The sequence below is a fragment of the Emydura macquarii genome, unplaced genomic scaffold, assembly GCF_026122565.2.
Source record: "Emydura macquarii macquarii isolate MOO-44397 ecotype Brisbane River unplaced genomic scaffold, CSIRO-AGI_Emac_v2 contig_2977, whole genome shotgun sequence".
In the NCBI taxonomy this organism is placed as follows: Eukaryota; Metazoa; Chordata; order Testudines; family Chelidae; genus Emydura; species Emydura macquarii.
In genome coordinates this window covers 1-62429 of record NW_027133114.1, presented here as the reverse complement: position 1 = coordinate 62429, position 62429 = coordinate 1, and the positions used below count along the sequence as shown (strand labels likewise).

The following is a 62429-nucleotide window of genomic DNA, read 5'->3' as shown; positions in this document are numbered from 1 at the left end:
AAGGGGAGCTGCAGTGCAGGGAGTGGTGCAAGCAACTCAGGAGGGGCGCTCCTCCCTCAGTCAGGTCTGTTTTCAATGCCAGGATGCTGTGACAATGTGGACTGTCCTTCAGAGAAAAGGACAAGCAGCATGGCTCACATTATCTGCCTCGAGTTCCTTTTCTTTTTTTATTTATAGACAAACTTCACTTCATAAGAGTTGATGACAATCACAAAATATTATTATTATTTTTTGATAGAAGGCCATTAGAGGGTAATGGGCACTGCACCCACACCGGTGAGAGACAGACCCTGCCCCAAAGAGCTTACAGGAGAAATGGGTGGGAGAAAATAGTGATTTGTACCACAATGCCTCAGGTGGGGAACTGACCCCAGAGAGATTAAGTCATTTCTCTAACTTCCTACCAGCTCTAACACTAACCCTGGCATAAATATATTCACTTGCCTCACCCCAAAGCCTGGGTCATTTTATTGATTTCATGCATAACCTGACCCCCAGCATAACCTAACTGCCCTCAGCCCAACCTCAATAAGAGTATAATTCCTTTGAGCTTTTCCCTACTCCTAGGAAAACACCCATGTCCTCCTCATTAGCCCTGGAAAACTCCATTGACTTCCTCCATCCTAAACCTAATCCCCCTAAACCTGAATAACCCCCACCGACCTCCTTACCAGTCTGGATCTCTTGGTAAGGGCGGGTCAAGCAAACAATGTGTATTTTAATACGGCAAAATGTAAGCATGTAAATCTGGGAGCAAAGAATCTAGCCTATTCTTATGGGTTGGGGGACTGTATCCTGGGAAGCAATGACTCTGAAAAAGATTGGGCAGTCGTGGTGGAAAAACAGCTGAACCTAAGCTCACAGTGAGACGCTGTGGCCAAAAGAACTAATGTAATCCTAGTGCATAGAGGAGGAATCTCGAGTATGAGCAGAAAGGTTCTTTTACCTCTAGATTTGGCACTGATGCAACTGCTGATGGTATACTCTATCCAGTTCTGAGGTTCACAGTTCAAGAAGGGTGCTGCTAAATTGGAGAAGATTAAGAGAAGAACCATGCGAATAATTGAAGGATTAGAAAAAGTGTGTTATAGTGATAGACTTAAAGAGTTCGAGCTATTTACCTTATCAAAAAGCAGGTCAAGGGGTAACTTGATTACTGCCTGTAAGTATCTATATGGGGAACAAATACTTAATAATGGGCTCTTCAGCCTACCAGAGAATGGTCTAACATGATCCAATAGCTGGAAGTTGAAGGTAGACAAATTCAGACTGGATATATTGCATACATTTTCAATAAAGAGAGTCATTTGATCCTTGGTAAATTGTTCCGGTGCTTTTATGGAGTCTCCATCGAGGACAATTTTAATATCAAGATTGATGTTTTTCTAAAAGACATGTGTGATACGACCCGTGCCCAGGGCTGCCAACTGATAATGCCAAGGTCAGGGCAGGCTGCAAAAGGAGAACAGATTCTCCCCACGCTGGTGGGTGACACTGAAGCCCAGCTTCCCAACCAGCCACGAACTGCTTCTGATTACCCCACACTGGATATCAAGAAGCCAGTCCACAAATGCCCACAGCCCCCTTTACTGCATTCCAGTTCCTGGCTCCCAAATCAGCACTAGGTATAGTAAAGAGATCAGTTATTCAAACTCTCTGCTCTTTGCTAAAAAGGTTCCCTCTGACCCCAAGGGGTCAGCCACAGCACCAGATCAATATAAATTTGGATCTTACCTAAAATATCACGCTGGCAGCCAATCCTTTAGTATCTAAACTAAAGGTTTATTGTAAAAAGAAAGAAATAAACCACGAGAGAAATGTTAAAGGGTTAAAGTAAATCACAGATATACAAATGATTAAAAGTCCATTTACATCAGGTTTCTGGAAGAAATGTGGAGTTGCAGACTTGTGTAGTTCCCTCTAGTTCACATCCAGTACCTGGATGGGTCTAAGTCCTTCGGTTCAGTTGCAAGATGAATTGGTCCAGAGATAGGTGTATGTCTGTAGCTGGACAGGAGCAAAGACAAAATGGTTTCTCTGACTTGGTCTTATAAACCCCTCCTCCAGCCATGCGGCCTGTGGGCAGTCACAAGACCCAAAATGGAGTCCATAGTCACATGGGCCAACCCTGGTGACTCCTCCGGTGTGCCTGGGGTCCATAGCCACATGGGACAGTTCTGATGCTTCATCAGGTAGGCTGCCTGCAATGGAGTCCAGAGTCACGTCAGCAGGTTCTGGTGACTCAGTGGTGATGCTGGCTTCTCCCTCAGGGCCCCTTGCACCTGGGAATGCCTTAATGGGCCATTACGCAGGCCATTGTTCTGCAGCCTTCCTTTCTGGGTTGTTGCCCAGGTAGAACAATTTGAAATACAGATATCTCCAATACATCTATAACTTCCATTTCACATATTACACATGAACATAAGTATTATCATCTGACTTAGCATCTTATAACCTTTCTAACAGTACCTGACATGCCATATCTCACATGAATTATCATGATTTTGACATATTGATGTTAACCCATGTGTTAAATGCTCCCCCAGTCTAACCAGCATGACACCCCCAATGCAAGACTGGTGTAGAAGGGAGCAAACGGAGCTCCTGAATACACTCCAAGGCCCCCCTCATCCAGACAGCGTGACAGGCTGAACATGCACAAGTCCATGGGGCCGGATGCAATGCATCTGAGGGTGCTGAAGGAGTTGGCTGATGTGATTGCAGAGCCATTGGCCATTATCTTTGAAAACTCCTGGTGACTGGGGGAGGTCCTGGGCGATTGGAAAAAGACTAGTATAGTGCCCATCTTCAAAACAGGGAAGAAGAGGTATCCAGGGAACTACAGCCTAGTCAGCCTCACCTCAGTCCCCAGAAAAATCATGGAGCAGGTCCTTAAGGAATCCAGTCTGAGGCACTTGAAAGAAAGGAAGGTGATCAAGAACAGTCAGCATGGATTCACAAAGGGAAAGTCATGCCTGACCAACATGACTGCTTTCTATGAAGAGGTGACTGGCTCTGTGGATGTGGGGAAAGCGGTGGACGTGGTATACCTTGACTTTAGCAAAGCTTTTGATACAGTTTCCCACAGTATTCTTGCCAGGAAGTTACAGAAGTATGGGTTGGATGAATGGACTATAAAATGGATTGAGAGCTGGCTAGATCATCGGGATCAATGGGTAGTGACCAATGGCTCGATATCTAGTTGGCAGACGGTATCAAGCGGAGTGCCCCAGGGGTCGGTCCTGGGGCCGGTTTTGTTCAACATCTTCATTAATGATCTGGAGGATGGGGTAGATCGCACCCTCAGCAAGTTGGCAGATGACACTAAGCTAGGGAGAGTGGTAGATACCCTGGAAAGTAGGGATAGGATACAGAAGGACCTAAACAAACTGGAGGTTTGGGCCAAAAGAAATAGAATCATAGAATCATAGAATTGGAAGGGACCTCAGGAGGTCATCTAGTCCAACCCCCTGCTCAAAGCAGGACTAACCTCAGCTATATCATCCCAGCCAGGGCTTTGTCAAGCCTCAGCTTAAAAACCTCTAAAGATGGAGATTCCACCACCTCCCTAGGTAACCGACTGGCTAAGCTGAAGTTCTGCAGTAAAGGGCCTAGGGGTTACAATGGACAGATATCAAAAAACAAAAAACCACACAAAATCCAATCTTGATATAAAAATTTCCAGTGATGGAGAATCCCTCACGACCCTTGGTTAATGGTTCTAGTGATTAGTTGCCCTAATTGTTAAACATTTGCATCTTATTTCCAGCCCTCACGTCAAATGGTTTGGAGACATTTGCTTCAGTGGGGTTTTGCCGTCTCACTCCAGGGCTGGTTTGCCTCACTGAGGACTGCAGACTTGCTAGTGCCACTTTCTGATAGAGGTGGGAGTTGTTCAGCTGTTCTCCCTGGCCTTCTCCAACACCTGGGATGATGGGGGCTGTGCGTGTCACACGGATGAGCTGGAATCATCACGATGCTGATGGGTGGAATAGAGAGACAGAGATCGCCCTTGGCATGGAGAGAGGGTGTATTGACACTGCACGTGCCATCACTGCTTTTTAAGTCACTGGGACTGGGATTTTCAAAGCTGGCTAGGAAACTGGGATGCCCAGTTCCCATTAATTTCACTGAGAACAGTGGGGGGGGGGGGAGGAAAGATTCACACAGGGCCTTCGCTGCTACTTGTGGTGCCAAAATCCCAGAATCAGGCCCCACTGAGATTCCAAAAACACCCTGCTCAGCTGCTGCCAAATCCTGTACGCGCTTAAACTCACTCCACACTTAGGTTTCTGCAGTAAAATTCCCCTGGGTGCCTGTGTGTCTTCCTCTGATGGTAAGCCTTAGTGACCAGCTTCCAGCAGTTGTAGTTGAACTGGGGAGCCTGAGCTATGGGTTCCTCTGGTGGCTGCATCCCAAGAGCTGCTGATGCAGTGGAGGAGAAAAACATTCCTGCTCCCCCAGAGGTGATTATAGACATTGTAGAAGGAACAGTTTATTCCAGGCCGGCTGAGCTTGTTTGCACTAGACTTTTAGCTATTGTCGGTCACATGTCTGTCTGTGCTATAAATATATGCTTCATTCTGCAAACACCTTGGGACACCCTTTGGGTCTCCATCCTGGTCTTTTTTAACCAAGCGTCCTTCCAGGAATGCTGCCATCATGTTGATCAGGGCAGGTGCTGTTTCCCCTCTGTGGGGTTAGCATCATCTAGGGCAGACTGCAGCACTACATGTCAGGGTAACTTGCTCCGGAGGTGAGATCAGAGCTGGACTCACAGCCCTGGAGAGCAGGTGTATCCTAGGCTGTGACTGTGTCTGTTACCTGCACAAGCCAGGATCACTCTTGAGCTGGGAGAGGCATTTCCATCCTGGGTCCCAGGTCCTATCTGTAGAGTGGATCGTTGTCTGCTAATGCAAGGGACCCAGCAACTCAGGAAATCCATCAAAGGGACATGGAAACAGTTGCTGAATAATACAATGATAGATAGATAGATAGATAGATAATTGATAATAGATGACCAATAATTCGTAGTGCTGAAGGAAGGATCAAATGCATCACAAACTGGGAAAAAAATCACAAAGACCAACACAGTAAGTTTGCTCTTTCAATTAAATATTTACTGTATTAATATACAAGGCACATTAAAGAACAGAAATATGAATTTCCACTGGAACTTTTTCGTACCTTTTCTCTCAATTCAATCAAATATCTACAGCCTGCCAGAATTTCTTTTTTTAGCAGAAAATGTTGACATTATATTCATTTCAAAATCCCCAATGTTGTTTTTTTTGTTTTTGTTTTTGTTTTTTGTTTTTGTTTTTTTTGGGGGGGGGAGTGGGGAATGAGAAACAAACATTTTCCACCAAAAAAGTGTTGAATTCTGAACAATTTAATCTGACACTTCCTTCCAAAGCTGGGTTGGCCATAAAGCAATTTTTCATAGAAAGTCTCAGCTATTTTACATTTCTATCAATGACCTGGAGGAGCTCATAACTTCCAGTTTGCAGATGACACAAAAGTTGGGGGAGTGGTGAAAGAATGAAGAGGACAGGGCACTGATTCAGAGCCATCTAGATCACTTGCTGAACTGGGTGCAAACAAAGAGTATGTATTTTAATACAGCTAAATGTGAATGTATACATCCGGGAACAAAGAATATAGATTACACTTACAGGATGGGAGACTCTCTCCTGGGATAGCAGGGACTCTGAAAAAGATTTGTGGGTGGTGATGGATAATGAGTTGAACATGAACTGTGTGATGCTGTGGCCAAAAGAGTTAATGTTTAAGATCTTGGGATGCATAAATGGGGGAATCCTGAATACAAGCAGAGAGGCTATTCTTTCTGTGTATTTCTGGAACACTGTGTCCAGTTCTAGTGCTCAAATTCAGAAGGATGTTGATTAACTGGAGAGAGCCCAAAAATGATTAAAAGATTAGAAAACCTACTTCCAGTAATCGACTCCAGGATCTCAATCTATTTAGCTTCAGAAAGAGCAGGTTAAGATGTGATGTGACAAAAGTGTATAATTACCTACCTGTAAACACATTTTTAACAAAAGAACTCTTCACTCTAGCAGAGAAAGATATAGTGTGATATGGCAGGAAGTTGAAGCTGGACAAATTCAGAATGAAATAAGGTGTAAATTTTTAACAGTGAGAATAATTAAGCACTGGAAAAAAACATCAAAGGTTGTGGTGGATTCTCCTTCAATGACCATTTGAAAATCAAGATTGGATGATTTTTCTGGAAGATCAACTCTAGGAATTATTCTGGGGAAGTTCTATGGCATGTCTATACAGGATCAGTCTAGATGATCACATGATCCGAATATCTATAAATCTAGGGAGACATCTTCTGGAGAAAATAAGTGCCTGCACCATTTATGATCATCCTAGCTACAACTGTTGGGTTTGCACTTGTAATTTGGTCCATTTTTACTCTGCTTTCTATCACGTCACATCTTGGATGAGATTGTAGGAAGGTGGATCTGACACCATCCATTGATTCTAAGGGAGCTATGCCATTTAAAATGCACCTGCCTAGGAATTTGATTGTCAGAGATGATTCTGATTCTGGCCATTACCCTTGTCCTCCCCTCCACAGGCAGCACACTATGTACCAAGGAGGGACATGACCAATTGAACCACCAGAACTGAGTTCCTTCTCTTGGGATTCTCTGACGTGCGAGAGCTGCAGCTTTTGCACTTTGTGGTGTTTCTAGGGATTTTCTTAGTTGCCCTGGCAGGGAATCTCCTTGTTATCATTACTGTAACCCTCAGCCACCACCTTCACACCCCCATGTACTTCTTCCTGATGAATTTGTCCATCCTAGACCTTGGCTCCATCTCCGTCACTGTCCCCAAGTCTATGGTCAATTCCCTATTGAACACCAGGACAATTTCTTATACTGGGTGTGTTGCCCAAGTCTTTCTCTTCATTTTCTTCACTGGAGTAGACTTTGCTTTCCTCACCATCATGGCGTACGACCGGTTCGTCGCCATCTGCCAACCACTGCACTATGAGAGGGTGATGAATGGAAGAGCTTGTGTCCAGATGGCTGCCGGTGCTTGGATCAGTGGTGTTCTCCATTCTGTACTGCACACCAGGGAACACGTTTGCGTTAACCTTCTGTGGAAATAACACGGTGGATCAGTTCTTTTGTGAAATCCCGCAGCTCCTCAAACTTGCCTGCTCTGACTCATACCTCACTGAAATTGGGGTTATTGTTTTCGATGTGTGCTTGTTTTTAAGCTGCTTTTTATTGATAATAGTGTCGTATACTCAGATCTTCACTACAGTGCTTAGAATCCCCACTGAGCAGGGACCAGCATAAAGCCTTCTCCACCTGCTTCCCTCACCTCATTGTTGTCTCCTTGTTTATTTGTCCTGGCGTCTTTGCCTACGTGAAGCCCACCTCCATCTCAACGACAGGGCTGGATCTCGTGGTGGCTGTTCTCTATTCCGTGGTGCCTCCAGTGATGAATCCCATCATCTACAGCATGAGAAACAAGGAGATCAAAGATGCCCTGAGAAAACTGACAGGGTGACCATAAAATTTCCAGATTTCTCCCAAGACTATGGCTTTATTCATTATGTCTATACAGATATAATCAACTGATTGCTTTATTGTTTCCATAGAGATTTGATGTGCTCTCTCTTTATGTAAAATACTGGGCTTACACTGGTAATATATGCAAACTGAGTTCACTGAAGTCAATGGAGCTACTCTAGATTTACACAAATGTAAATTAGGTAAGAATCTATATGTCTATCATAAATATATGTACAAAAACTGTGTGGGAAGAGGCTGTAAAAGGGTATGAAGCGGTTGTGAAATGTTCCAAGTGTGGGATTCTGCCGGGGGAGCAGGCTGTGTTTGAGCATAGAGCAAGTACAGGTAGCCCCATCCATGACAGTCAAAAGGCACAATGTGAGCGTTTGTGAATGTAGTGAGGCATCGCTCAAAGTGGGCAGAGTTAAAAGGTTTGTATTTCCTGGGTTTAGAAGCTTGAGTTTTGTTCTGGATGTTCACAAGCTGTCACTGGATCAACTTAACAAAGTTTTTTGCTGTTTATTTTCCTAGGTTTTTTAACCAAAAGAGAAGCTATGTCACTGGACCACTGTGACAGCTGTAGATAGCATGGATGGTTTTTTATCTTTTAAGAACCTCCAGAATTTTATGAAAATATTATACTGGGCACTGCTTGGACAGGTTTTTTAACCCCAAAAGAGAAAAGCTGGACCCCCATCTGCAGCATAGGAGGCTCAGTGAAGTGGCCTATTCATCTCAATGAGCTAATCTCAGCTGAGTGAGAACACTTCAGGGCGATCAGTGCAGCCTGAAATAATCCCTCCGAGAGGTGTGGGGTCCCGAAGCAGATCTGAGTCAATTGAGGCTTGGTCTGACATGAGTAATGAACTATTGGAGAGAGGCCTCATTTCTTGAAAGATAGAATTAGCAAGGTAAACAGATCACTAGGTTGAAAACAGAAAGTTGGTGCTAAATAAGATAGGTCAGTAGGCTAAGAATACAAAATGTCTGAGCCAGCTAAGATAAGAGGGAGAACACCCAGGCAACCATTTACTATGAACAAGAATAGCAATGGACTAGATAAATTAGGAAAGTGGACATGAGGTAAGGAGAACATTGAGTCAGGATAATGTACAGACAGAGAAGGCAGCACAGGGATTGGTTCCTACAGAGCAAGGCAAAAATATGTGATGTAGTGTATAGTAAATTCATTGAGATGATTAAATATACATGAAGGGAGAGGGTTTCTGTGTAACTCTGGAGCTGCAATATACCCTGCATCAATCGCCCCTGTGTTAGAGTCTGATAATCCCGGTGTGGTGTTGCTATGTACCAAATAAAAGATTGTGAGTGATGAAATCTGGAGCTGAGCTGAGTTTTTTGGGTCCCAGAGAACTGGATGCAGTGTTTGCCCAGAACGGGACAAGGTGTCTGGATAAGCCAGCTGGAAAAGGTCTTGAAGTGAATCCCAACACGAAGATGGGCTGGTCTCCAGATATTGGCACACACATGGGAGGGGAATGTGGGTTTGTCAGGCATTCCTGTCTTGCCCCTATTTTCCTGTCCTTCACCCTTACGTTCCCCTTCCCAGTGTATCCAATCCACCTCATTTATCCACTCCCTGTAATCACCCCTCCTCTCACTGCCCCCCAAACCCTTCTCCCACTGTTTCCAACACCTCTTCCACCCCTAATCATCCTCCTCTCCTAGCAGGCATTTACACATGTAATTTTTTTTTTTCATTTCTAAAACAGTTTCAGTCTCTTCTAAATATTCTGCTGTGCTTAGCTGACTTAAATCCCAGAATCAGGCCTCACTGAGATTCACAAAACCCCTACTCAGCTGCTCTCTAGCCCTGTACGTGCCTAAACTCACTCCACACTTAGGTTTCTGCAGGAAAAGTTCCCCAGGTGCCCGTGTGTCTGCCTCTGGGTGTGAGCACGGCTGCCCCGTGATGGACGAACTGGGGGAAGATAGGCGTTCCACCACCTAGCTCTCCTGCAGGGCCCAATCCAGTCGGTATACTCACCAAAAATAGCCAGGTGGTTGGGGGAACTGCCTCTTCAATGCCAACGCAGCAGCTAGGGTAAGCTTTGGGTGTCCGAACTTGGAGCTGGTTTGACGGGATAAGTTTTTAAGATCTGTTTTTGAGCGCATTAAATGAACTATTGTACTCCGGTTCGTTAACAATGACGGGGCATATCCTCAGCTTTAGTAAACAGCCATCGCTCCAACACCTTCAAATGGAGCTTTAACAATTTACACCCACTGAGGGTCCGCCCCTAAGATGCACGATTGCAAATATGTTTTTCAGGGAAAAGTGTCTCCAGAAATATTCAGTTCTTACTGAAAACTCAGTGGGATCTGGGTGCCTAATTCCCTTGGACTCTTAGGGTATGTCTTCACTGACGGCAGCAAATTCGGTGCCACTGGATCAATTCTTTGGGATTGATTGAGTGGAAGTGGAGACCTCACTCAATGAATTGATCCAGAAATCAACTGAATAAATCCAACCCCAGAAACAGAGTAATGCTGCGTCAATGGGAGGGCATTTCCTGTCGGTGCAGTATAGTGGGGACGCCGTGCTCATTAGAATTTAGGAAGGCGTTGGGAGATATGGAAGCTACCCTACATACCTTGTGTATCTCCCATCAACTGCTGCCGAATTTCACAGCAAGTGTTGACCAGGCCTTAAAAATCCCAGCCGACATGATTCTGAGGTGACAGGGGAACTGAGATGCATAGAGGTTGTGTAGCTTGTTTAAACTCACACCCGCGGCCAGTGGCAGACCTGAGAACAAAACTCACATGTCCTAATTTAGGATGAGAGTTTCAAAGGCATTAAAGGGAGCTTGGTATCAAAGTACCATTAAATTTCAATGAGAGTTGGACATCAATTGCCTTTAGGTTCTTCTGAAAATCCCACTCTACTTTGGATGAATTTCATCTGATAATGAAATAAGACTTAATATCCCCACAGGACCCAGTCCAGCAGGCATGCTGGCCAAAAATATCAGCGTGGTTGGGGGAAAAGACCTTTTCACTGCCAGCCCAGCGGTTAGAGGAAGTACTCGGCGTTTGAACTTGGCGCTGGTTGACTGGAGACATTTTTAACATGATCCGTTTCTTCTCACTGAGTGCGTACATTGAAGTATTATACGCAGATTCCTTAACAATGACGGGGCTGCTACTTATCTTCCATCACTTTCAAATGGAGCTGTAACAATTGACACCTATTAAGGAGCCACCCGTAACACTCATGATCACGAATGGGATTTTCAAGGAAAGAAATGGAAACTGTTCCATAAGAATAGAATGTTTCTGAAGAAACTTTCACTGGGATTTGGGTGTCTAACTCTCTTTGACTGTGAAAAATCCCTGTCACCACGAGTGTTAAGTGACAGGGGAACTGAGCTGCACAGAGGTTGTGTAGCTTGTTTAAACTCACACCCATGGCCAATGGCAGACCTGAGGACATAACCTAGTTCTCCAAGGAATTAAAGGGAGTTTGGTACCAAAATACCATTATATTTCCATGACAGTTGGGCATTGTAGCCGGGAGGTGTGGCCTCCCTCGGAGATTGACAACGAGGGAAAGGCAAACCCCCCTGGGGGTTGGAACCTGGGAGTACAACACCTGACCGGAAGCAGGTAGGCGCGGCTAGACCTATAAAAGCCAGGCCTGCCCGCTCAGTCAGAGCCCAGTGGCCAAGGGAGAAGGAGCATCTCCCTTGGTGCCTGAGCCTATGGCCGCACCTGCTGGAGGGCTAGGCCTATGACTGTTTCCTCACCCGTCTGGGGGACTTGTTCCTCATTGCCCTGCTGAGGGGTAGGACTGAGATTGCTTCCTCACCCCTCTGAGCTAGAGACTGCTTTTCCCGCCGGCCTGCCCTGCCAGAGGGTCGGTCCCTGCTGAGGGCTGAAGGCTGTTTCCCGCTGCCTGTCGGTCCCTGGCTGAGGGCAAGGCTGTATATTGTTTGCTCGTCCGGTGAGGGCTACAGACAAGTACACTAAGGAGTGACCTGAAACCAAGGCTTGTCCTACTGAAGGCCGGAGGTGGCCCCTTCAATTTGGACTTCCCAAAGGGCGTAGGCACCGGGAGGTGTGGCCACCCTTGGAGGTTGACAATGAGGGAGAGCCACCGGCGCTGTACACTACAGGGGATCTTCTACAGGCATCAATATCTTTTAAGCACCTCTGTAAATCCCCTCTGCTTTGGAAACTGCCCAGGAATGAATTTCATTCGATAATGAAATAAGCCTCATGATCCCCACTAAGGGAGGGAACTATCATAACTTAATTCTCGAGCTGGTCTCCTAAACTCACCGACTCAAAAACTTTAAGGTCAGAAGGGACCATCATGATCCGCTAGTCTGATTTACTGTACGTTGTAGGCCACAGAACCTCACACACCCACTCCGGTAATAGACCTGTCGCCTCTGGATGAGTCACAAAAGCTTTCAAATCATGATCAAAAGACTTCATGTGACAGAGAATCCACCATTTACACTAGTTTATATCTGCAAGGGACCGTGACCTATCCAGCAGAGCAAGGCACAAGAAGAAGTGTCCTTAGTCACTGTTTTACCTATGGCTGCCATGACAGAAACGTTTCATCAAAACTTTTTCCAACAGAAAATTGCAGCATAAATGAAATAAAAATCTCCACGGAATGTCTTCTTTTAAATGTTCAAATTTTAATTGAAAATTAAAAAAAAAATTATGGAAACCTGCACCCCAAACTTTTTTGGCTGAAAATTGATCTTTTAATGCATTTTATATTTTTGACAGTTTTCAAATGGAAATGTTCCTGTTTTAGAAAGTTCATTAAAAAAAAAAGTCAAAATTTGCCACAAGGAAGTGAAGAACAACCACTTCCCAACCAGCTCCAGTCTCGCCCCTCAGTCTTTAGTGTATGCATCTCCCCTTCCTCCCTATGAGGCAGGACAGTTCCATTATCCCCATGTGACAGATGGGGAACATAGGCACATTGCGAGGGACGTGTCCATGCACAGCTACAGACTGAGGACCGACAGGCTAGGCTGAAGTTCTGCAGAAAAGAACCTGGGGGTTACAGTGGATAAGAAGCTGGAGAGGCGGGGGACTTCACACCTGGACCCCTCCTGCGGTCGGTGGGGCCGTGGAAGTCCCTGGAGGGGAGAGGCGGGGGGGCTTCACACCCACTGGCAGGCAAGCCGGGTCCGGCCAGGAAAGGCAGCCTGGAGGGGCTTTGAGGCTTTACTACCGCCCAGCTTCGTGTCCGTGGGGGCTCGGAGCAGCCGGAGACTGTCCCCCTAAGGTCCTTGGACCCCTCCTGCGGTCCGCGTGTCCGTGGAAGGACCTGGAGGGGAGAGACAGGGGGCTTCACACCTGCTTTCAGGCAGGCCAGACCCTGCCTGGAAAGGCTGCCTCGAGGGGCTTTCAGGCTATGCTGCCTCTCGGCCTCGGGCCTGAGTGGGCTTGGAGCAGCGGGGGACTGTTCCCCTAAGGGCCCTGGACCCCTCCTGCGTTCGGTGGGGCCATGGGAGTCCCTGGAGGGGAGAGGTGGGGGGCTGCACACCCGCTCGCAGGGGGGGCAGGCCCGTTCAAAGTAGGGTGTTTCGAGGGGCTTGGAGGCTTTGCTGCTGCCCAGCCTCAGGTCCGACGGGGCTTGGGGCAGCTGGGGACTGTCCCCCCAAAGGCCCTGGACCCCTCTTGCTATCGGCGGGGTCGTGGAAATCCCTGGAGGGGAGAGGCGTGGGGCTGCACACCCGCTCGCCTCTGGGCCATAAGAGGGTGGTATCCAGGGGCTGCGAGGATGACCGGGACAGCGCATCCAGGAGATGCGGACCCACTTACCGCTGTGCCGAGGCAGGGTGGGATCCAGGATCTGCAGAGCCTTCGTGCCATCCAGCAGCTTGGTCGCGGGGGCGTTAGAGGGGCACAGAGCACCCCAGGAGAGTCATCTATGAGGACAGCCATGGTGGGGAGCTACAGAACCTCCCCCAGCCTGGCTCACCGGTCTGGCCATGCCCTCTGACCCTGCACAGAAAGGGCCCTTCATTGGGTGGGTCGGGGGGCTTTTCGCCTCCCACCTCCCGCCGTACCAGTCAGCATCCCGCCCAAATGGTAGCATGGAGAGAAGAAAACGGGAGTTCTCTCTCAGATTGAGAAAAGATGCCTACAGCACTGGGATTCCCAGGCGGTCACCCATCCAAGTACTAGCCAGGCCCAGGATGGTTTACCTTCCGAGATCGGATGAGATCGGGGGTGTTCGGTCTGGTATGGCCATAGGCAACCTGCTGCCTCCCTCCTCGCCCGCTCTCTCTGACCGACTCCCTGTCCTGCATTCACAACCCTGTACTCAAAACGCATTCCCCTCCTCCACGATGCGGTCGCACTCCCAGGAGCCCAAGGCCTGATACGGTGTGCTTCTCAGGCCACCCCAAAGCCCCTTGCCACATCCCGCATTCTGGCTCCAGGGCCGGCCCTGGACAGCAGGATGAGATGAAAACTTCCCATGGGTCAGGGAGCCCGCCTCCTTGAAAATTCCACGGGGAGCACTGCCCGAGGGCAGTGTGCTGAGTGGGATAGATGGTGGGCCCGATCCTTCGCCCTCCCCACGCCTCCACCCCCGGCGGCATCGCGTTCTCCACTGGAAAGGGTCTAACTACCCCAGGCCCACCTGGAGGAAAAAGGAGAAAAAGTCTAAGTCGCCCCAGCCACCAGGTCAACCCAGGTAACAAGCTGAAAAAGTCTAAGTCCCCCCAGCCACCAGGTCAACCGCAGTGAGTGCCTTGGAAGAGGTCTAAGTTCTCCCAGCCATCAGGTCAACCCTCCGTTCTAGTGAATGGGTTGACCTGATGGCCCGCGTTCTCACGGAAGTCCAGAAGGGGTCGCCAAAAATGTCTTTACACGCCGAGGAGAACCAGAAGCTCGGACGCAATTCCGAGTTTGTCCCGCTGAAGTGTGGTCTGCCGTTTCCATGGTCCCCATTCCAAAAGGTGTCTGGAGATTTGTGAGGACAGGCTTTTCAGGACTTGGTGAGAACCAGAGATGGCCTAGGGGACCAACCCGAGAATTGTACCTGACCTCTGATAAGGGGGCAAGGTGAGTCTGCCTCTCCCCCCTCCACCCAGAACCCTAACCCTCACCCTGCCTACACTAGCGGCGGTGTGGGTTGTGGGCGAAAGGGCTGGGGCCCGGGGTGTCGGTTAGCACTCGGCCGCGGCCACCTGGGCCCTCCGAGCCAAGCGCCTGGACCCAGACCCAAGCCGGTGAGCGCCTTGCCCTCCAGCTTGGTCCTGTGAAACCTCGTTTGTGACTGTTATGTCAGAAGGGCGGGCACCGAGGAGGGGTGTGCCCCGGCCGGGCAGGACGTCCCAGGAGGACCGGTTTCGGAGAGGTGTGGTGGCGGGAGAAACAGAGGGACCTGCGGGCCCCTCTCCCTGCTCCTGCCCCGATCCCCCGGGTCGGTCCCTCTTGCAGGGACAGCAGGCCGGGACCCCACCGGTGTGGACAAGGAACACCCCCGCCGGCACGGGCTTTGGCCGCGTGGGGGAGAAGGCACCCCCCCAAAAAAGCCTCGTGACAACTCTTAGCGGTGGATCACTCAGCTCATGCGTCGATGAAGAACGCAGCTAGCTGTGAGAATTAATGTGAATTGCAGGACACATTGATCATCAACACTTCGAACGCACTTGCGGCCCCATGTTCCTCCCAGGACTACACCTGTCTGAGTGTCGCTTGAAGGTCAATCGTCCCCGCGGTTGCATCGGCGGTGGGACGTGCCCCTTCCCTCTTGCATGTCTGGGGGCATGTCTGGGGAGGGGCAGATCCCAGGGGACGTTGAGTTGGGGTTGGGGTAAAGTGGTGTCAGCTGTGGGTGCTGGCTTCCGTGTGCCGAGGGAGAGACAGGCCTGCCCCACGTGGCTGTTTGTGGTGACACAAGGCTGCCCGTGAGGTCCTGGTCCCCTCCCCTTCTGCGCCACGGGCAGCACAGCGCCCAGGATCAGAGCAAAGGGGCGCGAAAAACACCAGGAAGGGGGAGAAGAAAACCAGGGGGAAAAAAGGAGTGAGCGGGGCACGCGCGTGCGTCAGTGCAGAAAAGGGGGTCTTGAGCACGGTCGCCCAGGTTTTGGACCCCCGCCACTCTCCATCCACCGCCTCTGCCCACCGTTTCAACCTCCCCCTGGACGACGACTCCTCCTGCCCCTGCATCATCCTCGCCACCCTCGCCTCCAGGTTCCTGTGCACACTCTCTCCTCCACTGAGCCATTCTCCCCTCTCCTTCCTATCGGGCCTCCTCCAGGGCCGAAGAGCTTCCAGGGGCGGGGACAGCAGATGCCTACCGTCCCCCAACCCCGGGTCCTCCTCCGACTGCGACCTCAGATCAGACGTGGCGACCCGCTGAATTTAAGCATATTAGTCAGCGGAGGAAAAGAAACTAACCAGGATTCCCTCAGTAACGGCGAGTGAACAGGGAAGAGCCCAGCGCCGAATCCCCGTCCCGCGGTGGGGCGCGGGAAATGTGGCGTACAGAAGACCCACTCCCTGGTGCCACTCTTGGGGGCCCAAGTCCTTTTGATCGAGGCACAGCCCATGGACGGTGTGAGGCCGGTAGCTGAGGGGGCACGGAGCGGCCGGGGACTGTCCCCTAAGGTCCCTGGACCCCTCCTGCGGTTGGCGGGGCCGTGGAAGTCCCTGGAGGGGATATGAGTCAGCAGTGTGCCCTGGTTGCTAAGAATGCTAATAGCATATTGGGCTGCATTCGTAGGAGCATTGCCAGCAGGTTGAGGGAAGTCATTATTTCCCTCTATTCGACACTGGTGAGGCTGCATTTGGAGTATTGTGTCCAGTTTTGGGCCCCCCAATACAAAAAGGATGTGGAGAAGTTGGAGAGAGTGCAGCGGAGGGCAACAAAAATGAATAGGGGGCTGGAGCATATGTCTTATGAGGAGTGGCTGAGGGAACTAGGCTTGTTCAGTCTACAAAAGAGAAGAATGAGGGGGGATTTGATAGGAGACTTTAACTACCTGAATTGGGGTTCCAGGGAGGATGGAGCTAGACTGTTCTCAGTGGTGGCAGATGACAGAAAAAGGAGCAATGGTCTGAAGTTGCAGTGGGGGAGTTCTAGGATGGATATTAGGAAAACGTTTTTGACTGGGAGGGTGGTGAAGCACTGAAATGGGTTACCTAGGGAGGTGGTGGAATCTCCATCTTTAGAGGTTTTTAGGCTGCAGATTGACAAAGCCCTGGCTGGGATGATATAGCTGAGGTTAGTCCTGCTTTGAGCAGGGGGTTGGACTAGATGAACTCCTGAGGTCCCGTCCAACACTAATCTTCTATGATTCTATGATTATAAGAGTTTCATAGATGTCTGGGCTCCTGTTGAAATGATTACATTAATTCAGCTTCAAACCACAGGCTCTGAGCTTGGGCACGAAACTAAAATGCCAACACTGCCTGATATCCACTTTCGGCAGAAATATGACATAGTGTTACTCGGTACCCGTGTGAGAGCTCCTCTGTAATGATTGCACTGCAACACCACCCAGGCGGCCTGCTGCCTGCTGATGGATTGATTGATGACACCAAAACCCAGTTGCATTTCCCTCTCTGTGTCATCGTGGGCTAGTAGCATTGCTCACCTGCCTCTGTGCTGGATCATTTACTGCTGTAACTTTATGTGTGTGCGGGTGCCTGGCAGTCAGGAGACTTGGCTCTGCCACTGACCTACTCTGTGACCTTGGGCCAATCACTTCCCCTCCCTGTGCCTCTGTTTCCCCTCCCTACATTGCTCTGCCTTGTCTGCTAGGACTGTGAGCTCCTTAGGAGTGGGCTGCGTCTGGTTATGTATATGTTCTGTTCCCCTGCCAACAGCATCTGTTTTCAGCTGGCAGCAGAGGGGAGCAGTGGATCCAGCGCTAGAGCAGAAGAGCTAGTTCTAATCCCACTGACCTTCTCCATGTCCTTGGGCAGGGTCCAGAGAAACAGGCTTTGGCTGGGAGCTCCAACCCACTGTCCCCAGTTGAAAGCACTAGTATGTTTAATACATATGCCCGGGGATCTCCAGCTTTGCCACTTCCTCCGTTTTACTGTCCTGCAAGTGTCCCTTTGAAACAGAAATAAGTGCCATTGCAACAGAGTGAGTGTGCTATTATTGGGCAATATTAATGTTCCCATGTCGGCTTACACCTAAATTTCCAGGAGGGGGTGGTGAGATATTCTGTGCTGAAATTATAACAAAAGGAAATTGGGTTTTCTGTTGAAGAAGCTTTCATGCAAAGTCTCTGTTGTCCTAGAAATACAATATAGATATTGTTCCAGGGGGTAGCCGTGTTAGGCTGTATACAGCAAAAACAACGAGAGTCCTGTAGCACTTTAAAGACTAACAAATTTAATTTCTGCAGGCATATGCTTTCGTGGGAGAGCACTTCAACCTCCCAGGACACTCTGTAGCTGACTTCAAAGTTGCCATACTTCTACAAAAAAACTTCAAAAACAGACTTCAAAGAGAAATTGCAGAGCTGGAACTCATCTGCAAACTTGACACAATCAGACTGGGTCTGAATAGGGACTTGGAATGGTTATCTCAGTACAAGAAGTAATTGTCACTGTTCACACATTCTCACCTCCTAATCAACGGTTGTGAATAGGCCTCATCTACCCTAACTGAATGGACTTTGTTAGCACTTGCTCTCCCCATTGTTCTGTTTCTCACCCTTGGCTGTATATATATACGTCCTATCTGTGGTTTCCACTTCATGCATCTGACGAAGTGGGTTGCAGCCCATGAAAGGTATGGATAGGATACAGAAGGATCTAAACAAACTGGAGGATTGGGCCAAAAGAAATCTAATGAGGTTCAACAAAGAAAAGTGCAGAGTCCTCCACTTAGGAAGGAAGAATCCCATGCACAGCTATAGACTGGGGACCGACGAGCTAGGCAGCAGCTCTGCAGAAAAGGACCTGGGGGTAACAGTGGATAAAAAGCTGGATATGAGTCAACAGTGTGCCCTGGTTGTCAAGAAGGCTAATGGCATATTGGGCTGCATTAGGAGGGGCATTGCCAGCAGGTCACGGGAAGTGATTATTCCCCTCTATTCGGCATTGGTGAGGCCGCATTTAGAATATTGTGTCCAGTTTTGGGCCCTCCACTACAAAAAGGATGTAGACAAGTCGGAGAGAGTCCAGCGGAGGGCAACAAAAATGATGAGGGGGCTGGAGCACAGGAATTATGAGGAGAGGCTAAGGGAACTGGGCTTGTTTAGTCTGCAAAAGAGAAGAATGAGGGGGGATTTGATAGCAGACTTTAACTACCTGAAAGGGGGTTCCAGGGAGTCTGGGACTAGACTGTTCTCAGTGGTGGCAGATGACAGAACAAGGAGCAACGGTCTCAAGTTACAGGGGGGGAGGTCTAGGTTGGACATTAGGAAAAAGTTTTTCACTAGGAGGGTGGTGAAGCACTGGAATGGGTTACCTAGGGAGGTGGTGGAATCTCCATCCTTAGAGGTTTTTAAGGCCTGGCTTGACAAAGCACTGGCTGGGATGATTTAGCTGAGGTTAGTCCTGCTTTGAGCAGGGGGTTTTACTAGATGACCTCCTGAGGTACCTTCCAACTCTAATATTCTATGATTCTATGATTCTATTCTATGAAAGCTTATGCCTGGAGAAATTTGTTAGTCTTTAAGGTGCTACAGGACTCTCATTGTTTTTGCTGTATACAGATTAACACGGCTACCCCTCTGGAACTTTTCATCCTGAGACCTGTTGTTGAATGTAAAGTGCCTGGTTGAGATAAAGAAGCATTTGTTGTTGGTATATTTTGTTAGCTGATGTAAGTGGAACCCATTCTGTTGGTAAATTCCACCACTGTATCTTTCCTTTCCTTTAAGAATGTACCATGTACCTTTTGAATTTGCTTCAAGTTTGTGTTACTCTTTGCATACTTTTAAAGTAGAAGTTAGTTAAAGAATGAATGTGGCATGTATGTGTGAAAAAGGAGTGAAGAAGCAGCAGTGCGAAATCTCCACAGGAATGAAAGGGAGTGAAGATACATTTTTTTAACAACTCTTTACAGCCCAGATGGCCGAAGAATGCAAATAAAAGATAATCCTAAAGTACGGGAGGATCCATCCCCAGGACAGGAACAAGACAAAGTGTTAAAGAAAATGGAAGCAGTCATGCTTGCAACACAGATAACTGCTTGACAATCACACCAGGATGCAAAAACAGCACAACACAGCAAGATCCGCATGGGGACGGACCTCTAAAAAATTGGGTGAAAACATGGAGACCTTGGGTTTGTTCTGCAAAAATCCAGGAGCATCGGTTCGCGACCAACAGAAGCCCGGCTCCCTTTTGAGCTCAGTCTACCTGGCCAGTAGATTGACACAAGCAACACATAGGCTGGTAATAATACTCCACCTGCAGAGTATTTGGTGGGATGTCTGTGAAATATCCTTCTTTTAAATTTCTGTATTCACAATAAATGTAGCATATTACCATGTCCCCTGAAAAAGATCCTGCTGTTCTTTTATTTTACAAGTATAACACTGATTTAGTAGGAGCATTGCCAGCAGATCAAGGGAAGTGATTATTCCCCTCTATTCTGCACTAGTGAGGCCACAACTGGAGTAGTGTGTCCAGTGTTTGGATACCAATTACAGGAGTGATGTGGACAAATTGGAGAGAATCCAGCAGAAGGCAATGAAAATTATTTGGAGGCTGGAGCACATGACTTATGAGGAGAGATTGAGGGGAATGGGCTTGTTTAGTCTGCAGAAGAGAAGAATGAGGGGGGATTTGATAGCAGCCTTCAACTCCTTAAAGGGGGTTCCAGGGAGGATGGAGCTAGGCTGTTTTCAGTGGTGGCAGGTGACAGAACAAGGAGCAACAGTCTCAAGTTGCAGTGGGGGAGGTCTAGACTGGATATTAGGAAAAAGTTTTTTACTAGGAGGATGGTGAAGCACTGGAATGTGTTACCTAGGGAGGTGGTGGAATCTCCATCCTTAGAGTTTTTTAAGGTGCAGCTTGATAAAGCCCTGGCTGGGATGATTTAGTTGAGGTTGGCCCTGCTTTGAGCAGGGGCTTGGACTAGATGACCTCCTGAGGTCCCTTCCAACCCTCATCTTCTATGACTCAATGATTCAAAGAAATCGACACTAAATGGCAGAAGAGAAGAGGAACTGGTGCAGGACTCAGAAATACTGACTAGTGAACAAAAGATTTCAGTAGTTAATGCAGTTGTGGCAAAGCTACACTGTAAAACGGCCACGGGTGGAAAAAGATTGAAAGGATGAGCTATTTATTAGAAATGCCCACCAGCTGGCTGCATCTGTTGAATATTAATGAAGGGACGGTGCAATTGTATTATAACAGGCCATCACCTTGGACAGGCATTACTCCAAAATATAAACTGGAGTTTAATCACAATCTCAAATATTTTTCACCTAGGATTATTAGATTTAAAAAAAGACGCAAATACACAAGTCCCATAGTGCAAGTCCCACTGGGGCTTGTTAGCCACAAAGCTTTGCAGATACAAAATTAACCAAGAGGGAGAAAAATTGAAGAGGGGGGGTATTAAAAAGCGTGTGGATGAAACACTAACCCAGAGGCAACATTTACGCAAATCGAAGGGCAGCCCCTTTTCCAAAGGTAGATCAATGTCCCTGCTCATCTCTTCAGATAACTGCATGTCTCTGCACTAAGAAAACTCAGCTGCTGCAGGAAGAGGAGACACAAGAACCTCAGCTTTGGATCCTGGCTCCTGGCATCTAATCCGGAGAAGTAGGAGCTCATCGCTTCAGGCTGGGGCTGCCCTGGGGTGACAGGTGAGCACCGACTCCCCAACAGCGTTTCTCTCCCACCTTCCAGACAGGGGCATGAATGTGCTTTGGGAGGAGCAGAAGGACGAGGCAGGTGAGGTAATATCTTTTATTGGAACAACTTCTGTGGGTCTCCAAGAGAAGCTTTTGAGACACTCTGATCTCTTCTTCAGGTCAATGTTAACTCTTTTAACCACACCTTTCCCCATCAGCACCAGTCGGGGTCCATAGCACCATTTAACAGAGATGCAGATTGACACACAGCTCTTGTGACAGGTTCTCAGTTGGGGATCTGCCCCCGACACACAAAGGGAGCTACCTTGATTTATACCAGCTGAGGGTCTGGCTCAGGGTGTCCCAATCGGGTGGCGAGTGGAGACACAGTCTTACTAGCCCGGATGACACACGTCAAATTTGTTCTAGACTCTGCATTCAGGGACAGCATCTTTTACCACCTAGTGTCTTCTGCCTGTATTATCATCCCACAGTCGTTATGGAGTGGGGAGGGACACTCCCCGGTAAGGACTGAATGTCAGCCTGGTTCTGTCACTTCCCCAGATCCACATTCCAAAGAGCTGCATTGTATTACTGCTAGAAAGTGAATGTCGAGAAAAAGAAAAGGTGCTGCCAGTCCCTCAGCACATCACCATCACCACCCCATGAACTAAGGAAGAATTTACTCCACTTCACAATTGATTAAATAAATGCATCTGTGGTGGGGTGTGAAAATTGTTCCTTTTCCTACAGGACACTGAATTGCTGACCACACCAAGATATATAGTTAGATTGTTTTCCATTTCAGAGTTACCAACACAGAGTTACGAACTGCCCGGTTAGTCTCACACCTCGTTTGGACCTGGCAGCATGCAATCAGGCAGCAGCCGAGAGAGAGAGAAAGTAAATACAGCACAGTACTGTGTTAAAATTCAGATGGTTAAAAGCTGCATTTTTCTTTTGCATAGTCAAGTTTCAAAGCTATCTTAATCAACGTTCAGTTGTAAACTTTTGAAAGAGCAAACAGAAGGTTTTGTTCAGAGTTAGGAATATTTCAGAGTTACGAACAACCTCCATTCCTACGGTGTTCGTAACTGAGGTTCTACTGTAATTCTCACAGAAGATCAGTGCCTAAGGACACTAGACTGCACTGGAAATCTCAGTGCAAGATTTCAGTTGATGTATTTATTGATTTTGACTCCTGAGGTAGGGCATGATTCTGGCCACTGCCAGAAGCAAAATACAGCATTTAACATCCTCGTTGAGCTCTTGTAAGTCACCAGATGGGATACGATAGCAGATAAAGACATGCTCTGATCTACCTTTTTAGTACTCAGCTACCAGAGCAATGGACTGTTGTTACTGTAGTTATTGATCTGATGTGGCAGACGATGGTCTGCATAGTTACAAATAATCTGTTCTCGAGTTGGACCTCCTGGCCATTTGCTCTTAAGTCAACATTTAGCTTTAAAATTCAGTCTGAGGTAGGAAGAGGAAGGGGAGTTTAAACATATTTTTGGAAATAATTCACAAGACTTGATCAATTTTTAACTCTATGTTCTTCTGATTTAATTGCACAGTTCCTTGTCTTGTTCCTAGACTCAGCCCATGGCAGACACAGATTGGAGAAACCAAACGACTGTCATGGAATTCATCCTCCTGGGATTTGGGAAATTCCCTAACCTACAAATTTTTCTCTTCCTGGTGTTCCTAGTGATCTACATCGCAACCGTGGCCAGAAACTCCCTCATCGTGGTGCTCGTTGTGACTGATCAGCACCTTCACACCCCATGTATTTCCTCCTGGGGAACCTGTCTAGCTTGGAGACCTGCTTCGCCTCCACCATCCTGCCCAGGATGCTGGTCAGTCTCCTGACTGGGGACAAAGCCATCTCAGTCAGTGGGTGCTTCACATAATTGTTCTTCTGTGCCATTATGAAAGCTACCGAATGCCATCTTCTAGCAGCGATGTCTTACAATCGGTATTTAGCGATATGTAAACCCCTGCGCTATTCAACTATTATGAACACCAGGTTTTATCTCCAATTGGCTGCTGGGTCCTAGGTAAATGGTTGTCTGGGTGTTACCATTTTTTTCTTATTCCTATCACAGTTAATATTCTGTGGCCCGAATGAAATCGACCATTTCTATTGTGACCCCATCCCACTGCTGGAACTCTCCTGCAGTGACACACACCTGGTCATACTGATGATTTCTTCCTAGTCTGTGTATTCGCCCTGCCTCCATTCCTGCTAACCCTGACATCCTACGTGTGTATCATCACCACCATCCTGAGAATCCTTTCTACCACTGGAAGGCAAAAGGCCTTTTCCACCTGCTCCTCTCACCTCATTGTGGTGACAGTTTTCTATGGTACTATAATGATCGTCTACCTGCTACTGAAAGGTGACGCCCTGCAAGACCTGAACATAGTGTTCTCTCTTTGCTACACGGTCCTGATTCCCCTGGTAAACCCCTTCATCTAACAGCCTGAGAAACAGGGAGGTCAAGGCAGCCCTGAGCAAAGCCATTCGTAAATGTGGCTTTCAAAAAACCATACAGAGATTCCAAGATAATAATTTAAACTGAGGTTTATTGAAGCTGCCTGGTGATTTAACCAATCAGGCCCCATTCAAATGAAGTTGAAAACTCCCATAGGAAGTATCAGTTCTAATGTGGAAAATATGTAGATAAGCTGCCGAGAGTTATTCAGGGTGTTTACGGTCCCATGCTGTGTCCATGTAACACAACACCCAGGAAAGTGAGGCTGAGGACAGCTCTGTCTCTCTACACGTTTAGCACCGATTCACGCCGTATGATTATACATTTCCCCATGGTGTCAGCTCAACAGTCATCCTGTGTGAGAAGAGTGCACAGCATGTCAACGTGCACAGCGCTGTCATCATCTAAGGCACAAAATCCACTAACTAGCCAAGTAAATCCCGTGTACCTCCCTTCTCCGTGGTTTCTCTAAGCTAGATAATAAGGGCTGGTAATCAGGCAGTCTAACACAACTAAATCCACTAACTAGCCAAGAAAATCCTGTGTATTTCTCCTGTTCATTGTTTCTCTATGCTAGATAATAAGATCTTGTGTTTTAGTTGTCTTAGACTGCCTGATTACAAGGTGTGACATCATGTTACTTCATGATTTTATAGACCGCTATCATATCCCCCCTTACTTGTCTCTTTTCAAAGATGAAAAGTCCTAGTCTTTTTAATCTCTCCTCATATGGAAGCTGTTGCATAACCCTAATAATTTTTGCTACCCTTTTCCGTACCTTTTCCAATTACAATATATCTTTTTTTAGATGGGGCAACCAGATCTGCATGCAATATTCAAGATATTGGCGTACCATGGATTTATAAAGAGGCAATATGATACTTTCTGTCTTATTATCTATTCCTTTTCTAATTATTCCCAACGTTGTTAGCTTTTTTGACTGCCACTGCATATTGAATGAATGTTTTCAGAGAACTATCCATGGTAACTCCAAGATCTGTTTCTTGAGTGGTAACAGCCAGTTTTGTGAGATCCCTTAGTTATGTCCAAAGCAGACTGTGAAGAATTACAGTCTTGAGTAGTTTTGTATCATCTGCAAATATTGCCACCTTACTGTTTACCCCTATTTACAGATAATTTATGAATATGTGGAACAGCACTGGTCCCAATACAGACCCATGGGGGACACCACTATTTACCTCTCTCCATTTGGAAAAATGACCATTTATTCTTACTTTTTGTTTCCTTCCTTTTAACTAGTTACTGACTCAGGAGAGGGTCCCATGACCGTCTACTTTTAAGAGATTTTGGTGAGGGACCTGGTCAAAGGCTTTCAGGTAGCTGAACTTTGTGTCTTTGTCCTGACCCACAACTACTTCAGATTTGGAGGCAATCTATACCTTCAAGTCAGTGGCACAGCTATGGGCACCTGCATGGCCCCACAGTATGCCAACATTTTTATGGCTGACGTAGAACACCACTTCCTCAAAACTCGTCCCCAAGCACCTCTCCTTTACCTACGCTACATTGATGACGTTTTCTTCATCTGGACCCATGGGAAAGAGTCCCTCAAAGAATTCCACTGGGATTTCAATAATTTCCACCCCACCATCAACCTCAGCCTGGACCAGTCCACACAAGAAATCCACTTCTTGGGCACTACAATACAAATAAAGGATTGTCACTTTAATACCACCCTATACCGAAAACCAGCTGACCACAATATATATCTTCATGCCTCCAGCTTCCACCCTGGACACATTACACGATCCATTGTCTACAACCAAACCCTAAAATACAACCGGATTTGCTCTGATACCTCAGACAGAGACAAACACCTACAGGATCTCCATAAAACGTTCTTAAAATTACAATACCCACCTGGAGAGGTGAAGAAACAAATTAACAGAGCCAGACAGGTACCCAGAAGTCACCTACTACAGGACAGACCCAACAAAGAAAACAACAGAACCCCACTGGCCATCACCTACAGTCCCCAGCTAAAATCTCTCCAACACATCATTAAGGATCTACAACCTATCCTAGCAGAAGATCCCGTGCTCACTCAAGCTGTGGGAGGCAGGCCTATCCTTGCTTACAGACAGCCCCTCAACCTGAAGCAAATACTCACCAGCAGCCATACACCATACAACAAGAACACTAACGCAGGAACCTATCCCTGCAACAAACCTCGTTGCCAACTCTGCCCGCACATCGACTCTAGTGACACCATCACTGGTCCTAACCACATCAGCCACACCATCAGAACCTCATTCACCTGCACATCTACTAACGTAATATATGCCATCATGTGCCAACAACGCCCCTCTGCCATGTACATTGGCCAAACCGGACTGTCACTACGCAAAAGAATAAATGGACACAAATCAGACATAAAAAATGGTAACATCCATAAACTAGTCGAAGAGCACTTCAATCTCCCAGGACACCCTCTAGCGACTTGAAAGTTGCCATATTTTTACCAAAAAAACTTCAAAAACAGACTGCAAAGAGAAACTGCAGAGCTGGAACTCATCTGCAAACTTGATACAATCAAACTGGGTCTGAATAGGGACTTGGAATGGTTCTCTCATTACAAGAAGTAAATGTCGCTGTTCACACATTCTCACCTTTTAATCAACAGTTGTGAATAGGCCTCAACTACTCTAACTGAACTGACTTTGTTAGCTCTTGCCCTCCCCATTGTTGTTCCTTACCCTTGGATGTATATATATACCTCCTATCTGTGATTTCCACTTCATGCTTCTGACAAAGTGGGTTGCAGCCCATGACAGCTTGAATGAACAGAATGAAATCACAGTCAAAAGAAAAAGATGGACCTTTAATTTTTAGTGGATAACCTCCACCCTGTCATTTTCCACAGGGAAACTTTGATCTCCTTGTTTCTCATGCTATAGATGATGGGATTCATAACTGGAGGCAGCACAGAATAGAAAACAGCCACTATGAGATCCAGCCGTCATGTTGTGATGGAGAGGGGTTTCAGGTAGGCCAAACAATCAGTGCATACTAACAAGGAGAGCACAGTGAGATGAGGCAGGCAGGTGGAGAAGGCTTTGTGCCGGCCCTGCTCAGAGGGGATTCTCAGCACTGTGCTGATGATCTGAACGTACGACACAATTATAAAAAAAGCAGCATAGGCTATGCCTGCACTAAAGAGAATGACCCCTGTTTCAGTGAGGTAGGAGTCAGAGCAGGAGAGCTTGAGTAGCTGAGGAATTTCACAGAAGAACTGATCTACCTTGTTGCCTCTGCAGAAGGATACTGCAAATGTGTTCCCGGTGTGCAGGGCAGAATTGAGAACACCGCTGGCCCAGACCCCGGCTGCCATTTGGACACAAACTCCCCTGTTCATCACTCTCTCGTAGTGCAGTGGCTGGCAGATAGTGACGTAGCGATCGTACGCCATGACAGTGAGAAGGAAAAAATCTGTTCCCATCAAGAAGAGGGGGGAAAATACTTGGGCAAAGCATCCAGCGTAAGAAATGGACCTGGTGTTCATGAGGGAGTTAGCCATGGATTTGGGGATGGTGACAGAGATGGAGCCAATGTCTATGATGGACAGATTGATCAGGAAGAAGTATATGGGGGTATGAAGGTGGTGGTCCAGGGTAATGGCTGTGATGATAAGAAGGTTCCCCATCAAGGCTGCCAGGTAAAGCACTAGAAACACCACAACGTGCAAAATCTGCAGCTCCCACACCTCAGAGAATCCCAGGAGCAGGAACTTGGTCACAGTGGTTTGGTTGGACATTTTCTTCCTCAACACATTGTGTCCTGCCTGCGGAGGGAAGGAGAAGGGCAACGGTGAGGATTAAAGTGACTGAGGGAATGACCCTGATTCCTCTCTCCATAGTAACTGACGATGTGACTGTCAGAGCACAGCCCTGATCACATCCACTGAGCAGGGGCGGTGAGGGCTCCTCGCTGCGGAGAATGAGACGACTAGTCCGGTGCGTTATCCCACTGATGTCAATCCGCACACATCTTGGAAGCTGGGTCAGTTCACACCTGTGAATATCTGAGCCACGACCTGGCATCGCTCAGTTACTGCTGTGTTGTGTCATTTCCCTTTGTGACTTTGTGTCTGTGCTGTGCGGGTCAGTGACAGTCAAGACACCTGGGTTTTGTTCTTGGCTCTGCCATTGTCCTGCTGTATGACCTTCAGCCAGTCACTTCCCCTCCCAGTGACTCTCTTTCCCTCCCTCCCTTTCTCTGCCTGGTCTACTAGGACAGTGAGCTCTTTGGGGGATGGTCTGTGTCGTATTATGTGTATATTCTGTGCACCTCGTTACAGTATTTGTGCTCAGCTGTCAGCAGTGATGGAGCCTGGATACGGTGCTAGACAAAGAGGTTTCTAGTCCCAGTGACCTTCTCCCTGTCCATCTAAGCTCCATGTCAGGATAGACAGATCTGGCTGCTGGGTACAACTCTGAAACTGGGTTTGAAGCTCCTAGCCCCTATAACACATATTCTGTGAGTATCAGCTTTGCTGATTACTCAGTTTTACTTTCCTTTGAAACAGAAATCAAACAGATGCAATAGAACCGATGGGTTTCCAGTTATGATGTTATTAGCCAACATTAAAGTTTCCCCACCCTGGTTTGAAGTTTAAGTCTGATTGGAAATTTTCAGTTAAATTTTGGTTGGTTGCTTGCTTGCTTTTTTGGATGGAAAATTTGGGTTTACAGCAAAACAACATTTTTCTCACCATGTGTCTGTTTTCATTGAAAATCTGTTATGCTGGAAAACTGAATACTCAACAAGCAATCCTGTTTGGTTTTCATGTTAAATTTACACTTTTCAGCTGAAAGTTTTCAGTTGCGTACAGGAGAAAAAAAATGGGTTTGGGGTTTGTGATGAACAGTTGACATTTTTGAAAGGAGGAATTTTTGTTTCTTCTGACTGTCTCTAGTTGTTTGAGTAACTTAACAGTGAAATCCTTAACGAGTGCTGACAGCAATTCTGATTTGTGTTCTTTTAATTCCCCTTGTATGCTAATCCCCACACATATATTTAATTGACATAGCACACTTACTGTACTGGCCTCTGTGGATTTTTTCCCAACAGGTGATGAATCCAGTCGTCCAACTCCAGGATTCTTCGGTCATTATCTATCTGTTTACATGACAAAGACACAAGTGTATAAGAGTTATCTCACCCCTCACTCTGAGCATAACCTGACAGAACTAGACTCAGACCGGTTGCTCTCTGCAGCTGAGCAGTGTGTAGCTGGCTTTGAGCGTCACTGGCATTAAAGGAGCGATGCTGCGGGAAAGTGATTTATCCATGTTTAGTTCCTAAGGGCTTGTGGGACTCACTCCCGAGAGACCTGAACAGCTCAGAAGCAGAGGCCCAGAGGCAAAACTTCATAGACTCATACATTTTAAAGCCAAAAGGGGCCATTCTGCTCCTCTAGTCTGACCCCATGCCTAGCACAGGCCCTAGGATCTCCCCCAGGGTTTCCTGACTCCAGCCCAGCTTCTGTGCTTTCTGTGCGCCAGGATTACCAAGGGATTTGGACACTCAAAGCTCCTAAATCTGCCAGGTAGCTAAATCCCATGGACATCCAATGGGATTAGGCACCTAACTTGCTGAGGTGTTACTGCAGATCCCACTAGGCAACTATCAGCTTCTTTAGATGCCTAAACCCCTTTGTAATTCTGGCCCCGGGTCTCTCTTGGCATCTTCCAAGGCCTGGGCTTCTCTTGACTTTCAGAACTATGAAGGCTGGGATTTGCAAAGGAGCCTAAGGGAGAGTAAGGCATGCACGTCTTGGGGGCCTAACTCCCTTAGACTGCCTTGACAATCCCAGCCTACAACGATAACAAGGGCAGCCAGGCAGCAGGGGTTATAGAGAGGAAGTCAAGTCACCTGGAGCGCTTGTGATCTAAGTCCAGCTCTGCAATTGAATCAGCTCAACTCTCCGTCCCTCTATTTCCCCAACTGTAACCGGGGGGAGAAGACCTGGTACTGGAGGAAGAATTCATAATGGATGGTGTAAATAAGGGATTATGCAAAACTTAGTTTTATTTGAACTCTGCCTGGGGTCTCCTAGCCCCTGTACAACCAGAGCAAGAGCCTTGTGTCCGGCAAGTGTAAATGGGAGTGGTTCACCCCTGGGCTTTGTCTGTGGGTCTGGGAACCCAGGAGGCACTGCCCCTCACTCCCAGGCTGGGTTGGCCGCAAGTTCGGAGTGAGACTGCTGTTAGCCCTGCCCTGGGGGGCAGAGAGGGAAATCTAAGGCCTGGTCTACACTGGCCGCTTACTGCGCATTAAAGACCCTTAATGCGCATTAATAATAACTGTGTCCACACTAGCGCGTTGTTAATGCGTATTAAGGAGCACTTTGATGCGCAGCAATAAGACCACCTCTGCCAAGAGGATTAGCACCTGAAGCGCATTAGCTACTGCACAGTAGTGCAAGTGTGGACTCAATCCGACTTAATGAGCATTAATTGGCCTCCGGAGTGTATCCCATCATGCCCCATTTCAGTACCCGCCCCCAAAGCAGCCCCGGGAAGATTTGATTGTTGATTTCATTGCCAGCATGGAGAGAGCTTTCCCATTCCTCTCAGCATGGCTACTGTTTTCAGCATGGCTAAAGGAAAGGCCAAACGTGCTCCAGCATGGAGCAGACCAGAAGTTTTGGACCTTATCAGGCTGTGGAGTGAGGAGCCAGTCCTGTCCCAGCTACGCTCCAGCAAAAGGAATCTGGACATTTATGGGAAGATATCCCAGGGCATGCTGGAGAAAGGACACCAAAGGGATGCTTATCAATGCAGAGTCAAGATCAAGGAACTGAGACTGTCTTATCAGAAAGCCAGGGAAGCAAACAGGTGCTCTGGGTCCTCTCCCAAAACATGCAAGTTCTGTGATGAGGTGCATGCTATTCTTGGGGGCGATCCCACCACTATGCCAGCACAGAGCATTGATACCTCCGCAGCTTCTCAGTCCATGAGCAATGAGGATGACTCCTTGGAGGATGAAATTTTGGAAAGCAGGGAGCATGAGAACGGAGTGTCCCTTCTCCCAGAATCACAGGAGTTAATCTTGACCCCCAAGCAGTTCACCAGCACACAAGACAGCACAAATGATCCCATGGAAGGCACATCTGGTGAGTTTTCTTTCCTATTAGCATTGCATAGCTTCCCTTTCCTTCCCCCCCACCACGGAGCCATGACTGCTGGGGGGGGGGAAGGGCAGGCGGATGCCAGGTATGGGACTGCAAACCTTCCCTTTCCTTTTCCCCACTGCGGAGCTATGAGGCGGGGTGGGGGGGGGGGCCAGGGGGCTGCCAGGCTTTTTCCTTGCAAAGTTCACTGAGGAATTAACAATGTTATACATTTTTTTACAAATGGTTGTAAGGGTTTAGTAGTTCAATGGTGACACATACTTCACCATTGGTTGTTCTGTTACCTCGACCTTACCCTCCTGCTGGGACTAGGCTTTGGGCCCCCTCCCTGGCCCCCTCCAAAGAAACATTTTTTCGTTGAGCCCTAAGAGACTCATTACACATGTGGCTCCAATGCACAGCCATCCCAGGCATTCCCTACCCACTTTCAGCTGGCCACACCCAAGAGGAATTCTTCTTGCCAACAGCCATGGGAGGATTCACCCTCCCCCCCCCCGGCAGGTAATTTGCATCAACACCACCACTAGCTAGTTCATTGTTTTCCAAATTCTTTACTGCCAGGTATGGGACTGCATAGCTTCCCTTTTCTTCTCCCCACCGCGGAGCTATGAGTGCTGGGGAGAGGGCAGATACATTGTTTCATAAACAACTTTGTGTAATTGGCAATATATTTAATTTGTATCTAGCAAATGATGTGATGTTACATTTGTTGCAAGATGATTTGAATGCAACTTTTTGAAACTATGTTCCATAGACTCCTTTTTCTAACTGTTACATTTCTGTGGCTGTACACAGTATTCTAAATATGTGTACCCTGTTTTTTCTATTTAATTCTGTAGACATTTATGCAGTGGACCGACCCTTAAGGAATGCAGCTGACAGACTAAGTCTGATTAGGAGAAAAAAGAAAAAACAGAGAAGATATGTTTTCTGAACTCATGAGCGTAGCAACATCAGCAGAGACAGAGCAACGAACATGGAGACAGAGCATGAGCCAGAATATCCGCAGTGCCATAGAGAAACTCAGGCGATTGTGCGCAGCACCTCAGAAGAGGTTCTGAAAGTCCTGAGGGAGCAGTTGGACATGCTCTGGCATCTTGTGGATCGTCAGAATCGGAGGCAGGGCACAGTGCCGCTGCAGACACTCCAGAATGCTCCAGAAACCACTGTTGTGGTGCCCTCCACCTCTCCTGCAACCACAAGGTCTCATGCTCGACTCCTCAGGATGCAGCCCCAGCTGTCCTCCACCCCAGCGAGCTCATACCCAACCCCTGGAGATAGAGCAGGAAATCCTCCCTCCCCCTTTCCCATTACTTGGCTGTAAAGAAATAAAGTTTTCCTGTATTTCAAAATGGTGTTTAATAACAAACTTACAAATTCTGGTGCCATTAGCCGGGCACATCTATCAAAGGGGGGGGGGGGGGGGGGGGGGGGGGGGTTTGGGTGAGGGGGACATCCAAGCCAAAGAACATACATGAAAATAAATCAGTTCTGTATCTCATTGCAGAACCTGGTTTTCAAAGCGTCCCTAATGCTAATAGCTATTCGATTAGCTCTACGCGTACTGCTGGCATCTGGCTGCTCATAACTGGCAGCCAGTCTTTCTGCATCCACATCCCAACCCTGGGGGAACCTTTCCCCCTTAGCTTCACACACATTATGAAGAACACAGCAGGCAGATATCACAGAAGGGAGGTACTTCTCACTCATGTCCAGCCTAGTGAGGAGACTCCTCCATCTACCTTTTAAACACCCAAAGGCACATTCTACAACCGTTCTGCTGCTGCTTAACCTCTTATTAAAACACTCCTTGTCACTGTCAAGGTGACTGGTGTATGGCTTCATTAGCCAAGGGAGCAAGGGGTAAGCAGGATCCCCCAGGATCACTATAGGCATTTCCACACCCCCAATGTCAATTTTTTGGTCAGGGAAGAAAGTGCCCACCTGCAGCTTAGAGAACAGCCCCGAGTTACGAAGTACACGAGTGTCATGCACCTTCCCAGGCCACCCCACACAGATGTCTGTAAAACGACCCCTGTGATCCACAAGCCCCTGAAGGATCATGGAAAAGTACCCCTTGCGGTTAATGTACTTCATTGCCAGCTGTGCAGGTGCCAAGATGGGGATGTGAGTCCCATCAATGGCCCCACCGCAGTGTGGGAACCCCATCGCAGCAAACCCCTCCACTAGTCCTGCACGTTTCCCAAAGTCACAAGCCTTCTTAACAAAAGTCTATTGATGGCCCTGCACACTTGAATCACAGCAGCTCCCACTGTAGATTTACCAACTCCAAATTGATTCCCAACCGAGTGGTAACAGTCAGGGGTTGCCAGCTTCCAGAGAGCGATGGCGACTCTCTTCTCCACCGTCATAGTTTGTCTCAAGTGAGTGTTCACGCGCTTCAGGGACGGTGACAGCTGTGAACACAGTCCAAGGAAAGTTGCCTTCCGCATACGAAAGTTTTGCAGCCACTGATCATCATCCCACATCTGCATAACAATGCGGTCCCACCAGTCTGTGCTGGTTTCTCTGCACCAGAACCTGCGGTCCACTGACTGCAGATGAAACGTGATAGCCTGCAGCAATCAGTCATTATTAGTATCTATTGCCTGTATCAGGGCACGCAGAGTGACAGTGGTGAAAAACATACTTTCACTTACTGCTTCACTTAGAAAGTAATCCAGGATAAGCCGGGTTGTATTGGTCATGCTCAGAATCACAGCACACAACTCATCTGTGTCCATGTCTCTGCACCAATGGCGATCGTGGGTGGGGGGAATGAAAAAATGGCGCGAAAATCCTTTTTCTGTTTGCTTGGGGGTGGGGAGAAGAAGCAGCACTGCATCCTGGGACGATGACACTCGTCACAACAGCCTCTATGGTTAGTTGCACTGTGGGATAGCTTCCCACATTGCACTGCTCTCTAATTCCAAGTACGGTTTTCCAGTGTGGACGCAATAAAGCGGATCAAGCGCTGTAGCGTGGACAGTGTGCAGCGCTTTCTGTAAAGCGCTTTCTAAAATACGCATTAAGCTAATGCACATTATTGCTGTAGTGTAGACATAGCCTAAGTCACATCTGTGGTTTCAAATTCAACATTCCCTTTTTCATGTTTTTTTTAACAAATACTATTTTTATTTTACATTTTTAATTATTTTCATTTATATTTTGGCTATTTCTATTTTACTTTCTATTTTATTTTCTATTGTTTTATATTGTTTCCCTTTTAGTTTCCTTTATATTATTTTATAGTATAGGGAGGCAGAGAGATGGTGCAATCAGAAGCTCCTTTCATGTGATGGGGGAGCTCACATCCCATTGACTCTCACCGCAGAGGTGTTGGTTCAATTTCAGATTTTACTTTAAAAAAAAAAAAAATATTTTACTATTTTTTAAAAGTTTTAAAGTGTATTTTATATGCTTTGAAACTTTTTACAAATACATTATTTTAATTTAATTGATATTTCTTTTATATTCTGGACCAGCCCCTCCTGCCAGGCTGTGGCTGCCTCCTCTCCCACAACCAGACAGCCCCTCCAGTCATACCTCTGGCCCCCCACACTCTAGGCTGACCCCTCCAGCCAGCCCCATCCTCACTCCCTAGTCAGGCCAGACCAGCCGCCTACTCAGGTTCCTCACCCCTCAAAATCTGGCCAGCCCCTCCAGGCAGGCCCTTTGCCCCCCACTTTGTCAGCCCCTGCAACCAGTACCCTCACCCCACGTCTCTCACCAGCTTCTGCGGCCTGACCCCATGCCTCCCGCTCTGGCCAGCCTGCATAGCTGGGCCCCTCACTCCCCGCACACTCCAGACAGTCCTGTTTGCCCCCTACTCTGTTCTGCCTCCCCAGTCACTTCAGCCCCTCCATTCTGGGCAGTAACCCCCCAAGCTGGATCCCCTCCCTTCCACTTTGGCCAGCCTTCACAGCCAGCCCACTTGCACCCTGACACTCTGGCCACTCCCTCTAGCGAGTCCACTCACCCCCCCCACCCCACTGCATCCAGCACCTGCCCGCACGCCCCACCCTCGCACTATTGAACAGATCTAGAGTCCTTCTCTTTCTTTCTTTCTTTCTTTCTCCGTCTTGCCAAATGACTCTTTCATCCTTTATCCGCAGTGGAACAGGAAGTCTCTGTTTTTTCTGCAGGGTTTTTCTTTATATTGTATCAAAGCAAATGGAGGAAGAACAGAGCAAATGCACCTTTCACACACATCAACACACAGCACCTAGACAAACAAGTGCTAATGATGTGTCTGGAGGTCTCCATTTGTGACCAGCTGCAATATGGCCTGTAAGGAGCAGCAGATGGTGTAGTAGAAAGTCAGAACCTGAGACATGAGGCTAGGATAACAGGCCAGATAGAGGGACTGAGGCCCAGCTTATGTAGTTGGGCGCTGCTGTTATAAAGCAAAGTTAGCAGAAGTCAGGCTAGGAACCTTGCACACACATAGCCAACACCTGCTAGCTTGCAGGTGGGCCTGGGGTGGAGATGGCAATAGGCACATTTCATGTGCAACGCACTTTCTATGCTTAAGATCACACACACGTTGCACCCAGAAGCCGTCATTTTTGTTTCCTTGCTTTGTTTTCCCCGCAAACATTTATTGTGATGAAAAATTGATTATTCTTTGTCTTAAAAAATAAATAAAAATATCGTGGAGCATTGTCCTTTCTTTTGATTAAATGAATGAAACTGTTTAGGGTTTGGTTGGGTTTTTTTTGTTTTCAAAAACTGGAGGGAAAAATAGCTTGGAGCTTTTTCTTTATCCCCTCTTTTTCCAGTGAAAAGGTATAAAAAAAAAAAAAAAAAGAAAAATTCCATGAAGAAATTTCTAACAAAATGACATGATTTTTAGGGCGGAACGACTTTCTTTCATGAAAACTTTTTTTAAGTTTTGGAAATGAAAATTAAATCAGGATTTTTGTTGGAGGGGTGTTCTCCTTTTTCCTCCACTACTCTACTTTTCCAGCAAAATGGGAAACAACTGGGGGGGGGGGGGATCCTCAAAATGGGAAAAATTGGGGGGGGGGGGAATCCTCAAAATGCAAACACCAAGCAAAAAAATCATTTTTGTTTCATCAAAATAAATTTAAACTATATTATTTTTAAAGAAGATTTCATTTGAATTTTTTATAGCAAAAACAGCAATTTTCACCAGATCTAGATGCAGCTATTTGAACCTTCCTTGGTTGTCAATCCTTCTGGAGTAAAACTCCCACCCTGGCATTCCCAGTTAGCCAAATTCAGCTGGACATTAATGACTTGAACTCCAATAGTGCTTTCCTTTCCAACTGCATTTAGAAGCACAACATTAAAATGTAGAGGTGCACCGTTTATGAAAAAGAAGACCATTATGTTCATTCTTTTTATTTAATATTAAGAATTTGGCAACAGAGAAATATCAATGTGTGACAGGACGAATTCACAGAAACTGTCCTTTGGATTTAAGGATCCCTGACATTTAGCCTATACCATTCTATCACATTGATTTGAAAATGCTCAGAATTTAAGTGTGTTCTGTAACATTGTGTGTCACCGTTTGAATTTCCAACCACCACCAAGAAAAAAGAATAGAAAATTAGACACTAATTATAAGTCTTATCGCTGGAGGTGTTTGGAAAATGGTAAAGATTTGAGGATGAAATTTTTTAAATACGTTTCATTCGGCAACTTTCCACAAGGAGCGATTTTCATGTATTTGAAACATTTTGGCATTTTTCTGCATTTTTGTTTTTTTCATGATTTTTTTGTTTGTTTTTCCACCTCTCCTTCCCCATTTCCCCTCCTTCCCCTTTTCTTTCCAGTTATATCCTCTTTCCATTTTGCCACCAAAATCAGGGGGGAAAGTGGGAAAAGAAAAGAAAAGAAAAGAAAAGAAAAGAAAAGAAAAGAAAAGAAAAGAAAAGAAGAAAAAATCTAAACAATTAAAAAACAATAAGTGAAAAACTTTCATTGGGAGGTATCATCACATACGATGGAAAAATAATTAAAAAATACACAATTTATAAAAAATTTAAATAATAGCTCACCTTTCCGTGAACAAAAAAATCGCATTAAAAAACATCTATGTGCTCTGCCAAAATGTGAGAGGATGTCAGTCAGAAGTTCTCAGTAAGTCATCACTTTCTCACATGCTGTTTCAACTGACCAGAGACATGGGGTGAAATCCAGCCTCTGTTGAAGTCAAGGGGAGATTTACCATTGATGTCAAGGGGGCCAAGATTTCAGCTTATCAACCCTGTGTTTATGGCTCAGTAAATCATCTTAGATCATCCTAATTTCTTTTCAATCTAAAACAAGTTGTTAGGGACGTCTGAATTCTTGACAAAGCCATAAACTTACTGATCCTTTGCTCATTGCATCATTGACTTCCTTGTTTCTCAAGGGGAGGCGGTTGATCAGTGAGGCCAGGAGAGCATAGAAGGCAGAGAACACTTTGCTCAGGGGTGTCAGTGCCATCAGATTTCGGTAGCATGTAGAAAATCTCTATGGTCCCATAAAACATTGCCACCACAATCATGTGAGAGAAGGAAGGGGGAAAGGCCTTTTGTCGACTGGTGATAGAAAGAAATATCAAGATGGTGATGATGATACAGACATTCAACAACAGATGTCACAGAAATGGGACAAGAGTGCAAAGAAAGACCAGGGTCAATTCCGAAAGCATGATCGGGGTGGTGTCACTACAAGCCAGTTTTATTACTGGGCTGAAATCACAAAAGAAATGGCCCATTTTACTGAGACCACACAATGTTAATAGTGACATCAAGGAGGATATGATGATGCTAGAGCCAAACAGCCACTTATCCAAGGCCCGTCCGCTAGCTGGAGACAGAACCGGCCGTTCTCAGGGGCTGCACAGTGCAGTGGTTTGTATGCCACAAAATACTGATCATAGTCTGTGGACAAGATTTTGCAACTGCCAGTGAAGAAAAAACATGAACTTGTACAGCAAATGTACTGACTGAGATGGTTCTGTCCGCAGACAGGAGACTGGCCAGCATCCTGGGCAGGATGATGGAGATGTAACAGGTCTGTAAGCAGGACCCAGAAAGAAGTAGATGGGGTGCGTGAAGGTACTGATCAGCCACAACTAGCACAATGAAGATATTCCTGGCCATGGTCACAAGGTAGTCCCCTAGGAACAGCAGGAAGAGAAAGGTCTGTAGATCTGGGAGATTTCTGAATCCCAGGAGAATGAATTCTGTGACAGATGTTTGATTGCGGAAGTCTATGTTCATCATGGGTGTAGCTAAGGAAACAGAAATAATAAAAAAAAAGGATTGTCATTTACTTTCCATTTTCTTTCTCTCAGCTTCCCTTCCCATCCTTCAGCTTTCTTGTCTTGTTAGATTTTAACCACCTCAGGTTACTTAGTATGTGTTTGTGCAGTGTCTAGCCCAATGCCAATGTTGTAATAAGCACAGTAAAAGTGACATCATAAAATAATACTAAGAACAACAACAACAGGAATACATTAAAATACATGAAAATGAGGTGGGATTTTCCCATGCTTTTTCCAATCCACATGATTTTATGAAATCTCAGTCTTATAATTTTTCTCATTTAATTTTATACAGTATCAGTCTTTCATAGAATTATAGAAGGTCATCTAGTCCAACCATCTGCTCAAAACAGGACTAACTTCAGCTAAATCCTCCCAGCCGGACTTTTCCAAGCCGCACCTTAAAAACTTCTAAAGATGGAGATTCCACCAACTCCCTAGGTAACCCATTCCAGTGCTTCACCACCCTCCTAGTGAAAAAGTTTTTCCTAATGTCCAACCTAGACCTCCCGCCCTGCAACTTGAGACCATTGCTCCTTGTTCTGTCATCTGCCACCACTGAAAACAGTCTAGCTCCATCCTCCCTGGAACCCCCTTTCAGGTAGATGAGGCTGCTATCAAATCCCCCCTCATTCTTCTCTTCTGCAGACTAAATAAGCCTACTTTCCTCAATCTCTCCTCATAAATCATGTGCTTCAGCGCCCTAAGCATTTTGGTTGCCCTCCGCTGGACTCTCTCCAGTTTGTCCACATCCTTTCTGTAGTGGGGGGACCAAAACTGGACACAATATTCTAAATGTGGCCTCACCAATGCCGAATAGAGGGGAATAATCGCTTCCCGTGACCTGCTGGCAATGCCCCTCCTAATGCAGCCCAATATGCTATTAGCCTTCTTGACAACCAGGGCACACTGCTGACTCATATCCAGCTTCTCATCCACTGTTACCCCCAGGTCCTTTTCTGCAGAGCTGCTGCCTAGCCCGTCGGTCCCTGGTCTGTAGCTGTGCATGGGATTCTTCCGTCGAAGTGGAGGACTCTGCACTTGTCCTTGTTGAAGCTCATCAGATTTCTTTTGGCCCAATCCTCCAATTTGTTTAGGTCACTCTGTATCCTATCCCTACCTTGCAGGGTATCTACCACTCCCCCTAGCTTAGTGTCATCTGCAAACTTGCTAAAGGTGCAATCTACCCCATCCTGCAGATCATTGATGAAGATGTTGAACAAATGCGGCCCCAGGACCAACCCCTGGGGCACTCCACTTGTGACCGGCTGCTAGTTAGACATGGAGCCACTGATCGCTACCTGTTGAGCTCGATGATGTAGCCAGGTCTCTGTCCATTTTACAGTCCATTCAGCCAACCTCTACTTCTTTAACTTGCTGATAAGAATACTGTGAGAGACTGTATCAAAAGCTTTGCTAAAGTCAAGGTATATCACGTCCACCGCTTTCCCCAAATACACAGAGCCAGTCACCTCTTCACAGAAGGCAATCAGGTTGATCAGGCATGACTTACCCTTGGTGAATCCATGTTGACTGTTCCTGATCATCTTCCTCTCTTCCAAGTACCTTAAAATGGATTCCTTGAGGACCTGCTCCATGTTTTCTCCAGGCATTGAGGTGAGGATAACAGGTCTGTAGTTCCCTGGATCCTTTTTCTTCCCTTTCTTGGAGACGGGTACTATATTTGATTTTTTCAATACTCCCCATGGAACAAGGAACAAAAGGGAAATGTTTCAAATTGGCCCTCCCCTCCCAGAAATGTACACCTCCAACAATGACACTGGAGGTCAGGCCATAAAGCAGAAAGGGGGAAGAGAAAGCTGCCAATACTGAGATGATATGCAAACCAAAGAAACCATTACTACACCTCTTTTTTACACTTCTTGTAACAGCTGATGAACTCTCACGGACTTTTCACATCTGAGTGTGAACTAGGAGAACACCTTAAGAAGCTTCCCCGGGAAGCAGCACTCAGAGGCAGCTTCATTTGCTTTGTCTTCTGCCCATTGCCTCCCCGATAAACTTGCCCAAACTTGCTCAAAGCAGCCCTCCCTGGGGCAAAGGGAAGACAGGGGCATGGGGCTCTACTGATGGCTAGCCAAACACGCACGCCCAGAGTTATGCCCCAGCCATGGCGGCACTGCGGAAACCCCACTCAGCTGCAATCAAGTGGCTAAGCTTTTCTCCAAAGGGCCCTACGATTGGAAAAAGTCCACTTGATGCTAGAAGAACCTCTTCTTTCGGCTAACCTTCCAAAGTTTGAAATGGCTCCGACCAAACGAGAAAGCTCACAAACACACACGCTCAGAGCGACACCAGAGATGCACAGAGAGAGTCCTGATGCTCCCCACGGAACAGGGAAAGTTTTGCAATTGGCCCCCCTGCCAGAAATGTATACCTCCGAAAATGAAACTGGAGGTTGGGCCATAAAGCAGAAAGGGGGAAGGGAAAGCTGCCAAAACTGAGATGATGTGCTAAGCCAAGGAGCTGGTCCTGTGCCTCCTTTTCACACTTCTCCCAACAGCTGATGAATCTCACCGTCTTTTCGCATATGCGTCCGCACTAAGAGAACCCCTTACGAAGCTTCCTGAGAGCTGTCGAGTTCAGCTGGTCAAAGGGGGGGGGGGGGGGGCGCTCACAGGAATGTGGTAGAAAAAGGAGAAAGACACTGGTTGGATGTGGGGGGGGAAGAAAGAAGGAGTTTGGTGCCTTTTCGTCATTGCTAGAGACACTCCGCACACTGAGAGCCCCCGCAGAGCTGCAGAAGGGGTCTACACTGCCTTGCTGAAGAATGCAGGCATTGATCCTGCTGCCTCTCACATGCGAAGTGAGTGCTCTACCACTTGAGCTAATTCCCCTCTCACTGGGCACAGTAATAGACCGCTAACCTATGACTGAGACATTGCTGGTTATTCTGTGGAATCATTCGTATCTTACCTTGAGAGCTGATGCCTGACACGATGGCTTGAGGGAGGCTGAGATGTAATAAATTGTTTGGGAAGGAGGACCCTGTCAGATCATCCATCCCCTGCTCTCTTCCCCTCCCCCTTTGTCATGCAAGTAGATTCCATGATACGGACGCACCCGGTATCCAACGTTAAAATGACTTTGGCACTGCAGTGATGGGTGCTGTGGTGTATGCCACCAGAGAGCCAGACAGGTGTTACTTCTGATCTCAGAGAGCAGACGTTTGCTGGGCATGTCGCAGAACAGGCAAGTTCGTTTCACTTCCAGGAAGTTGACAGAGGCCAGGAGGAGAAATAAATCTGTGATTTTAAATCTATCTCCTCCTAGGAGCCCTGCCAAGACCACTTGGCACACGATAGCCTTAATCAGAGACTCGCAGATTCCAAGGCCGAGGGGGACAATTGTTGTAACCGAGTCTGACCTCCTGTAGAACACAGAACTTCGGCCTGGCCTGGAATAATTCCACTTTGAACCTGAGTGTATCTTTCAGGGAAACATCCCATCTTCATTTTAAAATTGCCAAGGATGGAGACTGCACCATGGCTCCTGGTAAATTGTACCAGAGGGTAACTACCCTCACTAGTAAAAAGGTAAGCAATTTTCACTCTCCCAGCTGTAGCCCCTGGGCATTTGAACCCATGTGCGCTATCACCACAAATGGAAGGGAATACTACTACATGAGAAAGCCAGCAAGAACACAGGCCACAGAACAGCCCCAAAACAGAGCAATTGTGGCCTTAAGGACTCACTATAGTCAACTGGACAGAGTTGGTTACAGCCCACGAAAGCTTATGCCCGCAGAAATTAAATTTGTTAGTCTTTTAAGTGCTACAGAACTCTCATTGCTTTTGCTGTATACAGACTAACATGGCTACCCCTCTGGAACTTTATAGTCAGCTAATAGCAGACCTTCTGCTTTTTGCCATTTGCTGGTGCTGACCTGGTATTATGTAACAATTTAAGATGACTTTCCCTTCCCATCCCAAACCGCCAGCGCCAACCAAATCCCCACCCCCCAAAAAAGGAAAGACTGCAGTCCAAAATCTTCAAAAATGAAAACCCAGCTCCAAATCAGAGGGGTTTCTTTATCCCAAAAAGGAGGAAAGAGACACAGGGTCCATGAAATCTAGAAGGGACTTCGCTATTCCTGTTGACTTTATGTCAAAGGTGCCCAGACTCTGCGGTGATGGTCAGTAAAATAAATCTCTGTGGTATATACTGAAATCTTTGAAAGTTAATAAACAAACACTGTCCATCTGTGTGGTCACGCCACCAGGGTGTGACATTTTGACATGAGAGCTATGCCAATGCCTGTTTCAAGTCCATTTGGGATTCCCGTCCAATCTCTGTGCCTCAGTTTCTTCATCTGCATAATGGGGATAATGGTATACCCTGTGTGATGTGATTTGCAATCTATGCATGGAAAATGCTCTGTTAGAGCTCAATGTTATTCTAAAAGGCATGGAAATTTATTTTGCATTCCCTTGGGCTCACCTACAGGACGTGGGGGGAAAGGAGATTTCCTTTGCAATTTGAATGTTGCTGGTGTTTTGGTGTTACACTGTTCTAACAAACACCACAGTGTTAATTCCCTTGTGAAGGTAATTCTAAGTGCTCGCCAGCAGCAGGGCCCAAGGGAGATCCTGGCAGCAGGAATCAGGGGAGTTTTTTTCCATGATAAGCCCTGCAAGAATCCAGGGTTGGAGTAATATAAGGTTTTGTGTGCTGCAGACAATCACGACGAGCAACAGGAGAGAGTCCCATCCCACAGCACCATGTAGGTGTCTCCCCAGGAATGGAGAGGACAAGCCTGACTGTGAGACCAGACCCAGGCACCGTTGATGGACTGCTCACTGCTCTGTGCTGAAGAGTATGGTCAGTGTTACCACTCTCTGAGCAAACCCTCAATCTGGTCCTCAGACTCAGCCTTTAATCTGAAAAACACTCCTCTCAGGCAGTGTCCTCGCTATCTCAGAGATTTGCCTGAGAATCTCACCGTGATGTCCTTCCATGGAAATCGAAGAAACGTAGAGGAGATCTATTTATCCATACCCACCAGCCTCCCTTTCCATATCTGTATGGAGAAGTACACTGTTATCTATTTCTCTATATCCCCATACACATCTATCTATCCCTACGGTGAGCTCATTCCACATCCCTCTCTTTAGCTATTCCCTACCAATCTATTCAGCCTTTTAAACAATCCCTCTATCTATGCCTGTCTCAGACCCCTTATGATCCCTCTATCTACCCCCTTATACATCTAGCTATCTATGCCTTTAAACATCAGTCTACTCCATAAATAACACTCCATCTGTCTACCCATCAGTGTACTCATCCCTCTATCTATCTGTCCATCACTCTCCAGCTTTGTCTGTCTCCCTTTCCCAGACATCTCATCATCTTCTAAAGGAACTTTCCCTTCTGATTCTCAGCTATATATGAGCTGCCTCTTCAGATTTTCCTGTAGGGCAGATTCCTACATAAATTCCCAGAACAAGTTTGTGTGATTCTACAAATCTACCGATGAGTAATTTCTGCCTTGTTTTCAGAGACTTCTGTGGCCCTAATGAAATTGATCTTTTTTTTGCGATCTCACCCCGGTGATTAAGCTCTCCTGCAGCGACACTTATCTAGTTACCATGGCAACCCTCATATTCACTTCCATAGACATTGTTCTCCCATTTCTTTTGACCGTGGCATCTTATGTTTGTATCATCACCACCATCCTGAGAATCCCTTCCACCACCAGGAGGCAAAAGGCATTTTCCACCTGCTCCTCCCACCTTATCGTGGTTACAGTTTACTACGGGACCCTAATAGCTGTCTGTTACCCAACACTGGTGCACTGGGAGCCCCAAACAAAGTGTTTTCTGTCTTCTACACTGTCTTGATACCCATGATCAATCCTCTCACATACAGTCTGAGAAACAAAGAGTCAAGGAGGCCCTGACAAGAGCTCTCCAGAAAGGTGGGGTGTTCAAAAGAATTCAGAGACATTGATTGAAACGGGAATAAATTAATTCACAAGTCAGAAAGCAACGTTCTAAGTGGTCCAAATTCTTATCTATCAAATTCTTATCAATCAAATTCTTATCAATCAAAGCATTGTGAGTTATAGGTAAAAACAGATCCTGAACTGGAGTAAATTGTCCCAGGTGCATTGATTTCAATGGAGAGATGCAATTTGAACCAGATAATCATTTGCCGGAAAATATACTTAAAAATCCCATCCTGGGCTCCAGCCATCTTTGAGAAAATGTAAAACACAGTGAAGTGGGAAATTAACACGTTATTTTTATTCCCAGTGGTATTTCAATCTCTCTGACACCAGGTGCCAGAAGTTCTCCTACTGTAATGAGAAACAGGGAGAGTGTGGAGACCTTCGTCCAAATGTGAGAAATGTTCAAAGGTGGCGTTAAGTTGCGTCCCCAACCCTCATTGACAGTCACTGGGATTTGGTTTCTACATTTCCTAAAATGCTTTGAAAATCCCTGCCTCTGTCTTCATAGATTTGTTGACATTAATCATCAGGTGAGTCTTAGAGTTTGCAAAGAAGACATGAGGAACAAGACCAATACTCATTGAAATCCAGGGAAAGGTTCCCACTGACCTCACTGGGCTCTGCATCAGGCTATTCATCCTCTGCGCATCATCATCTTTCCTGCAATGAAACAAATGAACTGTTGAGTATTAAGTGGTAATAAAATAGCGGGGGAGGGGGCTCTGTTTTCCTTTTGAATTTTTTAAAATAATTTTCAAATAATTTCTGAACACTTTAGGTTATCTGAGCTATAACCATAATAACATACTACTCTGTATTTATTAGATTCCCCATTAATTATATTTATTAGATTCTCCATTAATTCCTCATTAGTGGTGGCAGATGACAGAACAAGGAGCAATGGACTCAAGTTGCAGTGGGGGAGGTCTAGGTTAATCATTAGGAAAAACTTTCACTAGGAGGGTGGTGAAGCACTGGAATGGGTTACCTAGGGAGGTGGTGGAATCTCCATTCTTAAAGGTATTTAAGGCCCAGCTTGACAAAACCCTGTCTGGGATGATTTAGTTGGGGTTGCCCTGCTTTGAGCAGGGGTTTGGACTAGATATCTCCTGAGATCCCTTCCAACTCTAATTTTCTATGATTCTATTATTCTAATTGGTCTGTAGGAAGGTGCAGTGGCCTTCCTCCAAGCCTGGGCCCGAGGAAGGACCACAACGACCTGAGCAGACAGTAAAAGGGCCGGCAGTCCAGTCTGCCCGGCAACTGGGAAGCCGGACAGGGATAGATCCAACTGACCAGCCAATCCAGCCACAGAGGGGCGGAGCCTTAGCTGGGGCTGGTAGTATAAGACTCAGGCCCCACAGCTCAGTGGGGAACAGGCTGCTGCTGGAGGCAGACGTGCTGTCCCACCAGCTGCAGCAAATGCCTGAACCCAGCCGGGCCACTGCCCCAAGCGAGCGCCACCCGGAACATAGGCCCTGGGAACAGCCCAAGAGACCGAACCCTAAAGGTTGGATAGGGCATCTGGGCCCTCTAGACTTACCTGGGCCACCAGGCCCCAAAGACTGGACAGGACCTCTGGGCTCCAGCGACTGGGCCAAGCCCCCTGAGCCTGAGGTCTGGGGGATACCCTCAGAGGCTGGTCCTGACTTGGAGGAGCTGCCTGATGCTGAGATCCTGGAGCCCTGTGAGTTGGAGGAGTTGCCCTCCGCCGAGGAACCCCAGGAACCCTGCGACCTAGAGGAGCTGCCCTCCGCTGAGGAGCTCCCCGCCTTGTCGCCAGTGGACGAAGAGGGACTGGCAAGCCTACCGCAGACTGTGTACCCCAGCGACACCGAGGATTCGGCGGATACAGGTACCTGGGGATAAGGGAAGGAAGTGGCCCAGGGACAGCCATAATTGTGGCTGAGACAGGGGCAGGACCCCGTCGGCGTGTTGCAGCAGGAGCCCCGCCAACTCAGTGGCAACACCTTTTCCACTGCTAGGGCCCTGGGCTGTGATGCAGTGAAGGCGAGTGGGCTTGCATCCCCCACACCTAGCCACCCCGGGAAAAAGTGATTTCCCCTGCCATTGCAACCAGCGGAGCCACTGCTGACTGCTTGCCCTGCCTAAGGGCCGGGGCAATAGACTGCTCACTTGCCAGCCCTACCTAAGGGCCGGGACACTAGACTGCTTGCTTGCCCGTCCTGCCAAGGGCCGAGACCATAGACTGCTTGGCCGTCCGCCCGGCCTGGGGGCCGGAACGAATCGCGTATGGAATGACTAACGTTCCCCTTTTTGGAAGGTGCAGTGGCCTTCCTCCGAGCCTGGGCCCGAGGAAGGGCCACAACGATGGGGCCAGACAGGACCCCATGCTACATGGTCCTATCTTAGAAAAAAATATTCTGAATGTCTCAAATTTAACAAAGGCAGGGATTTGTTTAGCACAGATGGCGGATACTTTTTTTTTCACTTTTACTGCAGAAAATCAAGCTGGATACCAAGTGACCAATAGGGCCAGTCAAAAGACTGTTATGTAGGAAGTCATGCTATCATGAGTTGAATATTCTCCTTTTCTTTTCTTTTCTTTTCTTTTCTTTTCTTTTCTTTTCTTGTGTGCTTTCTGAAATAATATTCCTAAGACTTTTGATGTTGTCACAAGCCTTTATGATGTCCTCTGGTTTGGGTTTCTTGGATTCTCCTTTAGTAATTCCAATCATTGAAAAATATCCCTGATTACTGAGATGACACAAAGTTTGCAACCTGTTCAGAATTCTTCTGACAGCTGCCAAAATGTGTATTTCTCCAACGTAAGTCAGCGCTAATGTCTGAAACTCTTCTTTATTCTGAATAATATCTTAGATTAAGTGTTTCAAAGGAGCCTAAGGAACTGAGACATTGTTGCGCCTAACTCCTTAAAGGTTCCTTTCTAAATGCTAGGTCTGATCTACACTGAAAAGTTAGATCAACCCAGCGACATTGCTCAGGGATATGAAAAATCAACATCCCGAGTGACATAGATAAAACGACCTAATCCCCAATGTAAACAAAGCTACACTGATGGAAGAATTCTTCCATTGCCCTAGCTTCTACCTCTCAGGGTGGAGGATTACCTACACAGATGGGAGAATCCCTCTTGTTGTTGTAGGGAGTGTCTACCCTGTAGTATTTCAAGTGTAGACAAGCCCATAGTGTTAGACCCCAGTCCTACTCACTGCCTACTACCAATGGAAGATCAATACAGCAGATAGTTTGCAACCCTCAGTCATGCTGAGTAGTCCCTTACGATGCACATAGTCTGATTCCGTGGAATAAAACTCCTGATCCTGTAAAAGCAATTCTGTCTGTAGAAATGGGATTGGACAGAACAAAATGATGAAGGCAAACAGAAAAGTCCTGTAGCAGTTTAAAGACTAACAAATTTAATTTCTGCCTCTTGGTTTTTTTGCTGTATACAGACTAACACGGCTTCCCCTCTAGAAAAATGTATTGTTTGTATTAGATGAGCAGCTGAAGTATGGGCCGGACCCAAATTTATTTAAGTGAATGGGAGTCTTTAGTGGGCTTGAAATCAAGCAGTCCTAGCTGAGGAAAGATGGTTCAAATTATATGCATTTTTAAAAATAATTCAATCTTTATATTTCCAATATTGTTGTCGCATTTGGCCTGAGCATTTCACCAATATCCATGGCCTCGCAGGGTTCTTTCCGCTAGGAGAAGGAATTTATGACACGATTTTTTTTTGGTGTGGTCTTGTTTACTTACACAGAAGGCACAAAGTCCTGTCTCTGTGGAAATAGTCAAAAGAAACAGTAACAAGGAAGTTGCTTGCTCAGAAATCATCACGTCTGTACCTCCAGTGAGCTCTGTGCCCAAGATGCTCTGTCTCTCTGCTTCCTCCCAGGGTCCAGATCCAGCTGCCTCTCTGATTTACCCTGCCAACACAATCACTCACACACAGCTTGCAAAATCCAAGATAAACTCATGGGCAATCAGGTTACACCTTAGATCACATGGTTCCGTTCTAATATAGGTTCCATTGTTTCCAGCTCTTGCACTACACAAAGGGTGTAATGTGTCAACTCAATGAAACAAAGCCAGTCATTGGTTTTCACCAGGTCTGTGCAGTTTTTTACCCTCAAAAGGGAGAAAAGCCAGAAACCCCACAAAGTCTAGAGAGGACTTAACTATTGGTGTTGATTTTATGTTGAAGTTGCCCAGACACTATGATGATGGGAGCAGTATAATTCCCAAAGACACATACTGTACTCTTTGAAAGTTAATACACACAGGCTCTCAGTCTGTGTGGTCAGAGGCACTGCATTTTGACTGAAGAAGCCTGGGGTCTATTCCGAACTATGCCAGTGCCCAGTTTCACAACCATTTGGGAATCACTTCCCCCCTAAATGCCTCAGTTCCCTCACCTGTAAAATGGGGATAACAATCCTTGTTTTCCTTTGTAATGTGCTTTCAGATTGATGGATGGAAAATGGTAAGGTACAGATGATATTGTTATTGGAAAGACATTCTCTTGGGCTCTTGACACACATAGCACAAATGGGAAAAAAGGGAGATTTCCTTTGGAATTAAAACAGAAAATCTGCCATGCTGAGTCAGACCAAGGGTCCATCTAACCCAGTATCCTCTGTCCAACAAGGGCCAGTACTAGACCTTCATGAAGAGTATACAGAACAGGGAAATTTTAGACTGATCCACCCTTGTCTTCCACTCTAGGCTTCTGGAACTCAGTAGATTAGGGTCAACCCGAGCATGGGTTGCATCACTGACCATCGTGACTACTAACCAGTGATGGACTTATCCTCTATGAATTGATCTAGTTCTTTTTTAACAGAATTATACTTCTGGCCTCCACACCATCTCATGGAAATGATTTCCACTGGTTCATTTTGCATTGTGTGTAAATAAGTACTTCCTCTTGTTGTATTAAACCTGCTGCCTATGAATTTCATCAGATGACCTTGGTTTCTGTATTGTGGGATGGGCAGATAACACTTCTCTGTTCATTTTTTCTACAGTATCCATGATGACTCGAAGATCTCTTTCTTGAGTGGTAACAGCTAATTTAGAACTCATCATTATGTATGCATATTTAGGATTATTTTTTTTTCCATTGTGCATTACTTTACACTTATTAATATTGAATTTCATCTGCCATTTTGTTACCCATTCACCCAATTTTGTGTGAACTTCCTGTGACTTTTTGCAGTCAGCTGTGAATTTAACTGTCTACTATGATTTTGTATCATCTGCAAACTTTGCCACTTTTCAGTTCACTCTTTTGTCCAGATATTAATAATCTGTTTACTAGAATACTCATCCTTGGGGGACCCTGCTGTTTATCCCTTTCTATTGTGAAAACTGATCATTTATACCTACCCTTTATTTTTTAACCAGTTACTGATCCAGGGGAGGACCTTCCCTCTTATCCCATGACTGCTTATTTTGCTTAAGAGTCTTTGGTGTGCGTCCTTGTCAGAGGCTTTCTGAAAGTCCAAGTATGTTATACCAACTGGATCATCATTGTCGGCATGCTTGTTGACCCCGCTCAAATAATTCTAGTAGATTAGTGAGACATGATTTCCCTTCACAAAAACCATGTTGACTCTTTCCCAACAAATCAGATTCATCTGTGTGTCTAAAAGTTTTGTTTTTTATTATAGTTTCAACCAATTTCTCTGGTACTGAGGTTAGGCTTAGAGGCCTGGAATTACCTCTGGAGCCTTTTTTAAAAATTGGTGTTACATTACCTACCTTCCAGTCATCTTGTACAATTATAGGTTATGTAGCCCAGTTAGTGTATCTGAGGTCTTTCAGAACTCTTGGGTGAATGCCTAGTGACTTATTACTGTTTAATTTATCAGTTCTAAAACTTCTTCTACTGACATAATGTGGAATCTTACTTCAGATTTGTTATCCAAAATGAATAGCTCCGGTGTGAGTATCTCCCCCACATCTTCTGCAGTGAAGATGGGCACAAATCATTTATTTAGCTTCTCTGCAGTGGTCTTGTCTTCCCTGAGTGCTCCTTTAACACCTTGGTCATGTAGTGGTCCCACGACCTGTTTGGCTGGCTTCCTGCTTCTGACCTACTTAAAAAAATATTGTTCGTTTTTCCATCTTTTGCAAGTTGTTTCTCAAATTGTTTAATGGCCTGTCTTGCAATACTTTTAGATTCAGCCTGCTAGAGTTTGTACTACTTTCTACCATTCTTACTAGGATTGGACTTCCAAATTTTAAAGGATGCCTTTTTTGCCTTTGACAGCCTCCATTACTCTACTATTTGGTAGTGGAGTGATTTTTTTGGTCCCATCCTTGACTTTTATTTAAGGTATATATTTAGTTTGAGCCTCTATTATGATGTTTTTAAGTAGACCCCAGGCAGGCATTTGTGTTTTCTGATTTTGTAGCCTCTAACTTCCCTTTACACCCCACAATCACTGCCACCATCCTGGGCAGGTGGTCAGTAGTATATTCCCACTGCTGTATTCTTAATGTTGAAGCATGGAATTTCTATCCATAAAGATTCTATGATACAGTTAGATTCATTCAAGAGTTTCACCTTATTTGACTCTATGCTTTTAAAAGCATATAGTACCACTCCCCCTCCAGTATGACCTACTCTGCCATTCCTACGTATTTTATACCGTTATTACTGTGTCCCTTTGATTATCTTCATTCCACTAACTTTCCATAAACAACATGATGCCTATTATATCAATATCCTCATTTAATGTCAGACGTTTTATTTCACCATTTTATTATTTAGACTTCTAACCTTTGTATTTAAGCACTTGCACATTTTGTCAATATTCAGTTGCTTGCCTTCAGGTATGATTTTTAAATGGTACTCTGTTACATTTCTCTGTTGCTCACTAGCTCCAACCTCCATATTCTCTATCCTTTTTACAAGGATGTAGAGTTCCTTCTTTAATAAATTCATCCCTGGGGAAAGTCTCTGACCCACACCAACACGATCAGCTTTGGTGTTACACTGTTTCAACAAACAACTGAGTGTTAATTCCCCTATGAAGATAATTCTAAGTGATCCCTGGTAGCAGCCCCAAGGGAGATCCCAGCAACAGAGGTGGCCAAAGGAGGCTGCTTTCTCTAATAAACACTGCAAGAATCCAGAGCAGAAGGCAAATAAGGGTTTGTGTGATACGAACAATCAAGCTGGGCAGCAGGAGAGAGAACCATCACGGCAGCAACGTGTAGGTGTCTCCCCAGGAACTGAGAGGACAAGTCTGAGTGCGAGACCAGACCCAGTCACCGTCAATGGAGAGGTCATTGTTTCCTGCTGAGGGGTAAAGGTAAAAGTGTTACGAATCTCAGGGCAAACTCTCAGTCTTGTCCTCAGACTCAGCTCTTAATCGGAAAAGCATTCCTCTCGGACGGTGTCTTCACTGACTAGGAGCTCTGCCTGAGTAAGGACTTTAGAATCTCACCATGATTTATTGCTAGAGAAATTGATGAAACATAAAAGAGGTGTATCTACCCCCACACATGCCTATGTGTCTCTCCGTTAAGCCCCATATACTTCCTTCTATCCTCTTCCCTCTATTGAGCCCCTTACACATACTGTACCTGTTATCTGCAACTCCATCTTTCCTCTATGGAGCCTCTTACACAATATCTCTATCTGTCTTAATATCTACCCCTCTATCTTTCCCTTCACACATCTGTCTAGCTATCTTTCTCCTTATATACCTATTTATATCTCTGCTGAGCGCCTTACACATCTATCTACCTATCTCCTTAAACCTCTGTCTATTCCCATAAACAGCCTTCCTTTTATCCATCAATCACCTTACACATCCATCTATCTATATGTCCCTCACTCTCCTGCTCTCTGTCCATCTCCCTTTTCTGGATATCTCATTATTTTCTCAGGGAATTTTCCCCTCAGTTTTTCAGATGTTTATCCTCCACCTACCCAGACTTTCCTGCAGTGTCCTATGCACCTTCCTAACCCAATTTTGTGAGATGCTACAGGTGTCCGACTGAGGATCTTCTTCCTCAAATTCACAGGGAGTTGAGGACCCCTAGCATTTCTTAGGAGGTTCTGAAAACCACCCCTGACAGGGTGTACATTAGAAGTGCACTCAGTGGAGACTGGAAATTCTCACAAATTAGGAAATTGTGGCATCTGTGGGACAATCTTTCTTTGACCATTTAATGCTTCAGCTTAGTTTTCAACAGGAAGGATAGTCCAATGGTTAGGGCACTAACCTGTCATTTGGGAGATGTGGTTTCTGTTCTCTGCTCTACCACTGCCTTCCTGTATAGTCTTGAGCAAGACAAACTTTTAAAGGTATTTTGTCAACTTGTGGGATTTTTAAAAGCTGTTAGTTGCTTAAAACCCATTTAAATAAATGCAGTTTTGTTGCCTGGATGCCTTTGAAAATCCCACAACTCACCTAAATATGTTTGAAATCTGACCCTGGATGTATTTCTGGAAAATGTATTTTAGCTAAACACAATTTATCAAGCTCAGTGCAGGGGCAACTGTGGAAAATATTTGGCATGTGTCTGAGAGAATGTCAGACTAGATGATCTAGTGGTTCCCCTTGGCTTTTAAATCTCTGAATCTCTGAATGAAGAGATGTGGGGGCAGGTGGAGAAGAGGCATATATTAACAGTGCTCCTGCTTTTAGGGTTGTCTGTTGGGGAATATCTATCCCAATATCCTATGCAACTTCTGGATATAAAGCAGATGCTCAGCTGAGAGAGAAAATATAAACCTGCACTTTTTGAATTTGTATTGAATCAAATAGAAGGAAATGCACCGAGTTTAATAGTACAGAAAATTCCTTAACTGTTTGTTACTTTTCCTCCATCACTAGACCTCTTATATGGAGAATGGGGAAAGGAGAAGGGGAAAATCAAACATCTATCTCGGAATTCGTGCTCCTGGGATTCGGGAATCTCCCAGAACTGCAGATTCTTTTCTTCTTGCTATTTCTAGTGATCTACATCGTCACCACGGCTGCCAACATGCTCATCGTGGCACTAGTTGTGGCCGATCAGCACCTTCACACCCCCATGTACTTCTTCCTGGGGAACTTGTCCTGCTTGGAAATCTGCTACTCCTCCACCATCCTGCCCAGGATGCTGGCCAGTTTCCTGACTGGGGACAGAGCCATTTCGGTGACCGGCTGCATTGTGCAGTTTTATTGGTTTGGTGTCCTCGTGACTGTTGAGTGTTATCTGCTAGCTTTGATGTCGTATGATCGATACTTAGCGATATGTAAACCCCTGCACTACGCAACACTTATGAATGGCAGGTTCTGTGTGCAGCTAGCAGCCGGGTCTTGGCTAAGCTCGTTCATGGTTCTTACCATATTGATATATTTGGTGTCACAATCAGTCTTCTGTGGCCCTAATGAAATCGATCATTTCTTTTGTGATTTCACCCCAATGATTAAACTAGCCTGCAGTGACACCAGTCTGGTGACCCTGGTGACCCTTATATTCTCCTCTGTAGACATTCTGTCCCCTTTTCTTTTGACCCTGACATCTTATGTTTGTATCATCGTCACCATTCTGAGAATCCCTTCCACAACTGGGAGGCAAAAGGCATTTTCCACTTGCTCCTCTCACCTCATCGTGGTGACAATTTTCTATGGCACCCTAATGATTGTCTACGTATTACCAAACACTGGTTCAATGAGAGCCCTGAACAAAATTTTTTCTGTCCTTTACACTGTCTTGACACCCCTGATCAATCCCCTCGTATATAGTCTGAGAAACAAAGATGTCAAGGAGGCCATCAACAGAGTTCTGCGGAAAGGTAGGGTGTTCAGAGAGGTTGACTGAAATGGCAATAGATCTCTTCACTGAGCCATGTTGGTGGTTCAGGTTCTTGTCAGTCAAGGCATCCCATGTTACAGGAAGAAGACACTGAGGATTTTTTAGAGTTCTATTTGCCATTCTGTTTTATTTATTTAGATAAGTAAGGCCAGATCCTCAGCTGGTATAAATTGTCATAACTGCATTGATTCTTACTCCCAATGTTACTTCAGTCTCTCTAACACTGGCAGCAGTGATTATCCTATTGCAATGCGGAGAAGCGAGAGTGGGGAACGGGGGTAGCCATGATGTGAATAAGCAGGATTTTTATAAGTGGAATCGGGCAATTATACAGTAAACTCCCATTGCAAGTAAGTGTGAGCTAGGGTGCCTAAATTTCCTAACCTGCTGTGAAAACCCTATTTTATATTTTTATGGATTTTTTAAGTTTTGGGGTTTCCAAACAAGATTTGGGGAGCAAATTCAGTGCTAACTGAAATCAAGCTAAGAGTATTCATTGACTTCAATGGGCTGTCCATCATGGTATTCATCCTATGTCATCTATCAGTAAATCCACCTTTCCTACCAAAACGAAAATGAATAAAAAAAAATTACCAACCAGCTTGATCAAAAGACTTGTGTATTAAGTGATAATGAAATGCTTTGTTCTTTTATCCTCTTTTATTACATTTTAAATAACTGTTCAAAAATTGTCTGAACCCTTACAAGGTTATTTTTTAGGCTTGGCAACAATATTTTTAAAAAAAAATTTAAATACTTTTGATGGATAATATCAGTGCTTATTTTTAAGTATGTTTTCCTACTTTTAATAATTCAAATGTACACATGTCACAAAAATATGGGTTTGGCTTTTAAATTTTTTTTTCACAGTTCTGGGGAAGTATGGGGGTCAGACTGTATTTAATTACATTGTATATCAAGATTCAAAAAGTTAAAGCTGTATAATTGTTAAAACACAAATTATCAACATCACATGTCAAAATATTCAAAGTAAATAGCCTTAAATGAAACTCTAATTAGTTCTCAGGAAGCGTTTTTCTTATTTTTCTATCTGTATTTTCAATTTTTATCAATGGAAATATTTGTGTCAGTCTGTGTGTGCATGGTGGAATCCATGTATATGGATATTTACAGATTAAAATCTAGTCCTTTCACGCCTAGTTATTTGTGATGGACCACAAAACCTTTCTAGTTTATATTTACTGGATTCCCTGTTAATTGTTCCAATCTTAGGAAAATGTCCCTATTTTTCAAATTAAACAAAAAGAGGGATCTGTTTAGGAAACGTGGTGGATGATTTCACCCTTACAGCCTCTTGCGGAACATTTCAAAACCTTTTAAAAAAACTGAAAACACCCAGTCTGAAACATTTTCCTTCTAAATGTGAGTTTACAGTGGGCTTTGGTTCAAGGTATAATTTCTTGATAAATCTACTTGACCTGCAGGAAGACAAACCAGCTAAACAGTGACCAACTGTCCCAGTCAAAAGATAATCAAGTTTTAAGTCATACTATAATGTTTCCCCCCTTTTCTTTCTTATGTATTTTTTAAAATAAAATGCTACAGCTTTTTGACACTAACAAAAGCCTATTGCATTTGTGATATAATCACAAAACATTGTGGTCTGACTTTCTTGTGTTCTCCTTTAATAGTTCCAATATTTGGAAATATCCTAAATTGCTGAGATGACACACAGTTTGTCACCTGCTCAGAATTCCTGTCACTGTAGCCAATATCTGTATGTCATCAACCGAGCCAGTTAATGTCTGTAACTCTTACTTAGTTTGACACTATCTTAGGCTAGAAGTTTCTAATGCATCTGTCACACAAGCTGGCTTGAGTGGGGGGCATTTAGTATATTGTGTGACATGAGTAGGGCAGAATCATAACGATTCATGTGAGATATATCATGTCTGGTACTGTTAGAAGGGATATATCATGCTGAGTAAGATAATAATACTTATGTTCATGTATTATATGTAAAGTGAAAGTTATGGATGCATTTGATATTTCTGTAAGTCAGTTTGGGCTGGCTGGGACACACCCCAGACAGAGAGGTGGCAAGACAATAGCCTGATTAATGGCCCATTAAGACATTCACAGAGGCAAGGGGCCCAAGAAGAAACCCAGCTGAAGAGTCACCAGGATTGGCCCATGTGACTCTGGACTCCATTTTAGTTCTTGTAACTTTCCCCAGGCCGCATGGCCCAGGACAGAGGGTATATAAGATCAAACCACAGAATCCATTTTGCCTTTCTTCCTGTTCAGCTGCAGACACACACCTGCCTCTGGATCAATTCATCTTGCAACTGAACCGAAGGACTTAGACCCATCCAGATACGGGATGTGTACCAGAGGGAACCAGCTTTTAATCATTTGAACATTTCTCCTATGGTTTCTTTCTTTCTTTTTACAATAAACCTTTAGAGTCATCCCAACCAGGGCTTTGTCAAGCCTCAGCATGTGGACTCTGGACTCCACACTAAAAACATTCCAGTCCACCCTTAGTTTTTTCTTGTCCAACCTAGACCTCCTGCCCTGCAACTTGGCCGTTGCTCCTTGTTCTGTCCTGCCACCACCGAGAACAGCCTAGCCCCATCCTCCCTGGAACCCCCTTTCAGGTATAAAGATCAAATCCCCCCTCACAGACTAAACAAGCCCAGTTCCCTCATTTCATAAGCCTTGTTCCAGCCCCCTAATCATTTTTTTTGCCTGTTCAACTTGTCCAGACACACACCTAAATGCCTCACCAATGCCGATCACTTCCCATGATTGGCATCTTGCAACAATTAGCCTTCTTGACAACCAGGGCACACTGCTGACTCATATCCAGCTTTTTATCCACCGTTACCCCCAGGTCCACCGTTACCCCCAGCTCGTCGGTCCCCAGTCTATAGCTGTGCATGGGATTCTTCCTTCCTAAGTGGAGGACTCTGCACTTATCTTTGTTGAACCTCATTAGATTTCTTTTGGACCAATCCTCCAGTTTGTTTAGGTCACTCTCTATCCTATCCCTACCTTGCAGGGTATCTACCTGCTTATGTCGTATTGCTGAGGGTGCTTTTCCAGATCATTAATAAAGATGTTGAACAAAACCGGCCCCAGGACCGACCCCTGGGGAACTCCGCTTGTGACCGGTTGCCAGCTAGACATGGAGCCATTGATCACTTTGAGCCATAACATTCTCTATCCATTTTATAGTCCATTCATCCAACCCATACTTCTTTAACTTGCTGATAAGAATACTGTGAGAGACAGTATCAAAAGCTTTGCTAAAGTCAAGGTATATCACATCCACCGCCTTCCCTACATCCACAGAGCCAGTCACCTCATCATAGAAAGCAATCAGGTTGGTCAGGCATGACTTTCCCTTGGTGAATCCGTGTTGACTGTTCCTGATCACCTTCGTCTCTTCCAAGTGCCTTAAAATGGATTCCTTAAGGACCTGCTCCATGATTTTTCCAGGGATTGAGGTGAGGCTGACCGGTCTGTAGTTCCCTGGATCCTCTTTCCTCCCTTTTTTGAAGATGGGCACTATATTTGTTTTTTTTCCAATCCTCAGGGACCTCTCCCTGTTGCCACGAGCTTTCAAAGATACTAGCCAATGGCTCTGAAATCACCTTAACCAACTCCCTCAGCACCTTCAGGTGCATTGCATCCGGCCCCATGGACTTGTGAATGTCCAATCCTTCTAAATAGTCTTGAACCCGTTCCTTCAGCACTGCGGGATGTTCGCCTCCTTCCCATTCTGTGCCACCCAGTATGGCAGTCTGGGAGCTGATCTTGTCTGTGAAGACAGAGGCAAAAAAGGCATTGAGTACCTCAGCTTTCTCCACATCCTCTGTCACTAGGTCGCCTCCCTCATTCTCTAAGGGGCCCACACTTTCCCGAACCTTCGTCTTGTTGGCCACATGCCTGTAGAAACCCTTCTTGTTCCCCTTCACTTCCCTTGCTAGCTGCAACTCCAATTGTGCTTTGGCCTTCCAGATTTCATTCCTGCACGTTCGAGCAGTGTTTATGTACTCCTCCCTAGTCATCTGACCAAGCTTCCACTTCTTGTAAGCTTCTTTTTTGCGTTTAAGTTTGCCAAGGACATCTTTGTTAAGCCAAGCTGGACGCCTACCATATTTGCTATTCTTTCTGCACATCGGGATGGTTTGCTCTTGTGCCCTCAATAAGGTCTCTTTAAAATACAGCCAGCTCTCTTGGGTTCCTTTCCCACTCATATTAGCCTCCCAGGGAATCCTGCCCATCAGTTCCCTGAGGGAGTCAAAGTCCGCTTTTCTGAAGTCCATGGTCCGTATCCTGCTGTTCTCCTTTCTTCCTTTCTTCAGGATCCTGAACTCGACCATCTCATGATCACTGCTGCCTAGGTTGCCACCCACTTCTACTTCCCCTACCAAATCTTCCCTGTTTGTGAGCAGCAGATCAAGAGAAGCTCGGCCCCTAGTTGGTTGCTCCAGCATTTGCACCAGGAAATTGTCAGCGACACTCTCCAAAAACTTCCTGGATTGTTTGTGCTCTGCTGTATTGCTCTTCCAGCAGATGTCAGGGTGATTGAACTGGTTCTGTGGCTGACCCCTTGGGGTCAGAGGGAGCCTTTTTATTAAAGAGCATAGTGTTTAAGTAACTGGTCTCTTTACTGGACCTAGTGCTGATTTGGGAGCCTGGAGCTGAAATGCAGTAAAGGGGGCTGTTGTGTATTTGTGTACTGGTTTCTGTGGGGATTCAGAAGTGAAGTTTGTGGCTGGTTGGGAAGTCTGACTTCAGTGCCACCCACCAGTGCTGGGAGAATCTGCTTCCCTTTTACAGCCTGCCCTGACTTTGGCATTATCAGTTGGCTACCCTGGGCATGGACAGGTCACAGCATCTAAGACCCTGTCTACATTTACCTCCGAGATTCGGTGGCAGTTGACAGGAGTTACGCAAGCTACGCAAAAAAATTGCGTAACTCCTGTCGACTTCTCTGCTTCTCTTCTGCACGCCTTCTTCTCTGAACTGTGCCAATGGGACCTGTGTTCCTGTCGACGCAGCGCTACACCTCTTGTGAAGGTGGTCTTAGTACGTCGATTTATGGATTGACTGAGCGGGTCTTCACTGACCGCTCAGTCGATCTAGAGAAATCGAAGTTGCCGCCGTCAGTGTAGCCGTAGCCTAAGAGAATTAGGCATAATTGCATTAACTTCTTGAACAAATCCTGGCGTCCAATTCTATAAACTGTTCCCTACCAATGTAGGATCAATATGGTAAGTAGTTGACAGGATCAGGATTTTATTTCATGCACAGTCCCATTGAAATTAGACAACTTGCATCATAAAGTGCTACTCAGCAGGAACGAATGTTGCAAAAGCAATGCTGCCTGTCGAAGTGGGGATGGACAGAACATGTGAATGAAGAGAAACAGAAAAAGCACATTGTCTGTATTCGATTAAAGGCTAAATAGTGGGCCTCACCCAAAGTTTAATAAAGTGAATGGAAGTCTTTAGTGGGCTTTGGATCAATCTGTGTTGTTGCCCCTTTGGCTCAAGAGGTTAACCAGTATTCATAGCCTTGCTGACTTGCTTCCATTAGGAGGAAGAATTGATGTTGCAATTCAAATGTCTCTTTGGTGCAATCCTGCTTCTTTAGAAAGTATGCACTGCTTGCATGGAACAGTGGAAAGAAACAGAAGAAAGCAAGTACATTGTTAAGAAATTCCCAGGTGTGACCTCCCCCAGCAAGCTCCAAACTGATCTGTCTCTCTGCTTCCTCCCAGGGTAAGGAACACAGCTGCCTCTCTCTTCTAACACACACTCAGCTTGCAAAACCAAACCAAATTTGTCTGTGATCAGGGAACTCCTTAGACCACATGGCTCAGATCTGCTCAGGCTTTCCCATGCAGCCCAAGGCCTTGGGCCATTGCATCCCCTGTTTCCAGCTGTCTCACTACAGAAAGGATTTTGAGGGTTCCTGGACCAAGGGTGCTTAGCTCCTCCATTGGCTTCTAACAGATCTGTGACTGTCTTTGGGTCAAAGCCCCACTTGATGCCAGCCATTAGTGCTACGTATCCTTATCGCAACTCAACACTCAAACCTGGCCTATACTTAAAATGTAGGTGAACAGAACTAGGTCACTTAAAGGTATGAAAAATTCACCCCCTGGAGTAATGTTTTTAGGGTTCCCCTGCCCTCTCCCTTTCAGTTCCCAGACAGTTCGCTGGAAAGCAACAGTCCAGAGTCCAATCAGCAGGCAACGCGATGGGTTTATTAAACAAGCAAGCATAACACTGTAGCCCTTCACCCCAGTCAGGCTTATCTCTATATGCTGATAGGGTTTCCTTCCCCCACAACCACAGTTCTATATGCCCATAGAGCGCCTCCTTCCCTTAACCATAGCCATGTACACCAACAGAACTCCCTTCTCCGCCTCCTTCTTCTGGGTAGGCTTAATAATACCTGTAGTGCCCCTTCCCAGTATCACCCCTTCCAATATATGCTTGAGTCTGGGGACTTTGGTACCATCTCTTTTGTACCCCACAGGAGGATAGGTAGCGAGGTTACATTTTGGCCATAATTACTTTATGGTCCTATAGTGTTTTTTTCTCACACCTCCTTTTATCCCCCTTCATTTTCCCAACTGGTTCCTTGACCTTGCTCTGACGTCTGTCTTGAAAAGGAGTCAGAGTTTTCTTAATTTGTGGATTCATATATCAAATCCCCTCTACACCTCAAAACTTTTTAACCACATCCCTTTTCTTTTCTCATCGTAACAAAGAAAACCCATCTGGTTGTGGGTAGGCAAGAAGAACACACTGTCTTTTTTATTTGTTTACATATGTATCTTAAAAACCATAGCTTTCAGGAAGAAAAGCAGGCCCAAAAGACGGCCCAAAAGACAATTTCAGGCACAGTCCTAAATATTTATACAAACCTAAACTATATCCTTGTATCCTAACAAATGTCCCAATGCCAACCTTGCCTATGGTACAGATGCATCTCTGTTGACTGAAAAAAGCTTCCATTGACCTAGCTACAACCACTCTGGGAGGTAGTGATCCTAACACCAATGGAACAGCCCTTCCCATCGCTGTAGGATACGTCTGCATGGTGAGGTTATGCCAGCATTCCTACAGCCCCACATATATGCCACTATAGTCCCCATAGTGTAGACATGGCCTCAGACTGTCTCCACTGTGCTGCATCCCCTTATCTTCCATACCAAAGGGATTGGTAGTAGGTTTGATGGGAAATTTTAGTTGAAACTATTTCTCAGGGGGAATTGGGGTTCTGAGAAAATGATGATAATATTGATGATGACGATGAGAGAGTAATGCTTGGTGTGTCACCAAATGTGTAGACTAATTTAGGAGCCTGGCCTGTAGAGCAGAATGGTGATTGAGACACCTGACCTCAATGAGACACAGTGGGGTGGTACTGAAGAATCATAATGAATGGGCTCTTTGGCCAAAACATTTCAGATTTTGATTTTCCACAAAAGCCTCAAAAAAATTCCATGGAGAGGTGGAAGCAGTGACTCTGAAAAAAAATTGGGGGTTTGGTGAATAATCAGCTGAACATGAGCTCCCAGTGTGACACAGTGGCGCAAAGACCTAATGCAATCCTGGATTGTACAGAGAAGGGAACCTTGAGTTGGAATACAGAGGTTATTTTACCTCTATATTTGGAAGTGGCGTGAATGATAATAAATTGGAGAGGGTTCAGAGAAGAGCAATGAGAATGATTAAAGGATTAAAAAACATACCTTATAGTTCCAGATGGGTAGCCATGTTAGTCTGTATACAGCAAAACAATGACAGTCCTGTAGCACTTTAAAGACTAACAAATTTCTGTGGGCACAAGCTTTCGTGGGCTGCAACCCACTTTGTCAGATGCATGACGGAGTGGGTTGCAGCCCACGAGCTTATCCCTGCGGAAATTTGTTAGTCTTTAAGGCGCTACAGGACTCTCGTTGTTTATACCTTATAGTGATAGACACAAACATCTCTATTTTCTTAGGTTAAGAAAGAGAAAGCTAAGGGGTGACGTGATTTTGATTACAGTCTATAGGAACCTACATGGGGAACAAATATTTGATAATGAGCTCTTTAATCTAGCAGAGAAAGGTATAACACAGTCCAATGCCTGGAAGTTGAAGTGATACAGTTTCAGATAGGAAATAAGGCATAACGTTTTAACAGTCAGTCTATAATCATTGGAACAATTCACAAGGGATTGCGGTGGAGTCTTAATTTCGCTGACAACTTTTCAAATCAAAATGTGGTGTCTGCTCTAGGAATGTTTTGGAGGAAGTTCTCTGGCCTGTTACACAGTGGTCAGACTAGGTGATCACAATGGTCCCTTCTGGCCTTGGAATCCATGGAACT

At 45.8% G+C, this 62429-nt stretch overlaps 2 protein-coding genes, 1 non-coding gene and 1 pseudogene across 3 annotated transcripts; 3 read left to right on the top strand and 1 right to left on the bottom strand.

The window, feature by feature from the left end:
- Positions 1-13695: 13695 nt before the first annotated feature.
- Positions 13696-13813, bottom strand: LOC137167729 (5S ribosomal RNA; annotated as a pseudogene).
- Positions 13814-15109: 1296 nt separating this feature from the next.
- Positions 15110-15262, top strand: LOC137167730 (5.8S ribosomal RNA). The gene has a single exon (XR_010924180.1). It is a non-coding gene; the product is annotated as a 5.8S ribosomal RNA (ribosomal RNA).
- An 8048-nt stretch (positions 15263-23310) lies between these two features.
- On the top strand, positions 23311-23828 carry OR2K2 (olfactory receptor family 2 subfamily K member 2). The gene is given in 2 exon segments (XM_067570007.1): positions 23311-23554; positions 23557-23828. Coding segments are annotated over 2 exon segments (516 nt in total).
- Positions 23829-53115: 29287 nt separating this feature from the next.
- LOC137167727 (olfactory receptor 11A1-like) lies at positions 53116-54072 on the top strand. The gene has a single exon (XM_067570006.1). The coding sequence runs from the start codon at positions 53116-53118 to the stop codon at positions 54070-54072; it is 957 nt and encodes a 318-aa protein (XP_067426107.1).
- Positions 54073-62429: the final 8357 nt, after the last annotated feature.

Bases quoted from the DNA above. Each gene is read 5' to 3' on its own strand.
- LOC137167727 (XM_067570006.1), top strand. From the start codon at position 53,116: ATGGGGAAAGGAGAAGGGGAAAATCAAACATCTATCTCGGAATTCGTG.